This window comes from Zootoca vivipara, chromosome 7 (genome assembly GCF_965207765.1).
Source record: "Zootoca vivipara chromosome 7, rZooViv2.hap1.1, whole genome shotgun sequence".
NCBI lineage: Eukaryota > Metazoa > Chordata > Lepidosauria > Squamata > Lacertidae > Zootoca > Zootoca vivipara.
In genome coordinates, this window is record NC_142590.1 from 78,857,589 (window position 1) to 78,929,677 (window position 72,089).

Below are 72,089 nucleotides of genomic sequence, written 5' to 3' on the forward strand. Positions count from 1 at the left end.
CTGGATCTATAGAGATGCTCATCTTTCAATTGCTATGCTATGGCTATGCTTCTCCCACTGTCGATCCTCTGTGCCATGGGAACTCTTGTCAGCTTTCATCTCAGGCTGTTCAAGTGCCGACTATGTCTAAAATTGACGGAAAGATTACAGCTAAAAGCATTAGCCGATTAGTCAGTGCGATTCATCAATTGACTTACTGCTAAGTCAAATGGATTTTTAATCATATTACTAGAAGCGTCCCTTATAAAAGGCTTATAACTTCCTTGATTCCATACCAAGCTAGCCAGCTGGTATATAATTATGACAAGGGCTGAAAGCATTAGATGGCAACTCACAGTGTTCAACTGATTGATTTGTCATAGATTGAAAGTGTGTATTTTTGTTTGCCAAACCAAGTCCATCACTTTAGTGAAACAATACGCTCACTTTCACTCTCCACAATGTGTGTGTGTGTGTGTGTGTGTGTGTGTGTGTGTGTGTGTGTATTTTAGATGGTCAAGGCAAGAGATGGTTCACATATTCAGATGAAATGACTCCATGAATAAGGGCTGAGGAAACATACTAATCCTATTGGAGTATGTATGTTAAAAAATTATGTGTTGAGTTCAAAGTTCTAATCACAGGGCAGAGCACTCTCAGATCTTAGATTCTCCTTCTTCCTGAAAACATGCTCTGGAGCACTGGGAGGTCTCTGGATCCGCATGAGCGGAACTTCAAGGGACTGCAAGGAGAACTGGCATTTCCCAGAGTGATCGCCAAGGAAGAAGAAGAACTCAGAGTAGTCCTATTGAAAGAGTACACTAAAGGTACTCATGACTACCTTCAGTCTATTGATTTTCAGTGAGTGTTACTATTTATTTATTTATTTATTCATTAATTTATGACTTATTTGAATACTACCCAATGTCCCCTCACACTTCCCGTAAGTTCCTAACTGCAAGGTCTTCCATAATTGAGGACAGACAAATTGAGCTACCACCAGATTCTCCTGAACTGTAAGTTATGCTGAATTACTGTAGGGGCGGGGAGAGAATGAAAAAAGAGGATAACATAATTCTCACCTGAGTACTGTACTGGCTATATAAACTAATAAGTTTAGAATAAAAACAAGAAGAAATCAGAATGCTGAAGGGAAATCATATTTGGTGAAAATCTGAATTCTTGCATGAAAATCAAGGAGAATTTTCCTGGACAGTTTTTGTCCTCAGTTCTTTTCTGATGTAGCAACCTTTGAGATTCGGTTTTGGATACCAAATAGAATACTGTATTGGGGTTAGCTTTGCTTAATTAAAGGTCAAATCTCTCTTACATTAGGCAGTCCTGGAACCACTATCTTCTAATTCACAATGATGTCTTGTAGTTCTAGAGTATATAAAAACAGAGCAGCTTAACAGGGCTGTAGAAATTATTCTTAACCATGTCAGATTTCTCGCCCAATAAAAAGGATAATCTTGAGGCAAATTATGTCTGGGGAAGGTTTTTTTAATGCACTGGAGGACAATGGGAGCATAACTCTCATTTCCTTGGAGTTACACTTTCGCTCTTCACATAGACACTAATTATTTAATTTTAGGGCTTTCGTTTCCTCAGTTCTCATTCATTTCCCTGGTTATGATCTTTAATGAAAAATGCCCGCTGTGTTTAGTACAAACCATTTGGTGCCCCTGTGTCAGGGGAGGAAAGGAACAACATTCAGTGAAGCTGAAGGTTTTTATTATCACATCGTAAATGAACAAATGGCATCTGTCAATACAAAGGAGCACAAGGGGGTATGGAAAGGAAGCTTAGTTATTGCACTCTGGGTGTGCTGTCGAAGTGACAAAATGGGATTTTATTAACGTCCTGGTTATAGGCACCCCCTCCCTTCAACAATTTTTTTTTAAAAAATCTTTAACTTTCAACAATTTGTCCCATGCAAGGGCTACTGTAAAATGCAGGATAGCAAAATTGCTGCCATCTGTTTCAAAAATCCAGAAGTTACTTGCCCCGCAAAACTGAACTGTATTTGCAGTGAGGTGTGGCTTTATTTTGCCAGTTATATTGGAGTAAAGTCTCGTTTTGGCTCTAATTCAGGATCTAACTCCATGAGGAATTGAGCAGCTCTTATTTATTTAAGTGCCAAATCCCATCTTCGTTTTCATATTTGGGCAATAAACATCTTTCATGGCATTGATAAATGGCCACGGGTGTTTATGGGCTGCAGGATACGTTTACGCCGAACGTATAATACCCAAAGAAGGCATGTTCGCATTAGACTGGGAATTAACTTTTGTGCTCTACAGACAGAAGTAGGAAGTGGCTGCAGGGGTGGGAGGTGGTGGAGGGAGTAAACAGCCGTCGGGAACGGCTTACTGGAAGTTGTTAAAGTTGAATTCTCATAAAATTGTTTTAGCAGAGCGCTCCGTCTTTCAGCCTCCAACAGGTGTGGTCATGACAAAAGGCCAGATATGAAAGAACTCATTATATTGTACGCTCCATCTGAGGTAGAGAAGCCCAAGGGTGGGGGATGCTAATCTAGTTGCTGTTTGGCCCCCATGTAGACATATCCGTTATGCATAATGACCTCAAATTCCATCGTGTGGCAACTCCCGATTCCTATGTAGAGCACTATGTCCAGAGTAGCATTTGGGGGTGTACCAGGGCCTGCTTCATGAGCAAAAGTCATTTCTGTTGAGGATTTCAGGGGCCATTGCAGGACTTTAGTATGTGGGGGGGGGTCTGGCCCACGCAAGGTGGTGCTGATATTGTATGTCCCAGACCCAGAAGGGTCAGGCACCAACATGATAGGGAAGGAAGTAATGTCTAGGGAGGGGGGAGCTTTGAGAGGTGGCAGGAGGGCCCTTGGACCCCATCGGAGCATCACGCCTCCCTCCCTAAGCCAGGCAGAAGCTTCCCAGGCTTAGGGAAGGAGGCATCAGGCTTTAATACTCTAACAGGAACATTTAGGGGACTGGCCTAGTCGTCCTAGTCAACTGATCACACGCTACTGTCCCTCATTATGGTGAAAATGAAACAAATATAAACTAAATGATTGCTATTTTCATCCCCTGTGATAGTTTAAAGGAAGAGCTTGTAGCTCAGTGGTAGAAAATGTGTTTTATGCCATGTAAAAGATCCTAGGTCAGGGGTCAGCAAACTTTTTCAGCAGGGGGCCGGTCCACTGTCCCTCAGACCTGGACTATTTTGAAAAAAAACATGAACAAATTCCTACCGTGTTTCTCATATTATAAGACATGTCTTATATTTATTTTTTCCTCAAAAAAACACACTATGGCTTATTTTCAAGGGATGTCTTATTGTTTTTCTCCTCCTCCTGCCGCGGCCGGCATTGCTGCTGCGCCTATCACTATGTCTTATTTTCGGGGTATGGCTTATATTCCTTGAATGCTTAAAAATCCTGCTATGGCTTATTTTATGGGTATGTCTTAAAATATGAGAAACAGGGTATGCCCCACAAATAACCCAGAGATGCATTTTAAATAAAAGGACGCATTCTACTCATGTAAAAACATGCTGATTCCCGGGCCATCCGTGGGCCGGATTTAGAAGGCGATTAGGCCGCATCCGCCCCCTTAGTTTGGGAATCCCTGTCCTAGGTCAAACCTCAGGCATAGCCATGGGAAACGTGCTTGAGACAATACTGAACTAGACAAATCGATGGTCTGTCTTGATATATGGTAGGTGTGTTCCTGTGCTGTCTGAGGTGGGCCTTCTCACCTTGTCTACGGTAATAATAGGAAGGTCTTTGTTGTGCTCAGGTCCTGCTGAGGCATCTGGTTGGCCGGTGTGAGAACAGGATGCCAGACTGGATGGGCTATTGGCCTGATCCAGCAGGGCTCTACTTCTGTCGGGTTGTCCCCAAGGATAGATATGTGTTCACAATGGTCTTGGATGTGCAGGAGACACCAGGCTGGGCTGTAGTTTTTTGGTGTGAGTCCACACCATGTTTGAGCAGGTGCTCAACCCACCTTCAAATAATCAAAACGCAGCATATTTGCGCAAATATGGCTGTCAATTAATGAATGAGTTGGTCTTAACAGATGTGGGAGCGTGTTCATGCTCGCCCTGTGCGCACACACAGCACTGAACAAATGCTGGATAAAAGTCACACGGATTATTTTGCCCTCGCAAGGTTCCCATGGCATCAAAACAGGATTTTCAAGAGTTATTGCCACAGCAGTTCCCAGCTTAATACACTGGAATTGTATGAAAACAAGAGTAGGGGTTGTTTGGATAAACCAAATGGGGAAACCAAACTTTCCAAAGTTACAACAGTTGCAACAGTGGCGTCATGTTAATTGAAAACTGAAGCTACATGTTGGCTCTTAAAAGATTTAAAAGGAGTGATATTGAAGCCCAAAGAAAGGGTCCTCTATCTCTTTAGAATAGAGAGGAAAAGACAGCCTTTTGGGGCAGTGTGGCATTTAAAAAAAACAGAAAAGGAATGCAATTTATTCTGAGTGCTATTTTAGCCCGAATCTAATCAAGATCCAATCCTAAATCCACATAAGGATGAATCTGCTGTAAAGAGTGAGCATTGAGGGAATATAAGCTTATTTGAGGGTAAAAGTTGATTTTAACATGGGGCTGTCACAGTGGGGATGGGGTGTGCCCTTCTGCTACACTAATACACGTTTAGGGGCCATGGATTTCACTGTTTACTCTGTGGCTGAGATCAATGAGATGTAAAAGTGCTTGACATTGGCTGGTTTTCACCCTATCTAAAAGAAAGAAAGAAACCAAAGGTATCCTTGACTATCTCTTGATTGCCTGGATTCATTTTTGGGTTCATTCTGACTTGCTTTTGCACCATGCTTTCCAGGCACAGAGCAGGGTTGTTGTTGTTTGTTTGCCCTGGTGCCTTCCCCAAAGGGCTGGTTCTTGCACCACTGAATGAGACAATGACCTGGCTGCTGGCAAAGGATCTGCTCTTGACCATGTCAATTTTATGCACAATTTTCAGCCAGGCTCAGACTTGCCACACATTGAGAAAGCATATTTTTCTTTCAGATCCTAATATATCTGGATGGTTTTCTGGAAATCATCTGGGCACCAAACTGTGTTTTAAGACTCAAAGCACATTGGTTGCTCTGCTGCACAATGCTTGTCTGGAGATGGGCAGGTTCAAGTTGACCTTACTGGTTGTTTTTTCCGTTGCTCAAGTGGCATCTAATGACATTGGTAAACCATCTCTGAGGATCAGGTTCAGGCCTGGCATGGAGAAGGATGGCGTGACCTTCAGATGGCAGGTGGGTATTGTCTGGAAAGAGGAATTAATTTCTGAATGGGGGAGCAAGTGTTGCATCAAGTCTTGGCCCAAGTCAATGCATTTGGGCTTCACCAGAGGCAACAAAATGTCTTGGGCCAACACTGCCGAGAGTTCAAATTTCAGAGCAGTGCCTTGCAGTTACTTCACTTTGACCTGATGAGCAGACAATGGTCACCTCAGGGCCAGCTACATATTTTGGGGGGGTTGGACAAGGGTATCAATGGGATCCTTTGGCCCCTCCCTTTCTCCCTCAAACCACCTGTCTCTTTCTTGACCCCATCAATTAAACTAAACCAGATTTTGATCAACATAGCAATGCCCTATTGTCAAAGAGAAACCTCGAGTTTAGTATTTCATTAGTTACCCTTTCATTCTTATCTGCCAACACTATAACTTAAAGGTAACTTCTACACACCCACCTGGGAGCAAGTCCCATTGAACTCCTCAGGCCTTGCTTCTGAGAAGACATGCATAAATAAAATTTCGCTGTCAAATGGAGACCTTGAGAGATGTGCAACTTAAATGGAAAAAGCACACATTAAAAGCAAACCACCAGAATAAATGTTACCCCCTCTCCTGAGGTCAGTTAGAAATACTTCTGTGTTGCAACAAAGAAGAAAAGTTGCTGGTGGAACTTTAAAGAATATCAGATTGGATTAACATGTAACTCTCTTACCCCCCCCCCCCCCTCATCTTTTCAACATGTCCAGAAAACTACAGGTACGGTATGTCCTGCTGATTCAGCTTGCGGAGATCACATTGTTGATTTTTCCAGTTACCCAGTGATGCTGTAGTTATCCTGTAACAAGGAACACGGGTATATTTGCCTACCTCCCTGCCCCCTCCTTATGTCTCTGCCTCCCTACATGCACACATACATGCTAACACAGGCTTCCTCAAACTCGGCCCTCCAGATGTTTTGGAACTACAATTCCCATCATCCCTAGCTAACAGGGCCAGTGGTCAGGGATGATGGGAATTGTAGTCTCAAAACATCTGGAGGGCCAAGTTTGAGGAAGCCTGTGCTAACAGATACATTCCTGCATCTCTTTCCAACAAAGCGGATGTTTTGCATGTGTGTGCACACCAACCCACACCATACTAAGTGACACCTCCCACCCCACCCCCATCAGAAAAACCCTTGTACGGGGCAAAACAACCAAGTCTCCGCAAGCAGGCAACAACCAATCCATGTCCTACCCCACCTCACGCTGCCCTTACCTGCATTATTCTGGTATTTTGTTTATTTTATTTTTTAGATTCATTTACCGCCCTTCATCACAAGATCTCAGGGCGGTTCACAGGATAAAAAACACATGGCAAAAGCACAAGTAAATAGTCAAAAACAGAAAGAACAAAACAACAAGCCCTCTGCTCCTACAAATGCATTTAAAAGGCTGTAGGGTATTAAAGGTAAAGGTAAAGGGACCCCGGACCATTAGGTCCAGTCGTGACCGACTCTGGGGTTGTGCGCTCATCTCGCATTATTGGCCGAGGGAGCCGGCGTATAGCTTCCAGGTCATGTGGCCAGGATGACAAAGCCGCTTCTGGAGAACCAGAGCAGCACATGGAAACGGCGTTTACCTTCCCGCTATAGCGGTTCCTATTTATCTACTTGCATTTTGACGTGCTTTCGAACTGCTAGGTTGGCAGGAGCTGGGACCGAGCAACGGGAGCTCACCACGTCACATGGATTCGAACCACAGACCTTCTGATCAGCAAGCCCTAGGCTCAGTGGTTTAACCCACAGTGCCACCTGGGTATTAATCAGCCTTATAAAGCCAAAAATGCTAATACAAAATGCAAATTAACATATAACCCTTAAGAACAATGTAAAACAAACCTCCCCACAATAAACACCCACCCAAGTTTGTTTGTTTGTTTTTAAAAACCACCCTCATTAAAACCATAATTTTAGCACAAGGGGGCTGGCCCATGCCTTCATTCCACCCCCCCCCCAGTGTTGCCCCCATAGAAATGAACCCCTCTGGTGTCTCCCCTTTGGTGGTGGCGCTGCCTCCAGGGTAGGCAGGCTTTACAGAGCTGCCCCATGTATAGAACTGCTGGCAAGAGGGACAAGTCCTGCTTAACTTTGTGTAGTCACACCAGGATGTAGAAATGTACCTCTTTCAATGATGTAATAATAAACAGCTTTGCTATACTCTTTTTGGTTAATGTACTTTTCATTTTACTCCTCTATTGATGCAGGATTTATGGACTTTTATTGGAGTGGGAATTGAATGAATCAGCAAATTGGGCCCTGACCTTTTCACCGGAAGAGTCATGATTCTCAGCTTCCCTGCTGTTTAAAGACGTTCAGAGTCAGTTACAGAAGGGATTGCCGAATAGAATTAATTTGATAAGTCCATGTATGTTCTTTTCTTCACGAATGTATGAAGATGGCTGCTGACTCAGTGTCGCCCCTGTTTTCTTGCACGTCTCCTGTAGAGATTCAAGAGGCACAAACCTCCCTTGGTGTGGCGATGGAGGGGAAGCCTCACCTGTTGAACTTCTTCCTGCTCCACACCTCTTACAGACACAAGAGCCCTGCCTTCGCATTGCCAACAGCTTTAAAATGTTTTGATTGATTAACTGTCCAGGTTTTAACTGGTTAATCAATGTGTGCATTCGTTGATCAATAGATGTATCTGACAGCCCTATGAATTACTCATCGTACCGGGTGTAAAAGGGAAAATATCACAAAGTTTTATCAGATTGTGATTCAAAAAGGATTTTCAAGCAGGCTAGAATCATTGGACATAATAAAACGAGAAGATTTAGAGAGAGAGATATCCCACAAAACACTGAGAATATCCATGGAATAGTGCACAGATGGGGAACCGCAGGCCCAGGAATTAAATGAAGCTACTCTAGATCTCCTGATCTGGATCCGGGTGTGGATTAAACCACAGAGCCTAGGGCTTGCCGATCAGAAGGTCAGCGGTTCGAATCCCCGTGACGGGGTGAGCTCCCATTGCTCGGTCCCAGCTCCTGCCCACCTAGCAGTTCAAAAGCACATCAAAGTGCAAGTAGATAAATAAGTACCGCTTCGGCGGGAAGGTAAACAGTGTTTCCGTGCGCTGCTCTGGTTCACCACATGACTCAGAAGCTGTACGCCGGCTCCCTCGGCCAGTAAAGCAAGATGAGTGCCGCAACCCCAGAATCATCCGTGACTGGACCTAACGGTCAGGGGTCCCTTTACCTTTACCTTTACTCTAGAATCTCTTGATCTGGGCTATGGAACTCCGCCAAGGCCACAAACTCTCCAGCACACGCCTTGGGTGTTTTGGTGTGTCTGGAGCATGCCCTCATACCCTGATAATGCTTCTTGCTAGCCTGGAAGGATAGAGAGGGAGGTGTGGGTGAGTCTACTGTATATGTTGAAATTTGCATAGCTCAGTCGGTAGAGCATGAGACCCTTAATCTCAGGGTCATGGGTTCAAGACCCCCACTGGACAAAAGATTCCTGCACTGCAGGGGGTTGGACTAGATGACCCTCATGGTCCCTTCCAATGCTATGGTTCTATGATTTGTTGCTCTGTCCATTTTTGCCTCTGGCTCCCTCCACCCTTGACATGCGGCCCCAAGAAGGGAATGTGGCGCTCAGATTGGAAATTGTTCCACACCCCTGGAATCACGGAATGTTTTATCTAAACCAGGGAATCTCTTTCAGCCAGAGGGCTGCATTCCCTTCTGGGGGCCACATGCCAGAGGTGGGTGAAGGCAGAGACCAAAAGTGGGTGGAGCAGCAGGTTACATGCTAGCTAGGCGGAAGTCAGAGGTTTCTGTGCGCTCCCAACTCCATCTCTGCATCCAGGCAAGCAAGGAGGTCTCACAAGTAAGATCTCATAGTACTGGTGCCAAGATTCATTTTTAATTTTGCACAATGTGCATTAGTCTCTGAGGAGAACACAGTAAAGCAGCTCCAAAACAGCTCTGATCAAGAAACATATGCAGCCGTTTCAGCACAACTCCCGATGGTTGCTTTCCCTCACATCCTTGCCTAAAATGGCTTTATTCTTCATCTTTTTAAAGCCAACCTCTTCGTCTCTTAAATCAGCCACCAAAGCAATAGTGGCACTAATAATAATATCCCACAAAATAAGAGCACAGCCACAATCCAAGATCTCGTTAGACACTTTAGCCCTATGACTGTCATCTGTGAATGCATCTATTGTTAAAGTCCATTTATTTTTGTCAATATTGACATCTGACCATGCACACAAAATGATCCACCCACACCGCTCCTGTACTCTTCCGTCCAACTTTGCATTAGGAAAGCAATTGAAAAGCCTAATGCATGGAAAGTGAATCTTTTGTGTTCTCCATAATGCCCAATTCCCCCCCCCTCTCCCCTCTGGACCTACCAAAGCTGTCTAAACAAGAACTAGATTTTTCCCTTTCAGAGGAGAAGAATAGAAACTTTAAATGAAATCACAAGTTTACTTGTCCTGTTAGAAACTCAGAGGTAGAGCCAGGGTGAGATTCTAGCATATAATTGTGTGGGGCAGCTATATAAAAATAAGGATGCACTGTGCAAATGCATATTGTCAATGGTGTTCGACAAAATAGGCCACAACCTTTGACTGGAGCTGCCCAGAGTGGCTGGGGAAGCCCAGCCCAATGGATGGGGTATAAATAATAAAAATAAAAATTATTATTATTATTATTATTATTAGAGAAGAGACCATTTCAGATGAACGTTTATGGGAATCATTGTACGGGTTACTAGGGGCATGTCCCAACAGGAACGTCTTGTACTGCTGTTTTGGTACAAATCATATATTTAAAGCATTCATGAGAGGTGGTGGGCTCTCCTTCCTTGGAGGTTTCTAAGCAGAGGTTGGATGGCCATCTGTCATGGATGCTTTAGCTGAGATTCCTGCATTGCACGAAGAATTATAGCACTGAGAATTATAGCTTCACAAGGTCAGCGCCTTTAACAAACTACAGTTCCCAGGATTCTTTGGGGGAAGCTGAATGTTGAAGTGTTTCAATGTATGGTGTGGATGTGAGTATTGTTGTTTTTCTGAAGGGTCAATTATAACAGGACCAAATTTTGGAAGAAAGATAGATGAGACAAAAAAGAGAGAGGCACACTCAGTTGAGCCAAACCACATCAGACAAGCATTGGAGGAAAACTGGACTGTTCCATTAAAGGTAAAGGGACCCCTGACCATTAGGTCCAGTCGTGACCGACTCTGGGGTTGCGGCGCTCATCTCGCTCTATTGGCCGAGGGAGCCGGTGTACAGCTTCCAGGTGATGTGGCCAGCATGACAAAGCCGCTTCTGGCGAACCAGAGCAGCACACAGAAACACTGTTTGCCTTCCCGCTTGGAGCGGTACCTATTTATCTACTTGCACTTTGACGTGCTTTCGAACTGCTAGGTTGCCAGAAGCTGGAGCAGAGCAACGGGAGCTCACCCCGTTGCAGGAATTTGAACCGCCGACCTTCTGATCAGCAAGCCCTAGGCTCTGTGGTTTAACCCACAGCGCCACCTGCATCCCTGGACTGTTCCATTACAGACTCCTTAAATATTCCACAGGTGAGGCTCATGGTGGAGCTCATTTTCAAAGTGTGACCGAAACACCTCCAGTTTCTAAATTTGACCTTAGATTTAAATTCCACTTTGGGCTGCCTGCACTTTCCCTGGAAGGGCATCTACAAATTCAATTGCAGGAAGGGTGATCTCAAGTTGTGCAGCCACACATCAATTATCTAGCAGCTATTGCAATCGGTGTAGATGGTGCTCAATATTGGACACATAAACAGAATATGGTTCCTTGAGATTATTCTGCCTGCAGAGGTGACATTACTTTTTGGGGTCATTGGGAACACGACCTTAAATGAAATATAATAACCGGAAGTAGCTTAAATCATGTCCCCCACCCCGCCTAAATGTTTACCATTGCAAAGTAGGTGCTAGCAAACTCAGAATTTCATTGAGCAAGCTAAGTAATGACTTATGCAAGGATTGCATTGCTACCCCTTGTTTACTCTGCAGATAGTTTCAAGGCAAAGTATTTGAAGCTCCCATCCGTCATAAAATTATGAAGTGCTCCCTTGCTGGAGTTGGTGTGTGTGTGTGCCGAGCGGCAAGCATTCTGCATTGTGATTCCAATAAGATTGTAGCTGCCAGAGAGACCTTTCTTAGCCTTTACAGATAACATTCATGAATTGATCCCTCATTAGTATGCGGCCGGCATGGGAAAATGATAAACTCCTATTAACACTGTCATGGCAACTGAAAAAAATGGCTGCTTTCGAAGAAAAGCCGTGGGCCTCTTTCCTTTCTTCTGTTTGACATCTGCTATGGGCCTGGCAGTACTTTCTTATCAAAAAGCTCCTGTTTGCAGGCTCACCTCTGAAGCCGCATCGTAAGCTGCAACTTGTCATAAAAAGAGGAAATTTATTATACTGTTTAGAGTCAAAAGAGTATAAATTTCTCTTTGATCCAGTAGGCCATAAACTAAACAAGAAAGAATAAGAAGTAATGAACCATTTGGGAATGTTGTTTCTTTTCTGTACCTAAACTTTTATCCACTTATTGCAGAAAAGGGTGCAAAGCTCATGTTTCAACAGGTAATTACTGTGGTTGTTAATTTCTTTTTGTTGCTGCAAAGATTTATATACTGCCTGCAAGTATGAATTCTGTCATGATGGATCCCTCCCTCCCTCTCAGATACAGTGCTTTTTGGATGTAAAAAAACGAGGTGCCGGTACTCATATCTTGATAAAAGGGTTGTGAGCGCCAGAAGCAAGTGGCTTCCATGGGCAGTGAATACAGTCGCAAAAAAGCTATTTATCTCCAGAATTAAACAAAGATTTCAAAGCAGCGCAGCAGATACAATCAATTTATGGTGCTGAAAGTGTTCCAGAAACAGGACACTGCAGCTGCAAAGGTCTCGCCCACCACCTGCCTAACCTCTGATGAGGACATCCTAACACATGATCATTTACATGTGGAAGGAGACGATCCCTGAGTCCAGCTTTCAAGCCATATAGCTTTAAAGGTAAGCATCAGTACTTTGAAATGTGCAAGGAAATGGACCAGCAGCCCATGAAGATGATGTTTCAGAACCAGTGAGATGTGCTACCTAAGGCAGTTCCTAGTTAGCAGCTATATTCTGAACTAACAGAAGTTTTGAGGAAGGATGCTTCCAGACTCACTATTTTCAGGTGGGATTCAATCACATACTGGCATATTCAGGAAGGGCAACTGAAGTGTACCTTTTGAGCAACAAGCCCACTTCTCCAAAAACTTTCAGTCATAAGGAAAGGGATGGAGACATGCGCTGGAAAACATGTTGACTTGTTTTGACACAGCACCGTCTGGTCTGCCTGTGAACAAATCAGATTGAATACTCATTAAATAGCCAACATGACCTTCATCTCCCTGAAAAAAACCCCAAGGATGAATGTCCATTAAACAGGTTGTCTCAAGGCACCCAACTGTTTTCAGTGGCAGTTGCATGTAGATGCATTGCTTTTCAGTAATCTAAACTGGTGATGCTTCACAGCATCCTCACTACACCTGGCGCTTTGCAGAGCAATAAAAACAAAGCATAGGTCCCTCCAGTAAGGACCTTATGATATAAATTTATCTTCCAAAAAATCCAACAGGGCTGGTCACTATTGCTTCCATTCTACAGTTTTCTGCTGCTCCAGAGAAGCGGACACGGAGCAATGGATTCAAACTTCAAGAAAGAAGATTCCACCTAAACATTAGGAAGAACTTCCTGACAGTAAGAGCTGTTCGGCAGTGGAATTTGCTACCAAGGAGTGTGGTGGAGTCTCCTCCTTTGGAGGTCTTTAAGCAAAGGCTTGACAGACATATGTCAAGAATGCTTTGATGGTGTTTCCTGCTTGGCAGGGGGTTGGACTGGATGGCCCTTGTGGTCTCTTCCAACTCTATGATTCTATGATTCTACAGTTAAAGGAACTGAGATGGAAATACTGTATATTAATTTTCTCAGGTCATGCAAGGGCTGAGCTGATAGCACACCCACGCTCAACAAACTGTATTCAATGTGAATGTTTTTAATGAATGGCTTTCTAAGTATGACCTTGCGAAGTATGTTACAGAAAAAAGCGAAACATACAGCAATGAAACCAAACGCGAAGTACAACAAACGAGCAAACCCAGCGGCGGTTAAACTTTCTCAGCACAGCAAATTAACCACAGACCAGAATAAAAAATATAAAATACTGTACCATTCAAAATTAAAAGCCCATAACAGTTAACAGCTGCAATTATCTTCCCTGGCCATTAGCTCCTGCTGGTTTTGGAGTTGGAGTCCAAGAACATCAATGTTATCCGGTGAAGTTTTACTCAGCATAGACCCATCGAAATTAATGGACTTGACTTAGGCCCCATTTGCACCATACATTTAAAGTGGTACCATACCGTTTGAAACAGCCACAGCTTCTCCCAAAGAATCCTGAGAACCAGAGAGTGCTGGGAGATGTTTTTCCTCATGAAACTGCGATTCCCAGCGTTCCCTGGGAAGAGAGCTTGACAGTTAAACAGCTGTATAGTAATCATGGGATATTGAGAGCCACAGAAAGTGCGGGCTTCTTGGAGGACTATGTTTGGCTACTGTGAGAAGAGGATAATGGACCAGAGGGGACTTTGGTCAGGGCTTTTCTAATGTAACAGAAAAGACTAACGGAGCCAAGCATGTTTCAGGGGACCTGACTGACGCTGCCACGGAATGGGAAAGTTAAAATGATGGGGGGTTTTCCCCTTATGAATCTTTCTGTTGTTGTTCTTATGAAATTTTCCACTCACTTTGGGGGGCAGGGAAGCAGAAGGGGTGTTGGGGTGGGTGGGAGCCGGCAGTGTCAGAGAACAGAATAAAAACAAGCTTATCTGAATCAAAAACAAACCTGTAGAAACTGACCCATCGCTCATTTACGCACATTTTCTCAAGCATTACACAACGTTGCTTTTATGGAGTTTGTGAAGGATACAGTATCTTAATGACCCGCTTTCAGAAGCAATGTAAGTTGTGCAACAAGGTGAGTTTTCAGCGGCATGTCAACATTTTGGAGTAATGCTTCCAGAATGTTAAGTATGTCCTCCCGCCTGCTTTATTTTTTTCTGCTGAGAGAATCATTTGTTATGGCGAGTCCTGCTGACAGCACTACACGTTTGTTCTTTATTCTGCGGAGAAATAAACTAAGTGCATTTTCAGATTAAAATGGTGGTCTTGGAAGATCGTCTAGGAATTACAAGCTCTTCTTGGTGTGCGTCCAGGTAAATGCAATTCACAATCAAAAGGAGGTGGTGGTGGGAAAGAAGCGTTTCTGGATTTAAAAGCAAAGCAAATACTAGATAAACAATGTCATTCAGAGCCGCCGGGGGGGGGGGCAAAAATGGCAATACTTCTGGCTGAAAGGCCACTTTAATTCTTTCCATGACTGCACTGGCCCTACCATTTTTTGGGATGCATCATTTCTCCAAAGAGCTCAGGGTAGGATACGGCTTTTGTTACTGTCACCATCATGGGTGTAGTCAGGATTTTGGCTGGAGGGGACAGAAGGAGGGCAGAACCCCAGATTTGTATTGATTTGTATTGGTTTTTATTGATTTGTGGGGAGGGGCTTGGCTACACCCATGGTCACAACATCAACTTCGTTGGATTGGTCATGTTGTGCGGAAGCCTGATGATCGTCTTCCAAAGCAACTACTCTATTCCAAACTTAAAAATGGAAAGTGTAATGCTGGTTGTCAACAAAAGAGGTTTAAAGACTGCCTCAAGGCAAATCTTTAAAAATGTAGTATAAACACTAACAACTGGGAAACATTGGCCTGCGAGTGTTCCAGTTGGAGAACAGCCTTTCCCAAAGGTGTCATGGGCTTTGAAGAAACTTGATCTCAGGATGCAAGGGAGAAACGTGCTAAGAGGAAGACACACTTGGCAAATCCACACCGTGATCAACTCCTGCCCGGAAACCAATGTCCCCACTGTGGAAGGACATGTGGATCCAGAATTGGCCTCCACAGTCACTTACGGACCCATTGTTAAAACCGTGTTTATGGAAGACAATCTTACTTGCCTATGAGTGATCTCCAAAGAAGAAGAAGAAGAGTGACTGGCCAATGGTCACAGAGCTCCGTAGCTGAGTAGAGATTTGAACACAGTTCTATCCAGTCTGACACTCCTTACATCATATTCATAGAATAATAGGAATGTAGAGTTGGAAGGGACCCCAATGGTCACCAATTTAACCCCCTACAATTCAGGAATCACTGCTACTATACACGGGCTGGAAAACCCACGACGGGACCTTGCCCAGAATCCCATCAAACCTGATGCCGGCCTTGAGATAGGCAGTATGGGGTCAGATGAACAGTTTGACCTCATGTGTAGCATCTTTCTTTGTCTCTACACTGAGCTCAGAAGGGTTGTTGTATCGTGTGACTTCAAGATCTTGCCTTTAAGAAGTACAATCTGTGCCTGTCTCTTTTAACACAGCAGGAGCAACGGGATCAATTTGTATGGTCCTTCTCCCTCAAAACAGAATTACACCAAATACCTGTATATTATGACACACACTGTCAATGTTTACTTCCAAGTCATTGTTTATTAATTTTAAAACTTTAGATTCCAGTCTTGGAGAGGAAGGAGAAAACAGCATCTTGTTGTGCTAGTTTTACAGGTATTCCATTAAAAAAAAAAACACCAAAAGCATAGACCATGCTTTCTCAAAGTTATCTGTTATTACCCAGAAATGATCAACAGACTGTAACTCATCTTGTAATTATATATTACTTCAAAAGAGGGTGGAAAGTCAAGATGCTTCAGGAGTTACAGATATTTTTTCCTGCTCATTTGTATAATGAAAATGCTGGAGAGATTTGAAAATAATAATAATAAGTTGTTGATGGTCAGTCCTTAGCTTCATTTTACTACAGTCTTAGGCTGTGAACACTTGGCTGTTATAAAGTCAATGTGATGCATATCATGTGTGCATGTTTTCCAGTCTGTGTGACATGTGTAAGCATTGATACTTTGGTATGTACACAGCCCTATAGTTTAATTGTGTTGGGAGCTAGGAAATATACCTCCCTATTTTAGCAGTTCTGCCAGTGTACCATTGCTGGCAGATCAGCTCTTTGGGGTGGTCCAGTGGTGTATTTTGTAATGGGGGGCAGCTAATCTTGCATCCTGCAAGTATAGCAGGACTTCTCCCAAATGCTAAAGCTCCATCATCAGTGGAACTTGAGTATGCAATTGTACCCTGAAACTCAAAAACCCACTTTTTAAATAAAAAAGATGGTGGAAAAATAAGTTTCCAGCAATAGAATATAGATTGAAGTTTAAAATGCCCAAAAGGTTTTGTACATATTTTAAGGTAGACCTTTTATATGGAAGAGTTTTGATTTGGAAATGAATCTTGCTATAGTTTTGCCAATATCTCCTCCTTCACTATCCATGAATGCTTCTATTGCTGCTTGGAAGAGGGCCTTCAGCAATGCCCCCGGCACATGAAGCAGTAGGTACATGAGGCGGCAGGAGAAGGCAGTCCTTCAGGTAGAAGCCCCAGTGAGTCACATGGGACGTCCTCCCAGTTAGGCAGGATTGTAGTGCTATACGACTTTAGTATGGAGCGTATCCAGTTTTGAACAGCAGACTTGAAGCTCAGTGTATGATTCTGTATAAGAATCTAACTGTCTACAGGTCAATATCAGACCCTCCAAGGGTCCCTATTTTCCCTGATTGAGAGAAGCCACCCCGTTTTCTGATTTGATCCCAGAAAGTCCCACTTTTCCTTAGGATATCCCAATTTTCATTGGAGAAATGTCAGAGAATATGGAGTTATCCGACCCCCAAGCTATCTGAAGGCAATCCTGTATATAGGGAAGGTTTTGTTTTTTTAATGGTTAATGTGTTATTATGGTGTGTTTTTTAATAAGTTGGAAGCTGCCCAGAGTGGTTGCGGGGACCCAGTCAGATGTGTGGGGTATAAATAGTAAAATTATTATTATGAAATGGGACATCGGGGAAATGTTGGAGGGTGTGCAGTATGAAGCATTCTCAGAGGAGACCCACTGAAATCAATAGACTTCAGTATATTCCAATTGGTCTGCTTCGAGTATAACTAATTGGACAAGTATGATCTCACTCAGGGCTGTCTTAAGCATATCCCTCCGAGGCCCCCCCCCCGTTTTCCAGCGCGGCTGTCTGGCGGGTGCAGCATGCAGCGCGGCTGCCGCAGGCTCAGCAGCGCGGCACCCCCCTAGCGGCCCGGCGCCCTGCGCCACTCAGTCTTGCCATAGGGCCAGCCCTGATCTCACTTAAAATTACCAGAGATGGTGGAGAGGGGGGGAAGTTGGATGTGCTTATTGGTGCTGTATACATGATTCCCCCAACTCAGCCCAGCACACAGGATGCATGTGACAAAGATGGATTTCCATTGATTGGGGGTTAATAAAGGTGCCTGGCGTGCTATGATCCATGGGGTCACTAAGAGTCGGACACGACTAAACGACAACAACAATAAAGGTGTATAGGTGACTGGAGTAAACAAAAAACAAAAAAACCTTGTTCTTCCCTTCCTCACCAAACACCTGATTTGCAAAATTCCAACTTCTTTGCTTCTGCCTGTGCACTCTGTTGGACTAGAACCATTGGACTCAAAAACACGCCTGACTCTGTATTGGATCCCAGTCCTGCTTTTTTATGATTTATGAATACTTTCCAGCAAACTTTGCACTTTAGAGTACATTTCAAGACGGAGTAGTTGAAACATCATTTCAAGGCCTTGGATTCTTCCCCACTCTCTAACAATGAAAAATCTCCCCCTTGTTATGACAGTTTTACAAGCGCCGAAGTGCATTACAAATAGCTAGGTATATGCCTTTCCTGAACAATTAATTTATTACAGTACTGCAGGGTTGATCATATCTGCTTCCCTTGCATATTTCGGGGCCACCTTTTTAATTACATAAATTTCTTTTTGTGTTTCTAGAACTGGATGCAGACAAAAGAGTCATACCGTTGATTGCATTACAGTCATTCAAATTGCTGAGCATGCTGGCTGAGTTACTCTGAGCAATTTTCTTTTCTTTTTAATTATAAGAATTTCTGAATCTCTGGAGTCCAAATTAATCATTTCATCACATCTCAGGGGAAAGGCAGATGTTAACAGCAAAAGAATGCTCACAGCAGCTCTGTCACCTGCGGGGTGAGCCCAACATCTTGACAAGGAAAATAAGAGATAGGTATACCAGTGACCTGAACACTGGCTCAGATGTCAGTCTACTAGATCCGGCCCTGTTATTAGGCAAGTTATTAGGCAAGTCAGATGGCTGCCTCTGCTGGAAGATGTTGGGAGATGCAGAACAGTGTCGGAGGACAGAAATCTGTGTGTTTACCTTGCACCCCCTAAGCTGACTCAGGTGCAATTAGGAACCCGGCCAGATGGGCGGGGTATGTATAAATAAATAAATATAATAATTATAACTACAGGATTGTCCGTATCCTATATAATAAATTGCAAGTGTCTCTGCGTCCAGTATTCCCTGTGTCCCTGGGTTTGCGCTACTGCGCATGTGCCCCACGGACACAGGGATTGGACGCAGAGACTTCACACACACACACACACACACACACACACACACACACTCCCCACCCCCCACCCCTCTCCCCACCATTTTCCTCACAGTCCTCAGAATAATTGCGGCCTTCTCCTGGCGCCCGCTGGCCAGCTGGGCTCAGCGGAGTGCCCTGATGAAACAGCGGCCGTGGGAGGGGCCAGCCACCCCGCCCACGCCGCCGCCGCCGAAAAAGGCCGAATGTTCTAGCGCCCGTTTATTAAACGGGCTGAATGACACTAGTTTCAGTATAAAATGCTACATCCTGTATTGATAGAGTTTTGTCCGGTATTTCAAGTCTTCTCTCTCTCTCTCTGCCAAGTTAAGGATCCTCTCCGACTACATGTGTTTGAAAGAGTGTGTGAAAGGTCATATAATTAAGCTCTGGGTAGCAAACATGGACAGATCTGCAAAATCATGTGTATGTGTGTGCATGCCTGTGTGACAACTTCCAGAGGGGCCACCCTGTCAGGCTGCAACAGATTGTAATGGATTGCTTTGAAGTCACTTCAGAACCAGGTGAAACAAAAAATGCCCCCCAACCGGCCCGACACACCTTTTCCTGGTTTTTTTTGCCAGAAAAAGGTGGCAACCCTATGTTCAATGTCCTGCATTTCTGCCAGCACTTAAGTAACATTTGTATGCCAGCGCACTTGTGTCTGTGGTGTGCCTGTGGTGTGTGTGTGTGTGTGTGTGTGTGTGTGTGTCTATATCTGCACACCGTTTTGTCTTTGACCTGGGACAGCAACATTATTTAGGCATGCACTGCCTTTTCAGGCATTCATTTCCCATGCAGAATTTGTAGTGCTCGCTCCCAACCTTCGTGTCTTCATCTGAACAGGGACCCTGAATGTGCTGCACTGGAAATCACAAGTGGAAAGAGCACTGGTGTTCCCAGTGCCTCTTTGGGCTTCCTCTAGGCAACTGGTTAGCCACTGTGAAAACTGGGCGCTGGACGAGACAGGCCAGTGGCCTGATCCAGCCAAGCTCTTCTTATGTTCCTTATGCATCCTGTACGGAACTTGCACCCACAGTACAAGTTGGTCATGCCCATATGGTTTACACATTTTAACAGACCCTCCAAGTGTTCCTATTTTCCGGGGGCGTCCCAAATTTAAAGAAGCTGTCCTGGTTTCTGATTTGATCCCAGAACACCCCACTTTTCCTTAGGATGTCCCTATTTTCATTAGAGAAATGTCAGAGGGTATGGAGTTATCCGACCCCTGAGCTTTCTGAAGGCAATCCTGTATAGGGATTTTTTAAATTTATTTTTATGTTTAATGTTTTATTATGTTTCTATATATGTTGGAAGCTGCCCAGGGTGGCTGGGGCAACCCAGTAAGATGTGTGGGGTATAAATAGTAAAATTATCATTACTGGAATGGGACGTCCCTATTTTCATCGGAGAAATGTTGGAGGGTACATTTTAAAAGCTTTAAGTCCAAATTTGATAGGAAATTTTATCACTTGGGAAATGATCACGACAGCACATACATAACACTATTAAAATTTCATGGCATAAACTTGCTTTTTGGTGAAATGTAAACATTTTCACCCTAACCATTTTTTCATGCAGAAAATTAACACACATTTGAATTTAGGCATTTTTCTTTTCCTCCTGTACATTCAGTCAAGAGGTTGCCAGTATTTACATATACTTCCCCCCCCAGGGTGTCAGTGGGAAGGCTGGACATATGCAGGCATTTTCATAGGCAAAAATATTCTATATGCCACCTGAAAAGAAGCACTTTAGAATAAAAAGGCCTCTGGCCAAAGAACAAGAAAAAGGAGATAAATGAAAAACAATGGAATTCACCCAAAATCCAAGAGGATGTCCCCCTCCCTATTAATAGTGACCTTGAAGAAGCCAGTACCAAGTGAGATAAGATGTTTGGTTACATTGATGTAAATATACTTTTCCCTTAATCATTATGCAAGCACCATCCTAATCTATTTCTCTCCTTCACATTTTTTTACAAGATGCTTCTGTCTTTGAAGATTGCCTTTAAGCTTAGTACCTAACAAAACAGCTTGATTCCAAAGGTAAATAACATATTTTACATGCACTAGAGATTGCTTCATTTTCCCCAGGCTTTATGAAACAGTTGTCTGCATTGTACTTTCTTGATTAGCTAGCTTGTGGTATGCATAACTTAAGAAATGGAAAATAAAGGCAGGGGGGGAGGAATAGATGCATCTGGTAGATGCAAAAACCAATTTGAAAATGAGTTGTGGGTAAAAGGAGATTGGCGCCTTCATTCCAAAAGACAAGCCAGTTCAAACGACTAGATTCCAGTTCCATCTACATTCCTTACCCCAACGGCTATAGGAAGACCAGTAGCACATCATGGCTGACATAAAAAAACATAAAACATAAAAACACACAACACACAACAATAATAGAAAACACCTCCCCAAACATATTGAAAATGCCTTAGATTGGTTGAAGAGGAATGTTCTCTCTTGGGGCCTAAAGATATGGAATGAAGGCACCCTCTGAGCCTCCCCGGGAATTTTTTTTGTTCTTCTCCCTATTTAAGGATTTAGGGTGGAAAAATTGACTTCGTCCTCTCAACAAGCTTGTGAGGTAGGTTAGGCCAAGGGAGTGTCTACTACAAACTTATATTGGATTTTGGATTTACACCAGTTTCATTGTCATGGCTTTCCCATAAGAATCATGGGAGTTATGTGGTTTTAAGGGTTTGACAATTCTTTATTAGAAATTAAAAGTTTCCCTTAATATTTTCCATGGTCCCCTATCAATTGACCTCTGCTCTGTAACAAAGCTATCATTTGTTCTGTCTCAGAGCACATTCCTGTAGGATATTACAAACACTCCAGATTGAGACTGAAAGCACTAAACAGCCTAAGCAAACAATTCTTTAATTGCTATTTAATGAGGTGTATTTTAAATTAAAATTTAACTGAAGCTGTCCCCCGTGGAAGGTGTTTTATTACTGGCTGCATGGGTGAATCAGCACATTCAATATCCAGCCTTGGTAGCATGTCTAGTGCTCCATTAGCCTACAACATCTGACGTCTAATCAAGCCACAGATTTGCACAAAACCAGGGACAGCTTTAGGGGCGTTTAGGAAAGACTGTCCTTGTGTTTGAAGAGCGGGGTGGTTGTTCAGAGGTAACTATGGATGGCAGCTTCTTGCAACAAATGACTTTATGATTCTGTTGGAACAAGAACAATACAATCCATAAGCTTCTGGTGATAAGAAAGCACACGAGTGTAACACCATGTTCCTTGCACATTCTCTCTTTAAATTTCTGCTGGGCATCAGAGGGGCGGCGTGTTAGCAAATAACACAATTACAGTCATACCTCGGCTCCCGAACGATCGAGAACTGGAAGTGAGTGTTCCGGTTTTCAAACGTTCTTTCAGAAGCCGAACATCTGACAGGGCTTCCATGGATTCCGATTAGTTGCAGGATATTCTTGCAGCCAATCAGAAGCCGCGCTTTGGAAGTCAAATGTTTCGGAAGTCGAACGGACTTCCGGAACGGATTCTGTTCGACTTCTGAGTTCGACTGTATGCATTTAAGCATCTTTCATGGACCAGTGCAAAAAAACAGTGTTAAGGGGAAGCACCAAAATGAGATATCGAAGTGGATCAATCATCACTCTCTTCCTCCTGTGACGAGCTGTTTTCTCTTAAAGGAAGCATTTTGTTTCTTCCAATTATTTGGTCTCAATCCATTGTTAGACCAGGTCCACACAAACAGTGGAGGATGTCAAGTTGTAGGGAGAGGTTCAGGTTTATGATAGCTCTCCCATATAAACAACTGCCTGCAATGAGAAAATTAGCACCGTAAGTTCTGCTCTAGCCTGCTTCTTTTCTCATTGATGTGCTAGTTGTTGTTTTTTACTTGCAGGGAGGCTGTTATGTAAGGGGAAATTCAAACATGGTATTTTCCAAAGTCTATGGGCACCCAGACCTGAAATGCCCCATTTGAGGACGTTCCATGGGTTACAACAAGGTTACTTCTTTCCTGCCCAAGTACAGCTTGAGCCTCTGCTATGGCAACAGCTCTCACTTGCAGAAAATTACCGTTTCTGCTAGTGGCAGAGTTTTGACTATGTGCCATCCACCCCAATCCTTGACAGTGGGGTGTGTTTGTTAGGACTGTGCCCTACGTAAGTAAACAAAGCAAAGGCAACTATTTCCAAACAATGCCATTTTTCAGTCTCCCAGATTGCATGCCACACTTCTCGGAAAGTTTTATTTCACTTTAGCCTTAAGAAATGAAAGGTTGCTACTTATTAATCTTGCTTGGAAAAGCACAGAATAGAACTGCGTATTTTATATGAACCACGCATAAGAAGTGTGCACGAGTAACTATATATATTTGTTATATTCCATGGTATGCTCACCCTAGTTCATTTCCATCCTCAGCTCTTTCACTCTGCCATTAGTTTGAAGTGATTCATTTCTCCCCTTTAGTTTATCCTTTGTTTCTCTTTATAACCCTGTTGAGTTGCATATTTTGCAAACTCTTGTTTTGGAGCAGAATATGCAGACAACCAATGTAACTCAGGAAGATTTTCAAAAATTAAATGAGTCACATTGTAAGTACAGGGAAGCATGAGGAGGAAATTGTTTGGTTTCGTTGGGGTGCCACAAATGAGATTTATTTCAGATTCACTCCAAGTTTCCACCTAAACTTTCCCTAGTTTAGCTGAAGTTTTTTTATTTCTGAATCAATGTACTAGGGCAGTGAATAGCCTCCAATCGCAACATGGCTGGTGCAGTGGCTCTCTAAAGCCAGCACCAAGATACAACACAATATATATTTAGGGACATTTCTCTGTGTTCAGTGCAACCTTCCCACTTCATGTAGTGGGGACAAAAGGCTGTGAATGCATAGCAAAGAAGCATTTTGTTGCACAGAGCCCGGCAGAAAAATAGACAGGCCCCAGTGAAGGGAGCCCAGGAAAACAAGCAATGATCATGTTAGCTATCAGCTCCAAGCCAGAGCCCCTTCCATCATTAGGAAGCATGAGCCACAACAGTTGCAATCACTGCACCCCTTAGCAAAAACCCTCTCCTCACTGTTGTTAATAAGGTGCATGCCACTGAAATGCCATTTTGGTTCTCTCACATTTTCCCAGACTTCACTTCAGTTTCTGCAGCAACTTGCAATTTTAAAAAAAAGAAAAAGAAATCCTAATCATTTTTTCAGACATTTCATGTGAATTTCTCCTGGTAAACAGATATTTGTATGCAGTTTTGACTAATGTACACATATTTTCCAGAGCAATTTATCCACAAATAGTACATTTTCCACCCATATAGTCATTTGTACGTGCATCCCTCACTAACCTATACATTTTTTTTAAAAAAATATTGTTTGAGAACTGCATCGCAAAATTTGGAGAAGTGCAAATTTTGAAGGGCGGGCGTGTTTTGGTTCTCACGTTGTTGTGGAAAGTGCAAATTTGTTAAGTTCAGCTTTAAATGCGAAATGAATCGAATTTCTGCCCCATCCCTAATCTGGACCACACACAGAGGAAAACCGTCAGCCAGAAACAAATGTTGCTAAGGATCACTCCTAGTCGTAAATGAAGGGCTACAAGTAACCAGTGATAATATGTGCAAGCTTCCAATCACCCCAAAATGTTTATGATCCATACATACCAAGGTGGAAAAGTATGGGTAAATCCTTTGGGAAGAATTTAGCATGTGTCGTGTTCATACCTGGTATTTAAGTGAGACGGGTGGCGCTGTGATCTAAACCACTGAGCCTCTTGGGCTTGCCGATCAGAAGGTCGGTGGTTCGAATCCACATGACGGGGTGAGCTCCCTTTGCTCTGTCCCAGCTCCTTGCCAACCTAGCAGTTCAAAAGCATGCCAGCACGAGTAGATAAATAAGTACTGTGGCGGCGGCAAGGTAAATAAGCGTTTCTGTGCTCTCTGGCTACCGTCACGGTGTTTCATTGTGCCAGAAGTGGTTTAGTCATGCTGGCCACATGACCCGGGAAAGCAGTCTGTGGACAAAAACTGGCTTCCTAGGCCTGAAAGCGAGATGAGCACCACACCCCATAGTCGACTTTGATTGGACTTAACTGTCCGGGGTCCTTTACCTTTACCTACCTGGTGTTTATGCTGTCACCACGCTTGGCCAAGGCAGCAAGTTCTTGAGTAACCCCACATGTGTCTGTAGAGCTGTCCATATTGGGGAGTAACCACAGGTCAGGGCTTTCTTTAAAGAAATGTTCGCTTTGGGGGGGGGGTTAATATTGCTGTAAAGTGCCCTAAGACCTTATGGTGAAGAACAGGTAAGAGATGGATGGGTGAAGTAAATAAACGCAACTTTCCAAGGTGGGTTGCCAACTTTTTATTTTTATTTTTTTAAAAATACCTTTATTTATTTGAGCTCCACCCCTGGCACACTGGTAAAGTTACTGCTGCTGAATCAATAACAGAAGTCCCATATTTCACCTTCTCTTCCATGTTTTGAAGAAATGTTTGGAAGGGAGGACAGGATTGTGCTGGCTGGCCCTACAATCTGTATATTTGGCTGAAAGTGAGAACAGGCTCTTCTACCTGTTTAGAACTCTACACAAGTAGGAACTGTGTTTGCAGTTGGCAGCCTTGATTGGCCAAGTGTTCCCAGTCTGTCTGAATGCACAGCACCCAGGGGTACAGGCAGCGGCGGAGGCACAGAAGGCTAGAGTTTTGTCAAAACATGGAAGACAACATGAGATTAGGACTATAGAGACATTCTTCCCCATGCTGTTGAGACTTTAGCCTTTAAACGTCATTGTCTTAGGCTTCGTTATGTGGCTCACCCAAACGGAGAGAAACTAGAGAAAAATAAAATATTTTAATAACATTTTGCCCCCTCTTGTGTTCATAGTCTCTTGGTTGTCTAGTAATGGAATGTCCGAGGCCAAGTTGTTAAGCAAAAGCAAACTATTCAGGAGCCAATTTTTTGAATGCATAAACTCTCTTGGGAATTTGCATCTGAATGGAACCCATGTTCTTTTAGTGGGAGAAACTGAACATGTAATGTGGCTTATCTCAACAAACACAATTAACCAGCGAAGCTTAAAGGGGGGAGGGCTAGCAAGGAGCATTCCTGGTAATGAGATCCCTATCACTCCAGTAAACATATCTCGATTTTAATAAAATCAGCGTAAGCATGCAGATAATCCCGCAATTGTTATTCTGAAGTTGAACAGACATAAGAGCTCGATTTTATCCTTCTTTGAAACCTGGGAGCCCGTTCAGGTTTAAGTGGGGGAGGGAAAAGATTTCCATGGAAGGGAGAAGTGGGAAGCAAGATTAGTAACTCCCCCCCCCCCAAAAAAAAGTTCTCCTCTTGGACATAGTCAAGATTAAATAGCCAAAAAAAGTGCATCAAAGGCATTTGTTGTGATTAATTTTCCCTAGCGGGATAAGCACAAGGCATACAAAGACTCCCCCTCCTATTTTTTGTTTGCTTTGAAGTAGGTCTCTTTGGCATGCATACTTTTTATGCATGCAAGGGGCACCATGTTTCTTCATGTGGGTGTACTAGGGCGGTCCTATGGCCTACATTATAGAGCGCACGTCCTCTGTTTAGGCCTCTCTATAAGTAGAGCTGTGAGGTCCAAGTCCAGTTTAAGTGGATAGAGAAAAGCTGGTCTCTGCCTCTTATCACACCAGAACTCACAGACATCCGATGAAGCTGAAGGTTGGAAGTTTCAGGGCAGATAAAAGAACGGCACATAGTTAAACCATGGAACTCATTTCCACAGGAAGCCGTGATGGCCACCAACTTGGATGGTTTCAAAAGAGGATTAGGCAAATTCATGGAGGGTTAAGCTATCAATGGCTCCTAGTCATGATGGAGGCAATGGCCTGCCTCACAGTCAGAGGTGGTATATTTCTTATAACCAGCGGTGGAGCTTCATGCTCCGCCACTGGGGGCGGAGAGCAGGCGTGCTGCCCCCAGGGATGTGGCGCTTGTTCTGAGGGCGGGGCACACATTTGGGGGCGGGGTGCGCCGTGCGCAGGGGCGGGTCATGCGTTTTGGGGCGGGGTGCGCGTTTGGGGGGCGGGGCGGGGCGCCGCAATGGCGACGCTGGGATTGCGCCGCTTGGGGCGACCCGCCCCCACCACCCCTATCGTCCTACGCCCCTGCTTATAACCAGTTGCTGGAAACCACAGGAGAGATGGGCACAAGATGTGGGACATAATATTCAGATGGAGGAATGGGAAAAAGTATGGAAGAATGAGATAAAATTTACAGCTGTTGTGGCGATTAAAGAAAGTTATATGAAATTTATGTATAGATGGTATCTACTGGTAACTCCAGTTAAATTAGCTAAAATGTATAAAACTAAGGAAAGCAAGTATTGGAAATGTAAAACAATAGAAAGGAATTTTTTTCACATGTGGTTTGATTGTAATAAAGAAATATTGGGAAATGATCTATAATGAAATGAAGATGTTTAAAATAACATTTGTTAAAAAACCAGAAGCTTTCCTATTAGGTGTTGGCTTAGGAGTTGGCTTACCAAAATCACATAAGAGTTTATTTATGTATGAACCTACGGCCACACAGACTTTATTAGCACACCACTGGAAAGAAGAAGGGGTCCCAGCTAAAGAAGACTGACAAGTTAAACTAATGGAATACACAGAAATGGGAAAACTGACAATGAAATTAAGAGGAAGGGACGACAACGAATTTAAAGCAGAATGGAAGATGTTCATTGCATATATACAGAAGCATTGTACACAGGTTAATACCATAGCTGCCAAGTACCCAGTTTTCCCCGGGAAACCCCCGTATTTTCTTACCGTTTCCCGCAGGTGTCCCAAATGGCAAAATACCCCGTATTCCCCCGGATTACGGAGCTCCTGCCGGCAGCCATGTTCTTCTATGCACTTCTGGACATGCATAGAAGTGACTTCCGATGCCACTGTGCACATTTCCAAAATGTCCGCAGCGCCAGAAGTCGCTTCTATGCACTTCCAGACATGCGTAGAAGCGACTTCTTGTGCTGCGGACATTTTGGAAATGCACACAGCGGCATCGGAAGTCTCTTGTACGCATGTCCGGATGTGCGTAGAAGCGACTTCCAGTGCCGCGGCGCTGCTGATCCCAGATTTTTCAATCCGGAACTTGGCACCTATGGTTAATACATTAGCAGGGTTTAAAAATTACTTGTAATTTAGTTATGAATGGATAATAGGTAATACAAATGGGTTTCAAACTTAACAATGGACATGCAGTATGTTGATAAATAATGGAACCAAGGAAGGGTCTAGAGCAGGCATCTCCAAACCTGCGGCCCTCCAGATGTTTTGGCCTACAACTCCCATGATCCCTAGCTAACAGGACCAGTGGTTGGGGAAGCTGGGAATTGTAGTCCAAAACATCTGGAGGGTCGAAGTTTGGGGATGCCTGGTCTAGAGGGAAGTCAATTTCTTTTCTTTTCTTTTCTTTTTGTATTGTTGTTGTTTTTCTTTTTTTTGGAAAATCAATAAAATGTTCTATAAAAAGAAAGAAACCGCAGGAGTGAAGAGTGCTCTTGTGCTCAGGTCCTGCTTGTGGGTTTCTCACAAGCATCTGGTTGGCCACTGTGAGAACGGGATACTGGACTAGATGGGCCATTGGCCTGATCCTGCGGGATCTTCTTGTGTTCTTATGAGGGTGAGACAGAGTGCTCATTCAACCTACTGTAAGCCTGCAACTTACAGGGGGGCTACGTACTGCAGATCACTGCTGAAGCCAAAATCGCATATAGTTAAAACCCGTTGGGGTCAATCGTGGGTGGGATTGCCAATGTCATTTTTCTTGCAACCCTGCCCTCTTTCTACTTTCTTTCTCTCTCTTTTGCCACATGCGTAAAGCTGAATATGCACAAATTAAATGTGTGGTCTTTTTGTATGGTTAAAGCTTACTGGGAGATGATATATAATGAAATGAAAAGGATGTTTAAAATAACATTTTTAAAAAAAACAACTGAAGCTTTTCTTTGGGGGATAATAGGGACAGAACTACCTAAAATGTATAGAAACCTATTTATGTATGCTACTGCAGGGGCTAGAATGTTACTTGCCCCCAAATGGAAAGAAGCAGAAGTCCCAGCAAAGGAAGAATGGATACAAAAACTTACGGAATATGCAGAAATGGTGAAACTTACCAGAAGAATAAGAAATAAAGATATTTTTTTAAAAAATAAAAGAATGGAAATAGTTTATTGAATATTTACAGATAAATTATAAACATTGGCAGGATTATTGTAATAACCTGCAGTTTATAAGAGTATATATTTAAAGAAGATGAAGAAATGAGCAAATTAAGTTACATCTGGATATGCAGAAGATATTAAAAACAAATTTGAGGAACCACAGAAAGAGGGGGAAGGAAGTCAAGTTTTGAAATGTTAGAATGATTGTAAAATTTGTGAAATGTATAAAATTTGTGAAATGTGTAACTTTGAAAGGGACACGGGTGGCACTGTGGGTTAAACCACAGAGCCTAGGGCTTGGCGATCAGAAAGTCGGCGGTTCAAATTCCCCGCGGTGGGGTGAGCTCCCGTTGCTCGGTTCCAGCTCCTGCCAACCTAGCAGTTCAAAAGCACGTCAAAGTGCAAGGAGATAAATAGGTACCACTCCGGCAGGAAGGTAAATGGCGTTTCATTGCGCTGCTCTGGTTTGCCATAAGTGGCTTAGCCATGCTGGCCACATGACCAAGAAGCTATATGCCGGCTCGGCCAGTAAAGAGAGATGAGCGCCTCAACCCCAGAGTGGTCTTCGACTGGACCTAACAGTCAGGGGTCCCTTTACCTTTACCTATAACCTTGAAAAGAATGAATGAATGAATAATAACATGTTAAATGTGTGTAAATTGAGATATTAATGTATTTACTCAAAGCAATGAGGACACTAAGAACAAGCCTAAAAAAGATTTGGTGAGGGTGCAGCATTTTTAACAGGCTTTTCTATGGAGAAATCAACCGCAAGTCATCATAAAGGTAAAGGTAAAGGGGCCCCTGACCATCAGGTCCAGTCGTGTCCGACTCTGGGGTTGCGGCGCTCATCTCGCTCTATAGGCCAAGGGAGCCGGCGTTTGTCCGCAGACAGCTTCCGGGTCATGTGGCCAGCAAGACAAAGCTGCTTCTGGCGAACCAGAGCAGTGCACGGAAACGCCGTTTACCTTCCCGCCGGAGCGGTACCTATTTATCTACTACTTTGATGTGCTTTCGAACTGCTAGGTGGGCAGGAGCTGGGACCGAGCAACGGGAGCTCACCCCAGTGCAAGGATTCGAGCCACTGACCTTCTGATCAGCAAGCCCCTAGACTCTGTGGCTTAACCCACAGTGCCACCTGGGTCCCTAGTATCATACAATTGTAGAGTTGTAAAGGACCTCATGGGTTATCTATTCCAACTCCTAGGAATCACAGCAAAAAAAAAAATTCCTGGCAGATTTTGGCACAACAAATCCAGTGGTGTGGATTGCATGTGTGAATTCGCTTTATCACCTTGATGACTATGGGGCAAAATATCAGATTACTACAGGAAGATGCACCACAAACAGTACCAAGTGTTGATGTGCACATTGATACCGGTAGCTATTTATACAAATAACACCCCCCCACACACACACCCCACACCAGTTTGGCTCAACCCCCACCTCCCCAAAATCCAGCTGTCTATAAATTCTCACATGAATCAATCACGAAAAGATGAATAAACAAATCATTTCTTAAGTTAAACACAGTACGTGTGTTTTCATTCAGACAAGGCTGTGCCCCTTTCATAAAGCTTGGCTTTTAAATAGACAATCCATGGGTCACTAGCAGTCCAAATTCCCCTGCTCAGCAAGGCAGACCTATGGCCTCCCACAAATGCAGATATGCATATTTTATTGCCCTGTTACACAGAGAGTTTATTTTCAGTCCTGAGGCTTAGATGACGGTTGCAGTGTGTTTGGGGAAGGGGAATGTTTTAGCAAAAAAAAAAAAAAAAGTTTAAAGATACCCTTTTTAATGCACTGTATGAGCAGGAACACCTGGCATTAGTAACCCTTCTTGAAAATCTCTCTTACCCCCTTGCTTGACAAAAGGGCATGGTTACCCCCCTAACTTTTTGCCATGACCTTTGCTTTCTGAAATGAATTAAAGGTTTATGTGCAGGAATGCAGTGAGCAGGAAGACAGGAAATAGCTTGGGAAATGACTTTCCTGTCCCATTTCACTGGTTTGCGTACTGTAACGTCACCAGGGACAGAGCCCCTGAGTTTTGGGACGGCTGTGGTTGATGCAGCAGCTACATCTTCACATGCAAGAGGGAGAACTTAGTGGGTCTCTAAGGTACTACTGGACAATTTATTTATTTATTTTATTTTGAAGATGTCTATCAGGTTTCCTCTTCATATTGTCTTCTCCAGGCAAAACATGCCAAGCTGTTTCAATCATTCTTCATTGGACTTAGTTTCCAAAATCCCTTAGTATCCTGGCCACACTGTTCTGGAGGTACTCTGGGCTGCCTGTTTCCTTCCGAAAATATGGTGCTCAGAACTGGAAACAGTATTCCAGATGCAATCTGACCAGTGCAGAATACAGTGGAAGTATTACATAACTAGATGGGGGACCGCATGTTGAGATTCCTGCACTGCAGAGGGTTGGACTAGATGACCCTCAGGATCCCTTCCAACTTTACAATTCTATGATTTTCATGACCAGGGCACAATACTTCTCTTAATGCAGCCAAAGATTATTTTACCTTTTCTAGCAGCTGCATTGCATTGCTGGCTCATGTTCAGCTTGTGATAATCTAAAACGCCTAGATCCTCTTCACATGTACTGTACTGTACTGCAGCCAAGCCAAATCTCCCTGTCCTGCATTGCTATCCTTGAGTCTTTGTATCAAAATTTTGCTTTTAACCAATTTACGTACTGTGCAGTTGTAGCCATGCATCTTAAGAAGTCTGCACGGGCAAGTGTGTGTGTGTTTTTGTGTTTGTATAATTGTGTATATTCATCCAACAGATAACACACCAAGGAAGAGAGATACAATTGCTTTATAAAATGTAAAAATGAAACAAACAAACAAAAAACCCTGTAGCTTAGCTGTACCGTAATAACTGCCATCATTGTGTTGCGCAATTTTTATTCTGATAGCTGCCTTGGTTATACTTGTGTGATAACATATGTGAATGGCTGGCTGGCTGAATATTCAATATTAGAGCCCACAGATTGATGTGTAGGAATTCATAGTTTCACTTGAATGGATTAGCTCCTGTTCCTTTGATGATTTGCTGATTGTGTTGGCCCAGCCCATTCTAGTTTACTCTTATTGGTGATGACAAACTCATTGCTGTAGCTAAACAATGGCACCAACATAAACTATGGTACATCAATATCTTATCACTCTAAGATATTGATATTAATTGTCACTGATGGTATGAGATCAACCCATCAGCCAATTCCTAAATTACTTAAGTGAAGCAGTTTGACTTTATAAAATACAATTTTTTATTTTAATTAAGTACACAGCTGTACATCGGTTATAATTCACAGTAAAAAGTAGTGGGAGCTTGACTTTTAAGAAATATTTAGTGAACAGGGAGAAAACAGGCCAAAAACAGGCTTTTCCCTTCCAAAATATAGTGTATTTGCATGGATCTTATGAAGTCATTGGAATGATACCCAAATAAAATTAGAGCAAAAACAATGGCAGTAATAAGAAATGCACAGCTAAAATTCTGATAACTCCTCCAAGCCATGCTCTATAATTTTGGAAGATTGGGAATGAGACATACACACAAAGACTCTTTCCTTCTCCTTCCACACTTGGCATAAAAATAACTTTCTGGTTGGTCAAACCATGGTTTGCAGTGAAGTTAGAACTCTGGTTTGACCAAGAGACCTGGTTAGCAATTCTGGTTTAGAGGATGTGATGTCAGAATGCAACTATTGTTTTATGGGACAGTAGTTAATCCTTAGTTACTTGTCCAACTACAGTCCATTGGGAAGTTCTCAGGGCATGCCTGGATGAAATGAATGGAAGCTGGCTTCAAAAGCACACAATGATTCATCTCCCAGCTTTTTTTATTGCCTTTCTAATGGCACAAATGGATGTGGTCTGATTGCCTAGCATACAAGGAATCATGGAATCACAGAATCATAGAGTTGGAAAGGACCCTGTGGATCATCTAGTCCAAAACTGAATATGCAACCTTGGCCTTATCAGCACTACACTCTAACCAACTGAGCTATCCTTGGGATAAAAAACTTCTACCTGTAGCTCTTAGGCTCCACACCACCCACTTATGGGAATATAAAATTTCCTAGAGTTTCATAGCCCCTAGAAAAGCTGAAATGAGCAATCCTTTAATAAATGACATATTAAATGTGAGATTGAGAAGGTTGTCAACCTACCTAATCTCAGGTCTTATTATTCATCTAAATCAGCAGGAACCACAGAATTGTTTGTTCCACAGAAAACAATACATGCTGAACAGGAAACGATTGGTCTTCCACATAAATTTATTATGGTTTCATGATAGAAGGAGTAAGCATTTTATTGATTCATTGACATTTAATAGGAAACTAAATTGAGACGTTTCATGTTCCACTTCTCGATTTCATAATGGACAGTTCTACCTAGGGTTATCACGGATGCATTGTCCGCAAAGAGGAACTGCATCACCAAAAATGAGAACAAAATGGGCCACGCATTTCCACAGGGTAATCAATCAATATGTTGATTAATAATAATAATAATAAACTTTATTTGCATTAGCCAAAGGCCATAGCAACAATAAAATGATACAGTGTGTACAGAAACAGATTTGATAAAAGCACAAATTAGAATCCCGAATTATCAATCAGTTGGTGGCCCTTATTCTAATTGACCCAGCAATGTAGCTAGCAACTTTAGCTGTTGTCTGGTGATTTAGGTCTGATAGAAGGAAATGCATTGTGGCCATGGTTGAGCGCCCCGGGATGGTTAGAAGGAGTGGGGTGATTATCTCGTTCCTCAGGTCCTTATAAAGGGAACAGGACAAATAGAAGAGGACGTATGGTTCCCCTTTATCACACACACAGCCCAACAAGATAATGACAAAAATTTACCACCAGCATACAAATCAGTATGGCTAACCTAACCCAAAAAAACACACTCACCCCACCCCACTCACACATGAAAACAAAAACCATCATAGCCAATCACAAATGAACAACTACATCCTTGGCCAACCCAAATCTCTCTTACCATCAAAGAACACAAGCGAGTAAAGGAGTACCAACAGAAACAAAGCTGACATCAAGCCGTACATATATTAAGCAAAACAGAAACATCGTCACCTACTCTCACCCCCATCCACCCTCCCATCCCCTATCTACCTCGTTTTCCCTCTTTCTTCTTAGTGTCTTAACAAATGAAACTGATTTGCAAAAATGATACATGTTAAAATATGAGTGACAGGGAACAGGACAGGGGGACATTGTGCCACTGATTCTATACTACCATCTCCACAGGGGAATATGTTGATTAGGTGCAAGCTTAAAAATATTTAGTATATTTTAGATGGAAATATCATGCATCTCAACATAGTGGGGAAGACTGTGACCAGGTGAGCTCTATGACTGCTCAGTCAGCAATCCAGATGCTAAGTGCTGGTGGCAGGAGCGGAGGAAGGGGGCTGCAGTGGGGGCGGTCTCTTCTGGGTGCCCTCAGTGAGGGGGGTGACATTCGGCACGCCGCACGCCTGTGATTCCCAAGCCTATCCCAAGCTGACGGGGGAAGGGAGGAGACGCACTGCTTTGCCAGCTGCATCCCCCCCCCCCGTTTTGACAGCTGGGGGAGGCTTGGGAGTCACGGGCAGGCGGCGCGTCGAATGTCCGCCATCGGCGGCTCGCTCCACCCCCATGGGCAGCTTGCTCCGCCCCCGGCTGCAGGGCAACTTCAATGTCTCTACTCTTTCAGTTTGTTTTTTAATTTTCAAGCCAAACTTAGAAGGGATAGCCCTTCAAACAAACAAATAATGCCTGCAAATAAACAACTGTCCTCTGCAAAGTAGAACACAACAGGCTTGTTTACACGTTACATACTCTGAACACAGATACAAGCTCTATCCACACTGTGCAAAAGAGTGCAGACTTGTTCATTTCTGCAGCTAAGCGATGGTGTACACAGCTTCACAGATTGTACACTCATTACATGTAATGTGTGAACCAGGTTGTGCAAGGAGGTGCCCACTTGTTACCAACATTTCATTTCATTTAAACCAACAAGATTTGTATACCGCTGCCTCAAGTGGTCTATTATAAAACAAACTTTAAAAATACAATTTCATATACCTTTAAAACGTATGGATATAAGAAAGCATTTTGATCAAAAACTACAGCGTAATTTTGATTCATTGTAAGGTTAAGCACCAATATTTTAGGTCTGCTCTCCCCCCCCCCCCCCCGTTTGAAAAACCCTCTCTAATGCCAACAGTATCCATAAGAGGAAATATTGAATTGGGAAGTATTTGGGGAACAAATAAAACACAGACAATTTTTATACAATTTGTATGGCTTTATTGACTATGCAAAAGCCTTTGACTGTGTCGACCACAGCAAACTTTGGCAAGTTCTTAAAGAAATGGGAGTGCCTGATCATCTCATCTGTCTCCTGAGAAATCTCTATGTGGGGCAAGAAGCTACAGTTAGAACTGGATATGGAACAACTGATTGGTTCAAAATTGGGAAAGGAGTACGACAAGGTTGTATATTGTCTCCCTGCTTATTTAACTTATATGCAGAATTCATCATGCGAAAGGCTGGACTAGATGAATCCCAAGCCGGAATTAAGATTGCCGGAAGAAATATCAACAACCTCAGATATGCAGATGACACAACCTTGATGGCAGAAAGTGAGGAAGAATTAAAGAACCTTTTAATGAGGGTGAAAGAGGAGAGCGCAAAATATGGTCTGAAGCTCAACATCAAAAAAACCAAGATCATGGCCACTGGTCCCATCACCTCCTGGCAAATAGAAGGGGAAGAAATGGAGGCAGTGAGAGATTTTACTTTCTTGGGCTCCTTGATCACTGCAGATGGTGACAGCAGTCACGAAATTAAAAGACGCCTGCTTCTTGGGAGAAAAGCAATGACAAACCTAGACAGCATCTTAAAAAGCAGAGACATCACCTTGCCGACAAAGGTCCGTATAGTTAAAGCTATGGTTTTCCCAGTAGTGATGTATGGAAGTGAGAGCTGGACCATAAAGAAGGCTGATCGCCGAAGAATTGATGCTTTTGAATTATGGTGCTGGAGGAGACTCTTGAGAGTCCCATGGACTGCAAGAAGATCAAACCTATCCTTTCTGAAGGAAATCAGCCCTGAGTGCTCCCTGGAAGGACAGATCATGAAGCTGAGGCTCCAATACTTTGGCCACCTCATGAGAAGAGAAGAATCCTTGGAAAAGACCCTGATGTTGGGAAAGATGGAGGGCACAAGGAGAAGGGGACGACAGAGGACGAGATGGTTGGACAGTGTTCTTGAAGCTACGAACATGAGTTTGACCAAACTGCGGGAGGCAGTGCAAGACAGGAGTGCCTGGCGTGCTATGGTCCATGGGGTCACGAAGAGTCGGACACGACTAAACGACTAAACAACAACAACAATGGCTTTATTAAATACATGGTTATGTTGTCATTTGTTTAGGAGCCTCCACCTTCTGTCTGACATCATTTTTTAATTTTTGAGGGACACAGCAAGTCAGGGCTCTTGAACCTTCCTGCATTGCAACAGACCAATTTAAAAGATGCAAGCACAATAATTATGGTATGTATTTCATTTCATTTGTTGTTGTTTTCACTATTTATTAAGGTTTTATAATAAGTGGTCCTGGAAAAAGAAGAATACGTTTCCCATTTTCTGTAAGCATACATACATTCTTTTTAATAAATGTTTTTGTTTTTTATGAATTAGGGAACTATTAACATTAAGTTTCCAACAAAGCTCATGTTAGACAAACGTTTTTAAAGTCCCCACCCCAAATTCATTTCAGCTCTATCTAAAACCTCTAATTGTTACCAGGCAGGGAAAAGTAGAGCATTAAGAGATAACATAACTAGTCCAACCTGACCTCAAAAGGTCAAAAGAGAGCTAAACAATTTTGCCACAGCACTTGCTTATTTAAGGCAAAGCAAGCTCAGTTTCCTCCTGTTTTTCCCCCTCCTGGTATGTTATACTGTTCAGTATTACCCTCTCTTGAAAATGAAAGACGCACAGTGCCAGCTGACTAAAAGTATAATCACTAGAAAAGGCAAGGACCCAAATATATAAATAAAATGCGTCCGAAGTATTTGGCAAACGGAAGGCAAACCAATTAAATCCAAATGTCATCTATAAAGCACTATACTAAAATGCCCACCACATTATATTAATTTCTAGCCAGATTTATGGAGGTCACTGCCTATTGAGAAATGCAAGTCAATGATGGGAAGGTGAGTGGGTGCTGGGAGAGAGAAAACTTCTCCCAACCCAACTCGGATGGTATCTTTTTAACCCCTTCCCTGCTGGAAGGTTGCAGATTTTAATTATACAGTCATACCTCGGTTTAAGTACGCCTCGGTTTGAGTATTTTCAGTTTAAGTACTCCCTGGACCTGTCTGGAACGGATTAATCCACTTTCTATTACTTTCAATGGGAAAGTTCGCTTCAGGTTAAGTATGCTTCAGGTTAAGTACAGACTTCCGGAACCAATTACACTCATACCTCGGGTTAAGTACACTTCAGGTTGAGTACTCTGCGAACCCATTGGGAACAGATTAATCCACTTTCCATTACTTTATAACACTTTCAATGGGAAAGTTCGCTTCAGGTTAAGTATGCTTCAGTTTAAGTACTCTGCGGACCCATTGTGAACAGATTAATCCACTTTCCATTACTTTCAATGGGAAAGTTCGCTTCAGGTTAAGTACGGTTCAGGTTAAGAACAGACTTCCGGAACCAATTGTGTTTGTAAACCGAGGTACCACTGTATTTAACTTATAACTGGGAGTTCCAGGTAAGTTGTAAGTCCAAAAGGACTTGCACCTTGTGGGGAAAACCATAGGTAGGAATATTATTTGCATAGCTCTTCTCTTCTCCTCTCAGCAAGGAGGGGGGCCACCCCTTCCATTTCAACTGAAGGTTAGAATTGCATTTTAGGGAAGAAATCAGGCAGAATTCCCCCATCAGGATGGGACAAAGCTAGCTTGAGTTTTGTACCTCCTGTCTATTGTGACAGTAAGCTGTGGCCTTTAAAAAAATTCTTTACATTAAAAAAGGAGCCCCCTTTTTGATGTGTGTGTGTATGCAGGGGGGAATACGATTATAAAAATCACATACAGGCTCAGGGGGGAAGGATGCTTTAGTGACCAAACAAATTTGCCACAAATCATTTTACAAAAGAACAGCAGGAGTTTAGACTAAACTGGGGGGGACTGTTCCTATTCACCATTCATTTGTTTTGGAGGCTCCACCTTCTGCCTGACATGTTCAATATCTAATTGGCATTCTGACACTTGGGATAAGGAAGCATCTGCTGCATGGATGGTTCTTGGAGGCCTTTTGTTCTGCAAAAAATGTTGGAGTTCAAGGGATTCATCTCAGCCAAGGCACTAGATTCATGCTATTGTTCAAGCAGTTCCTCTTTGCTGCAATGGGGCAGCAAGGGGGGGGGGAGGTTTGCCTGAAAAGACGATCATGGGGCTTTGGGGGGGGGCAGTTGAGGGAAATATCAGATAATAGTTTGCTTGGAGGGCTTTTCCCTCCTTACTTTTGCTAGTCATTGACAAAAGCATAACTATAGGTCAGGGGCAGGCTTGCTTATAATTGATTAAAGCTGAATGCAGGAGATGTTTGCATTTTCAAAAGAAAATTGTTTAAAGTATAATTGCGCAGCTCAGATGATACCATTTAGGTCAGGCTAAACCATTTCCCGGTTTTGGAACCACGTTGCGTAAAAAATATTCTCAAACGGTGGTAGATCAGGACACAATAATAAATATTAAAGTTTCAAAGGCAAAAATGAAATGCTTAGAAATCACCACCCACTGGCCTCTGATGTTGTAAGCATGTTTCAGTTTACATAAGAGCATAAGACTGAAGGTTTGTCTAGTTCAACTTTGTGTCCTCAAGCAGAAGCCTATGAGACGTCAACAGGGGCGCTGACTTGCCCCTCACATTGAGGAAGCATGGTCATGTGATGTGTCATGTGATGTCATGTGATGCTGCCAGCATGTGCCAGGCTGGGACAAACAAGCAGGACAGCATTCTTAGCACTGGTGGCCATCAACAATTGAGATTCAGAGGCATAACACCTTCTACAGTCATAATGGCTAGCCACTGCTGGCCTTATCTTTCATGAATTTGGCTAACCCCATTCTAAAGCCAAGTTGTTGGCCACCATTACATCTTGTGGTAGCCAATTCCCTATGCACATTTGGGAAGAAGCTTCTTTTGTTTGCGTTGAATCTTCAAATGCTCAGCTTCCCTGGCTGGTCCCAGATGATAATATTATGAGAAACAAAGAAAAAAATCTCCCCAACCACTTTCTTGAGACCGTGCAGAATTTTTTTTTACATCTCTGTCTCACTTGCCCCCTTACTCAACCTTTCTTTAAACAAGGAGTACAGCTGATAAAAAAAACTTAACCTATGAAGTGGGCTGAAATATGATGGGGATGAAATGAAGAAATGCGGAGCAGGTGTTAACATAGAATGACTCATCACATAATGACTCCTTAAATGGTTTTTCAGAAGAATTGGGGAGAGGGGGACAACCTTCTGCAGCGAGTCTTTGGCAAACCTGACTTGTGAAAAGCAGATACCCAGCATGCATTCCTGTGTCATTTAATCCACAGCAAGTGACCACAGGCCGTTCCCTTTGGTCTATCTCAGTAACACTGACACAGTGGAAGAATGTGGAGGGAGACACATTTTTTATATCCCAAGCTCAATATATTTTTCTTGCCTCAGGAGGAATAAGGGATGCATAAAGGCATAAAAGGAAAGGAAACGATGCCCTCCTATTTTCTCAGCTGATGATACAGTGATTATAACTGTTGCTGCTTTTCCTCTGTCTTGCTGAATGATGATGTATATCCAAGTTGGGTGTGAGTCATGGGCTATTGGCTGCAGTGGCAAATACAAAAGGGAGATAGGAACAAAGGAAGAACTGAGGAATTTTTCTCTTTTATGGTTTAGGGGAAATGCCAGAGTGCATTTAATAGAGGAGCTTCTGCTAAGTCTTCCGGTAAAATAATCTTGAGATTGCAGATAGATTGACAGATGGATGGATAGATAGAATGCTTTATTTGGACTGGCTTTTGTTCCAAACGTTGTTTTCACCAAACTTCGCCCACCACTTTTGTTTTAACCAAATCTATTTAATTTACAGCAGAGGTGGCAAATTGCTGATATACTGGCCTGGATGCAACCCTCCAACTCATGGTACAACATCACAGCGCCTGTATCCCTCCCTCCCTGCCTGTATTATTCACTTTACTTATAAAATGTATTTGCCATAACTTTTCTGCCAAGGCTTGGAACGATTTCTAAAAATTTCAATAAATCAGTGGGGGGAAAACCACACACGATCAAACAGTATAACAAGTGAACAAAACTGCAATTTAAGAATGACAAGTTTTATATGTTGCGTTCCCTTATTTTTAAATGGAGAAAAACAAATTGACTCACTAGAGTGAAAATAACAAGTAGAATTAAAATTAGAAAAAGTTAAGGAAAAGAAGCATGTGCAGTGCCCCCCCCAAGTGAGGAGAGAGGAAAGCCCTGCTGTTCTAGTCGAAGTCCTTGTGTGGGCTTTTACTGGTGGGGCTTCTTAGTTGAGTTCTTCCCAAGATTTGCAGTATTTTCTGAGGGAGGTTGCTGGCATGTAGAGCAACTCTTCTTCAGAAAAAAATAACCAATAGAAAGGCTTCTGTAATAGGGTTACCAGACGCCCCCGTTTCCCGGGGACAATCCCCGGATTTGTGAATAAGTCCCCGGACAAATTCCATCCCCAGAATGTCCCCAGATTTCATCTAATGTCCCCTGGAAATGCAGTCTCAGTAACCTGGAGCAGTTGGCTCTGGCTGGCTTCAGGAGCTGCTCGGAAGTCCCCAAAGGATGGTGGTGCAGGGGCTCTAAGATGCAGCTTCCGGGCTGCCTCCACCTTCCCTGACCCCACCAACTAAGCTGTGAAGGGTGGCTTCATGCTGCCTATCGGAGCAGCTTCCCAACTCCTACTTGCGTGCAAGCAGGAGCAGGGCGGGGATATCTCAGCTGTGAAGGGAGGCTTCACACTGCTTATCAGAGCTTGTGTGCAAGCAGGAGGGGGCGGGGATCTCTCAGTTAGGCAATGGGAAGCCGCCCTTCCCAGCTGAGGGATCCCCGCCCCCTCCTGCTTGCACACAAGTAGGAATGGGATTGGGGCTGCTCCGATGGGAAGGGAGGCATTGTGCTGCCCGAGCCTCACTGCCGCCGCTCTCGGCCCTCCTTCTCCTCCTTCCATGCCTGACCCACCGTGCACCGCTTCCCCATCATCACCACCACCACCACTGTCACGGTCCGGTCGGCGGGTGGTTGAAGCCCTGGCTGAGGACGTCAGGACCAGAGGCAAGATGGTGGTGTAGAAGCAGGAACAGGTGCAGAACTGAGGGTCCAGCAGCAGGCAGTCACAGGGTCAAGGAGCAAGGCGGAGGCGAAGGTCTGGGAGTCAAGGAGCAAGGCGTCGGCAAGGCAAAGGTCCAAGGAGCAAGGAGCAAGGCAAAGGCTCAAGGAACAAGAAGCAAGGCGAAGGTCCAAGGGTCGAGGAGCAAGGCGAAGGTCCAAGGAGCAAGGCGAAGGATCAAGGAACAGGAGGCCAGATGCAACAAGGCAGGGATAGCGTTGCTGTGGCAAAGAGCTGAAGGAAAATGCTGAGCTTTTATCCCTCCCAGCTCCTGCCACCAGGTGCAGTGAGTTATCAAGTGGCCTCACCTGAGTGGCCACTCCTTGCTTCTCCAGCCTGACTCCTGCCCATACTCCTGACAACCACCACCGAAGAACCAACAACTCAGGGGCTGCCCAGGCTCATGGAGAAAGGAGATAGAAGCCTTGGAGGAAGGGGAAATGTGGAAGTTGAGGTCAAGGCAGTGGCGATCCCTCTGCCACCGCCATCGCTGCAGCATCAATGTCCGGAACATGTAGTGTTTGTTTTATTGATTGATTGATTGATTGATTGATTGATTGTGTCCCCAGATTCATTGAAAAAAATCTGATGGCCTTATTCTGTAAGTACTGTAAACATAGTCCATTTCAATCTCAATGGTCCTGAAAGCCCAACTACTTGGCCATGTAAGAGAGGTCTCCCTCAGCTGGACTTTTCTTTGTGATGCACATTTAATAAGTGGGAATTGCTGCCTTTTTTCTTTTCTTTAGCAGTCTTTCAGGTGACATCAACAATGGTCTTGGATGGGTTTGAGAAGTCGACTTCAAGTGCTTAGCCTTTGCAAGCCAACACCAGGTGAGGTGCACTTCTAGAAATACCACGGTCAACAAAAATGCCATTTGAATTTTGTGAAGAACAATATGTGTCTGACACGCGGCACAATTTGGAAAGTTTGAGTTGAACCTTCAAATACGTTTTCTTCATCATGGACATGGTCCATTGTAGTTGCAGAAAAGTCAGGCATGTGAGGAAGCCACCTCAGATAGTCCATTAGCCTTACAGTATATCTCAACACACACACCATTTATTTTAATTCCTCAGATGCATGGACATGAATGGAAATGGAAAAATAAGTTGAATCCTCATATAAAGTTTCTTCATCATGTTCCTTTCCCATGGCCCAGCTTTGAGGAGGGGTAGTCATGTGTGGAATCTCCCTTAGACATTTCACAGCTTTTACATCTCAACGCCTCCCAGCTTCTTTTAGTCCTTCAAAATGCCCCAGACGCTTCACCTGGGCAGGGACACCAGAAATTCTCCTCAGAATGTCCTGTTAGATGAAATCCAGCAGCAGTGAGCCCAGCATTCTTCCCATTCTCTTTTCTTTGCCCTCAAATGCCCTATAGGCCTGGCCCTACTGTTGGTAACATTTCCTGGACTTGACTGCAAGGGCCGGCTGGCATTCACCCCAACTCACTTTCCCTTTTCTTTTTGGACTGTGTGTGCTTATGTGTGCACGAGTGAGGGTTGTGGGAGGAGAAAGATGAACATCTGTGTCAATGGGACCTTGACCTATATAGGTCTCACCCCAAAGGATTCGGGATAATACATGAGATTAAACGAGGGCAACAATGGAGGGGAAGCTTCTGTTGTCCTTAACTCCTTTGATCTGCTTTGCTGAACCCTTTGCATTTATAGAACTCCTTCGATAGTAGGTAATTTCTAATTTGTTTTAGTAGCATTGGATATTATTTTGAAGTCCCAAAACAGACAGCTGTTGCCAGGGCTTTCCCACACCACTACATATGCTGAAAATATAAGCAGAGGAGGGGATGTTTTCTCGACCTTCCCCCTCCTCCTTTTAAAGGTATTGTTTGCTTCAGTGGACATGACAAACTCAGTTCCAATAAACATAATGGAATCTGATCACCATTGCAGCTTCTTTCATTGCCTGGAGGTTATTTGGTCTCATCTTTAAGAGCGTAATTCTTGGTGGACCAACTATTGTTTTCTACTGAAACTAACCTGGGGTTCGGCAAGCCACTAAGGAACGAGCGTTATGTTAACAGTTTCAGCTACACACCCCAGGAGCGCAGAACAAAAATAAACGTCTCTCTGTTTGAGAAAACTCCAGCTTTCCAAATGCCATACAATCAGCATGCTGTATTGAATATTTCAAATTCGGAACTAATTGTAAATTTAGCCACCAGTCCACAAAGGCCCAAGTTTTAAGCACCCAAGTCTCCAAAAACAAACATACAAACATACTAAAAAAAAGAAAAGAAACAAAAACACAATTTTTAAAAACTCCAGACAAAGTTAGCTGAATGAATGGACAAATCAATCATGACTTAACTTACCTCCCGATGAAATCAATTGACATTAAGTGAAAATGATTTAGTTTGGATCCAACGCTGCACAAACAACCATGCTTTAATTGCTCCCTTGATAATACAAACCCACCCATCCTATCTACACAGGGCATAATTCACTCATGTGATTTTATTTCACCTCTCCAAGTGTTTCTGAGTTTTGGGGTGGGGTGGGGGCTCTTAACAGTACAGTGGTACCTCGGTTTATGAACACAATTGGTTCCGGAAGTCTGTTCATAAACTGAAGCGTTCATAAACTGAAGCGAACTTTCCCATTGAAAGTAATGAAAAGTGGATTAATCCGTTCCAGACAGGTCCACGGAGTACTCAACCTGAAGTGTACTTAACCCGAAGCATGGGTGTAATTGGTTCCGGAAGTCTGTTCATAAACTGAAGCGTTCATAAACTGAAGCGAACTTTCCCATTGAAAGTAATGGAAAGTGAATTAATCCGTTCCAGATGGGTCTGCGGCGTTCATAAACCGAAAATTCATAAACCGAGGTGTTCATAAACCGAGGTTCCACTGTACTTACATTCAGCAGCAAATTGTACACCCCTCTCCTCCTTTCCTCAGGCCCCAGTGGAAAGTTATTCAGGTTCAGAGCATTATTTATTATAATTCCATCATACCATTTGGCCGAAATGCCCTCAAAATATCTACCTACATTATACAGGTCAGACTTATTGATCTCAAACAGGTGACCTTATTGATCTGGCTTTCCCCCTCCCTTCCCTTTTTGCATAATATGCATAAGCTCTGCATTCACAACTGATGCCCTAAAAGGCCTGGAATAGAAATGGTATTTATTTTGCAGAGCCAAACCACTTATTGTTGGTGGAGCAGTGTGCAAGTTTTGGGGCGGCGCAACAATCTTAGTCCTATCATTTATTCATCTTCATGTTCAAATATATAAAAGGATGTCAAATATCCATGTTCAAATATATAAAAGGATGTCATATAGAGGAGGGAGAAAGGTTGTTTTCTGCTGCTCCAGAGAAGCAGACACGGAGCAATTGATTCAAACTACAAGAAAAGAGATTCCACCTAAACATTAGGAAGAACTTCCTGACAGTAAGAGCTGTTAGACAGTGGAATTTGCTACCAAGGAGTGTGGTGCAGTGTCCTTCTTAGAGGTCTTTAAGCATAGGCTTGACAGGCATATGTCAAGAATGCTTTGATGGTGTTTCCTGCTTGGCAGGGGGTTGGACTGGATGGCCCTTGTGGTCTCTTCCAACTCTATGATTCTATGATCTATTTATCATCTACAGTATCTATCTATCTATCATCTATCTATCTATCTATCTATCTATCATCTATCATCTATCTATCTCTATCTTTCAAAGAGGTGCAGCCCTCCCCAGAAGGGTAATATCACTCTATCTATCTATCTATCTATCTATCTATCTATCTATCTATCTGATCAACCCTTAGTCAACTGATGGATCAATCTGTGGAACTCAGAAAACCTGCATATAGCCACACCAAAATAATGTTGTATCTCTTCTGTCCATAGATAACAAGCCTTCCACTGGGGCAGAGGTGCTGCCTTGGGCTGAAGATTGGTGGGGAGAGAGAGAGCCAGCGGTGTGCCATGGGCCTATAATGTCATGCACATGACACGTGACACATGTGTGTCGGCGGGAGGAGGCTCGTCTTCAGGAGGAGGCCTTGCCCAGCACCACGCAATTTCAGTGGCTGTGGCTCCTCCTCTGTCACACTCAATAGGAGTCTGCCTTTGATGCTGTGCAGCACAGTGCTCGGCTCGGTGGTTCGGCCTCCTCCTCAATATTGGGGGGAGGGGGACTGAGCCCCCTGCTAAGGAATATTGAGGGGGCTGCTGACACCTCCGCCCCCTAGCGTTAGTGCGCCTGCACTGAGGAGACATAGGCTTGAAATCCCTGTTCCTGCTGCCGCAGGGAAATTAAAGTTCAAAGGGTCTCTCTAGGTTACAACTCTGCTCCCAAGCCATATAACGAACTGCGGGTTTTTTGGGGGGAAGCACCCTGGTTTCAAAAAATGGCTTGCCGTGATATGGCATTGAGGACTCCGTACAAGAAACAGAAGCCAGCCTCTGCTAGCTGTATGGTTCTGTGGATCCTGCCTTAAATATTTTGTCAGGGAAGGCAGAAAAACTGCTTTCTCCCATGCTCCGTTCCCCCTGCAATTTGCCAAACAAAAATGTGTTTTCAAAAGATCAACTAGATCCTTCCTTCTCCATAGAAGAGAAAGAGAGGATAGCATTAGATATACATGAGATGAACTTCTTCGCTTGGTAGTAACATAACATCCAGGTGTCAGAGCTCAACCTCGCTTCAACTATTGTTTATTGCCATTGCTTGAATTAATCCCTGCTGTCAGTCCTGTCGGCAAGATGCTCTCTGGAAGAAAGATCTGCAGAGCATCACAAATGTCACATCCTGCTTTGATACACTCAATCGTCCCTTCAGGCACACCGTAACTGCTTTTCCCAGCACGCTAAAATATGTATGCTTGGAAAATAATCTGTGAATATGAGCAAGATGCCAGAATTACCGTAGTTCCCCAATACTACATTTGGGCATGCGTTGTGTGCTTTTAAGTTGTTATTTTATTTTTATTTTTTTGACAAATCGTTGAGGATCTGATAAGAATTTTAGAATATCCAGTTACAAACTGGATCTCCCAAGAGTCATTCATTCATTAGTCGTTATCCTAGTGTTACAGGAAGTAAACAGATCCTTGGAAGTGCATTTTGCATCCAATTACAACACATTGCATGGGCCTTGTCGAAGGTATGTTGTATTTCAAGGAGATACACTGAAGATAATCAGATTTCGGCAGTGTCTGGGAGGTCCAAACTAGCCACATTTGTATTTTTTTAATGGGTAAAAGAACCCCACAAGTTACTATGTCTAAATGTGCATATAAAATTATTTTAACTGTTTGGATCTGGTGAAGAACCATTTTACTCCAGTGCAAGGATTTTTATTAGTTTGCATTCCAATTTCAGAATCTGTATTAGCAAGGAGACCAAAATTGCTACAGCGCTTTAGAGACTAACTGTGCAATCTTATACGTACCTACTCAGAAGAAAGACTCACTGTTTTCAGCAGGGCTTGCTCCCTGATATGTGTATATAGGGTTGCAGCCTAATTGGTTTATTATCCCATGAGGTTATGGAGGCAACAGTAAAACATTTCCAGAGAATTAATATCTTTTAAAATGGACTAATCTGGTATTAATCAGGCCTGAACTACACATAAAGTGGAACCCTGAGATGATAGAGAGGACTATCTCCTAAATTGTGGAATTCCCTCCCCACGGAGGTGTGCCTGGCATCTTTACTTTACACAGTTTTCAGTGAAAACTGCACACCTAAGATACACCTCTTTATCCTGACCTTTGACCACGAGATGCGTGTTTTCAGGGCCCACCCTAAACCTGTGATTGTAATCTGTTTTGATTGGTTTTTATTTTGTTGTTGTTTAGTCGTTTAGTCGTGTCCGACTCTTCGTGACCCCATGGACCAGAGCACGCCAGGCACTCCTGTCTTCCACTGCCTCCCGTAGTTTGGTCAAACTCACATTGGTGGCTTCGAGAACACTGTCCAACCATCTCTTCCTCTGTCGTCCCCTTCTCCTTGTGCCCTCCATCTTTCCTAACATCAGGGTCTTTTCCAGGGAGTCTTCTCTTCTCATGAGGTGGCCAAAGTATTGGAGCCTCAGTTTTTCATTTTCCGTGCTTGTAATCTGCCCTAGGACCTGCTGGTGAAGGACAGGCAATATTTTCAATTAATTAATTAATTAATTAAGAAGTTTAATACTTGTGGAGGTCAGTGTTATAGTCTGCAGTTCCTAGGGACAGCAATAAGGGCCCAGAAAAGTATCTTCCCTTGTCTTTGTAACAAAACAAACAAAGGTGCAATGTTATTTTGTCGTCGCGCTGTTTGTTTATTGCTTTGTTTTGCAAAGTTTCTTTTTTTATATAAAAAAATATTGATATAAAAAAACCAAGAAAAATGTGGTGTTGATCATTCAACAACAAAGCTAACCTTCCTCGCAGCAAGGCTACTGCTGCTCTGAATTATATGCCGCCCTGCTTGATGGTCAAATTTTGCAAATCTACACACACTTATCTGAACTCAGTGGGACCTACTTCCAAACAGGCAGGAAAGGATTGCTCTGAAAATGTAAGCCATCTAGAATGTTCACGAAATACGAGTTGCATAATGAATTGCTCGATCTATTAAAAAGAAAGAAAAAAAGAATGAACGACATACTTCATGTGGATTTGCAATTAACATTTCAGCAGCTCAGGATCTTTAGATCTGTGGCTTTTCTTTCAAGAGACCAAAATACCCCTAATAAGCCGCATTGTGCTTAGAAACTGACCTAAGGAGGGTTTGTATTTCTAGATAATTGCAGCCTGAAGTAAAGAGAGATTTCAGATTATAAATATACAGTATATTTAAGAAAATCGTTTTTAAAAACTTCTGGCGACAGCAAACGGGTAATGAGCAGGTTGTAAGGGACGTTAAAGCTGAAACATCAGTTGATTCGCTCTCAGTTAATCTATTATATTCTCTGAGTGGAATTTGTTTTGTTTGAAAAAGGATTATATGAAATCATAACTAAAGCTTCATTTACTTGGAGTGATTTATTTTTTAAATAAAAAACCCCAGATGTTTCACCAAAGCTGATAAACCGTGAAGACTGCATTCTTCACCATTAGTTTTTTAGCTGTGTGGTGGGCGCAAGGATGATGAATATTAAACGTATACAACGGCACTCGTTTGCTGTTGTGCTAGTGATTGATCCACTTATCTGATCTGCTGGAAATCTGAGTATCAAAGAAGAGAGAAAGAAGCAAGGAAAGAGAAGGGGGGCTGTGATAGTCTGCTAGAGGGGTGATTCATAAGTTGTTCTGGTGGTGCAATTGCCACTCTATGGGTAGCACTATAGGTGCCAATGCTTCAAGCCAACTTAGGGTCCAGAAGCAGGGAGGTAGTGTGGTGTACTGGTTAGAGGTCAGTCTATGACCTGAAAGACCAGGGTTCAAAGCCCCACTTGGCCATGAAACTCACTGGGTGACCTTGGGCCCATCACTGCTTCTCAGCCTAACCTACCTCACAGGGTTGTGGCGGAGATCAGATGAGGAGGGGGGGAAACCTTGTATGCCATCTTGAGCTCCTTGGAGAAAAAAGGTGGGATATAAATTAAATAAAGAAACAGACTCCCGCAAACCTATTATTAGCTGAGTGAAACAGCAAATGCCCTGCTACAGAGATGGTTTGTACGTGTGCTGTACACATATTCTAGGTCTGCTAGAATATTGTGGATGTGCCTGTCTTACCTACTTTTTCACATATCTGTGAAATAAGTGCAAATATTTACATTTATATGCATAGAATTACATTATGTACAGTTTGACCAAAGATATCTGAAAACTGCATTACAGGAACATAAACCTGTGCCAAAAGACAGGTCAGCCCACCGATTGTTCCATATGGTGTGGATTCCCAAAGCTCCTGCAGATTGCTCAAGCATTCCTATCCTGTACAATACATGCCCTGTTGAAATGAATCTGATTTGGGCAAGAGCAAATACTCTTTATGTGCTTTTAAAGGATCACCCAAAATAAAATAAGAAGTATCCATGTTATTCTGAGATGAACTTCTTGTAAATAGATTAATCATTTCCAGAAACAGAAAATGCCAGTGAGATAATCTTGTTTGCCTCAAGATCAACTTTCTGCAAGGAAGGCTAGGGGGCTGTCAGATGAAAAGATTAAACAATGTCTTTCTACTATTTCAACCTAAGATAAAATTAGCAGCTATGTGACATCTGTAGTCTTAATTCTGAAGACTCGCTTCAACCACTTGGGAACTGGAGATGGTAGCTTCATCAAAAGATATGTAGATTTATTCATTTATTTATTTAGAGTGTTTATAACCTGTCCTTCACCAGGCAGTCCTAAGGCAGAAAACCCAAGCCTAAACTAACATCTAAAACTAAAATTCACAATGAAATCAAAAAGCAGTAAAACCACTTATCAGTACAGTGGTACCTTGGTTTAAGTACTTAATTGGTTCCAGGGTGCCATTTGCTCCCCGAAAAGTACTTAAACTGAGTGGCGATAGTGTGCATGCGTGAAGCGCCGATAGAGCACTTCTGCGTATGCACGGACCGTGCAGATCGCTTCTGCGCATGCACATGCGGCGGAGTAAAGTACTTGAACCGCAGCGGACTCAAACCGAGGTATGACTGTAACTTTATATATAAGGGTCTGGTGACTTCTGTTTCAGTGTATCTGAAGAAGTGTGCATGCACACAAAAGCTCATACCAATGACAAACTTAGTTGGTCTCTGAGGTGCTACTGGAAGGAAATTTTTTATTTTGTTTTGAAAACAAAGTGTTCTCACCCACGCACCTCCCCCTCTCCCCCCAAAACTGGACAAAGCAGTGCATCTTCACCTGCTAATGAGAAGAGTGTTGAGGCAAGACACACACACACAATTCCCTTGAAAGGAATAAAAATCCTGAAAGGAAAATTGAGGTTATAGATGCCATGCATGCATAGCCTCCATTTGTTGAAGAGTCAGGAAGCAAGGTCCAGTCACAGAATAATAGAAGCATAGAGTTGGAAGGGATCCTGAATCTCAACTAAGGCATCCAAGACAGATGGCCATTCAACCACTGCTTAAAAACCTCCAAGGAAGGAGAGTCCACCACTTTTTGAGGGAGTCTGCTCCACTATCAAACAGCTCCTGCTGTCAGAAAGTTATTCCTGATGTTCAGTCGCAAGCACCTTTCTTGTCATCTGAATCCATTGAGATTACGTATATTGTTTAGAGAACTGCTTTATAATCTACATGTGCAATGCAGTTTGGGAAAATTAGAGTGTTGTTCACCCAGTGGCCTGAGCTTGTGCTTACTTAGCTAGTGACCTTGGCTTGTGTTGTTCTCCATGTTTATGCTAATATCATTCTTATCTGGGTTCTTGTGACTTTGCCTCTTGGTTCCTTTCTCTTCTTCAGGTGACGCTGCATTTCCTGCAGGACGCCAAGGTGAATGGTATCGGAAGCAAGGCGTGGAAAGGATTTTGAAATGGTGCTGCTTTCTGCTTCGCTTTATCATCATCCCCTAACCCTGCACATATGGCCATTTTCTATTCATTTAACCGATTCCAGGGCCTTGGAATTCAGTATGACCCCTAAGGGCTATTCTAATGCAATCAGTAGGAATACTATATCCAAAGCTACCCCCAAATCAAAGGCCTGGCCAAAGCTCAGGATAAATTACAGCTGTTATAAAGAAATCACCTTTTCACCTTGGCCCTCATATTCTTCCAGTTTACAGTCATAACTCAACAAGCCCAGCAGCATTTGTCATTAATAAACCTGCTTGGATAAACAAGACTGATAGATTAACAAGTCACATGTAAAGAAACTTGAGAAAGTGAAAAGCTGCAGACAAAAAGGAAGGATTAATTCTGAGGGGGGGTGGTGGAAATATTTTAGAGGGAAGACTTGACTATCTCTTTATCTATAATCTATACATGTACATGTACATGTACAGTATACTGGTACCTGCTTCTCTCCATGTTTTTAAAAATACGCATCCTCGGTATTAACAAGCTCCAATCCTGCAGCACCAGGCATGCAAAGACTCGTCCATTTCAATAGGAGCTGAGCAAGTGAAATCAGAGGATTTTGTTTGGCTACAGATTGCTAATTATCTACCTGACCAATGTACATGACCAACTCTATTCTATTGTTTTCATTGAGATTAAACTGTTTTAAGTGCAAGTAAGAGGACTAATTTCCCCTCACAGCCTTCCTCCTCCAAGAAGCAGACAAAGGGGCTGTCACAAACCATCTTCACAACAACCCTGTGAGGTAGCTTAGGCTGAGAAATTGTGACTCATCCAAAGTTACTTAGTGACTTTTCTGGCTAAGTGGAATTTGAACACACACCTCCTCAGCTGAAGTCCAGCACTCTAGCCAACTCAACACACAGGTTTATTTATTATACTACAGTGGTGCCTCGCAAGATGAATTTAATTCGTTCCGCGAGTCAATTCGTTTTGCGAAAAATTAGTCTTGCAAATCGCGGTTTCCCATAGGAATGCATTAATTGAATTTCAATGCATTCCTATGGGAAACCGCAATTCGCAAGATGAATTTTTCGTAAAATGAATTCGTCTTGTGAGTCACTATCAGATCACAAGACGCATTCGTCTTGCAAAAAATTCATCTTGCAGGGCATTCGTCTTGCGAGGTACCACTGTAATTATATGGGTGTTTGCATTTCTCCTGGGGTGTATGGGGCATTAGGAGAGGGGTAGTACCTTTAGTGGGGGACATGTCATGCTCCAGTCCTTCTGGGGAAGTTTGTCCACCTTTGGTCCCCACCCTGCACTCGGCACTCACCTGTGGCTCCTGGAGAAGCTGTCAGCATGTGACAGTGGCCACACATCAGGTACAGTTTTGACTGGCTGGCTAAACCAGGTGAGGGTAGCTGATGGGTCTCAAACCCTCAGATGAGATCAATAGTGGGTCCAACTGCCAAGAAGGCAGTTTCCGCACATGCTGTAGAGGGAAGTGAGGGGCAGATGCGGCTCACCTTCCTGGGAAGGTAGCCAATCTAGGAGGAGGAAACAGTGGCGGAGCTTCATGCTCTGGCACCGGGGGGCGGAGAGCAGGCAGGGGCGGGGCGCTCCGCCCACAGGGGCGGGGCGCACGTACTGGGGTGTGGCACGTGTTCTGGTGGCGGGGACAGCCGCGATGGCACCCTACCGGGATCACGCTGCCCGGGGCGGCATGCTCCCATCGCCCCCCTCTTCCTACGTGCCTGGGAGGAAAACTTTTATCATAAACCTCTGATGCCTTGCGGTATATATTTGGGAGAAGAAAAGGTTAAAGAATAAATTCAGAGTAGAGTCCCAAAGACAGTTGGGTGGCGTCTTGTATGCCTCCTTCCGGCAACTCCTACAGCCAAACTGGTGCCAGACGTATTTTGCTTTCCTTTGGACCACATCATCAAGCCTAAGAGCCTCTTATTCGTCTGGACAGCCCAGGACCTCCACACACACTGCCCAGGTTTGCGCCCCAGGGAGGTCACTTTGGTGCTGCTAATGCAGCAGTTTGGTCTCACCCCCAGAGGCACACTCCATTGTCTCTTGAGACAGAAGGATGCCAACAACATGTTTCTCCATGTGGAAGGATTTAAACTAAGAGTTCAACCTTCTCTCCTCAACAAGTGAACACAGGCATTTTGGATGACTGTGTGTCCTCTTTTAGGGATGTGATGCCATTTGAAGAGTTGTCTTGTCCACGCCTGGCTTAAAAGATAAGGAACTGTAAGAATGGAGAGCTGGAGGAGCTCATCAACAGTTAGCTACCGGAGGGAGCACACACAGTCCCCTCCTCTGGCCAGAGTCATCCCCACTAAGGTGAGATGTATTGCATTCAATTTATTTCTAAATATGCATCTATACATATCAATCTGCATATTCAAAATGTATGCATATGTGTGTGGCAATGCACAAGTGGCAACCCCAACAGGCATATAGTCAAGCAGCAAAAGCTGACAGCCAAAATGGTTTAAACTCACTCACACCGTCGAGCAGTTTTAAAATTTGGACAAATTTAAGTAAGCACACATGCAAACATTGGTTATGATTTTATGCCCATATGCCTTGGGAAATTTTATGCCATTCTTGTTGCCCTGTGAATCAGAAAGCAGCCGCTTCTGAAATATAGATAAGTTTGGCAATTCCATCAATGTATGTGTTTGCAAAACAAAGCAAATTAATCCAAGCAATGTTCCCCTTCCTTTAAAAAGTAATTAGGTTGAGAAAGAATCAGTAGGCTCAGTCTTTGAAGTATATCTGTATTAAGAATCTGCATTTCAAAGGCAAATGGAAATGGCTCATCTGAGTTCATGCATATATATATTTTCTACAGCACCTGAAGCATCGCTGGCATGTGATACAGACAGTGTAATGAAAATGAGGAATGGGATGGAATGAAACCATCTCTTTATCCTCAAATCCTTGCTCCTGAATAGGATTTAATTTGAGCCAGGACTCAGCCTGTTCTTTGAATGTCCAGAATCAGTTCTCAAAAAATATGAAGAAATAAGAAGGAATGCTTCAGGGCATTGTTCTCACAACCAAGTAGAGATAGAAGATGAATCAATCCACAAAATCTATCAAATTCACACTTTCCAAAACAAAATGCGGACAAAACACAGCTATCCTTTGAAATTCACACTGATTGCAAGGCAGTTTTCCAAACAAACAACGCTTTAACAAATGCAAGCATCAGGGGATAGTCTGCAGGGGGAAAATTTGTGACAATAACATGCAAAAAAGCATGTTATGTTGCAGACAAAGTGTTACAAAAATGTGTACATTAGTCAGAACTCCATATGAAATGTGTTTAATAGGAGAAATTCACACAAAAATGCTGATGAATTTTCCGGAGGTTTTTTTTTGTAAAAAGAAAATTGCAAAATGCTGCAAAATATGGAGAACTGAATTTAAGATCAGAAAAACAAGAAACTGCAAGAATCCATACTAACAGACCCTTTCATTGCTACTATCAAGTATCAGTTGGCTGCTGATTCCATTGGAATCATAGAATTGTAGATTTGGAATGGACCCCAAGGGACATCTAGTCCAATCCCCTGCAAAGCAGGAATCTCAACTAGGTTGGCCATACAATCTTTGCTTCAAAAACCTGAAAGGAAGGGAGTCTGATTAGGGGGAAAGGCTCCCTGCTTGGGCGGGTAGCTTCCAGGTGGAGTTCATTTCTGGCACCTCTCGTTTTCATGAACCACTGACCCAAACTGCTGCCAGGGAGTAATGTATCACACAGAGGGCCATAGCTCAATGGCAGAGCATCAGCTAGGCATGCAGGAAGTCCCAGGTCCAATCCCCAGCATCTCCAGGCAGGGCTGAGAGAGACCTCTCCCCCAAAATGTGGAGATCCAATGCCAGGTATTGTAGGCAATGCTTAGCTAGATTGACCAATGGTCTGACTAAGTATAAGACAGCTGCCTATTCAGCTCCCGTATACCTGAAGGAGCGTCCTACATTGGCTCCCAGTACATTTCCGAGCACAGTTCAAAGTGTTGGTGCTGACCTTTAAAGCCCTAAATGTCCTCGGCCCAGTATACCTGAAGGAGCATCTCCACCCCCATTGTCCAGCCCAGACACTAAGGTCCAGCTCCAAGGGCCTTCTGGTGGTTCCCTCACTGCAAGAAGTGAGGTTACAGGGAACCAGGCAGAGGGCCTTCTCAGTGGTGGCGCCTGCCCTGTCTGATGGCACCCTCCCATCAGATGTCAAGGAAATAAACAACTATCAGACTTTTAGAAGACATCTGAAGGCAGTTTTTAATGTTTGATGTTTTATCGCGTTTTTAATATTCTGTTGGGAGCCGCCAAGAGTGGCTGGGGAAACCCAGCCAGATGGGCGGGGTATAAGTAATATATTATTATTATTATTATTATTATTATTATTATTATTATTAAATTAATACACACCAAAAACATCTAAAAGAAATGAAAACAGGACAGCATAGCACCAGGATGAAACTGATGGCAGAGGAAACATTGCAAAAGAGATGAATTAGTGCTTTTTATAAAAGGACTAAGAAAATAAAAAATGGCTTCTCTGCCTGGCACCAAAAAAAGCAACAGTGTGGATATCAGGCCTTTCTTCTAGTACCCACTCACCTCAGCTTTTTCTGCCACCTCATGCCACTCAGGTCACCCATGACATCCAGCCACTTTCCATCTCTTGAGGCCAGAAAGACGCTGAAAACTAAAATGCAATGGTATTCCGCAACCTTGATGAAATATCTTCAATATATCATCTGCATTCCTGCTTATGGGATGCCTTCCCCCCTAATGTACATTAATTTCTTTTTGGTATCAACTTCATTGGATTTATTAGACTTGTATATTGCTTTATACTACGAGGAAGAAGACACTCAAAGCGATTTACAATATATCTAATGCAAATATGATAAAAACCTATTAGAACCATAAACAATATCAGTACCTTAACCATTATGATAACATGCACATTAATACCCTGACTAACTGTAGCAACAATATTATTAAAGCTACCCTTACGAGTGGGAAAGTGAAATTTTTTTATCTTGCTCTGAAATTATAATAAAGGAATGCCTCCTTGGGGGAATATTTCAAACATGTGGCAAGTGGGGGTGGTTATTCCAGGGAAGCTCAACATCATGGTCTGAAGCTCAACATCAAAAAAACCTCCATTCCCTGGTCACCACCTTCTGGGAGACAAAGGCTACATTCCACCGTGGGGTTTATTGTGTTAATTCTTCTGGTTATAATGCTAGTGCTCCTGTCCTATTTTCTAACATTCCTTTAACACTGCAGTACCTTGTGTTATAGGGATGCGGGTGGCGCTGTGGGTTAAACCATTGAGCCTAGGGCTTGCCTATCAGAGGGTCGGTGGTTCGAATCTCCCTGACAGGGTGAGCTCCCGTTGCTCGGTCCCAGCTCCTGCCAACCTAGCAGTTCGAAAGCACCTCAAAGTGCAAGTAGATAAATAGGTAAACGGGAAGGGAAGGTAAACAGCGTTTCTGTGCGCTGCTTGGTTTGCCAGAAGCGGCTTTGTCCTGCTGGCCACATGACCCGGAAGCTGTACGCCGGCACCCTTGGCCTATAGAGCGAGATGAGCACTGCAACCCCAGAGTTGTCCGCGACTGGACTTAACGGCCAGGGGTCCCTTTACCTTTACCTTGTGTTATGGAACCATGGATTTTTAGAAATCAAAACACCACTGTGTCGTGCCAAATTTAAAAACAATTAACACGGAAATAAGTGCTAAACATCCAGTAGATTGCACTAGATTCCCAGAAGTGTTGTTTACGTCATGTGAAAGATCACATAAATGAGAAAATGAACAGGTAAAGGAATAAAGTGCTGTCTGAACGTAGGCAGAGAAGGACCTCAGATGATGATTGCAGCGTTAGTACAAGTTCCCACAGAAATAAGTGGACCTTAAGGTATTGGGGCCCTAAGCCATATGTAATACCTATTTATTTGTCCAGGAATTTGCGGGATCTTAACAAGTTAGCTCATGCCCAGCAATGCTTGTTGCATTAAATATGGTTTTAATATGTAATGTATGAATGGTATTTTAATTAAGTACTTCAACCGCTACTGTGGAGCTGTATATATATACTGTATATATATATATTGTTATGCTATTATGGGATCGGTAACAATGAAGGGGTGGTGAGAAATTCCCTAAATAAATACACAATTGCAATAATTGTTCCTCTCTAATAATGATTTGATCAATTATTTAAATACAGAGCTCTAAAGTTTAAACCCCTCCAAGCTCCAAATGAGCTTTCAAGGTTTCTGCAAAGCAGGTGCTACAAAAATTCAGCTTTGCTGGTAGTTAATGTAGCAAGTACAGAAAATTCCCCACCACTAAAGAGAGAGGGGCAACAGACTCTCTGCATGTGCGGGTGAGTCACTGGGGAAGAGCTAAAAAGACTCCTAAGAACTAGCTAATTCTTGCGCATTGCGCACATATAAGATCTGTGCCATTTTGCTATGTGTGAAAAATACATTCCCCACATCCAGAAAACCACCAATTGCATGTGCAGTGTGCACCTCTAGCCTCCATTGTCATTGATCTCTGCTTAGAAGTAAACACCATTAATTTCACTTGATTTTCCATGCAAGCAAATATTCTTGGGATCATACACCTTACATTGCTTGGCCCTAATAAAAGATTCAACCTTTCTGCTTCTGATGCACTTTCCAGTTTGTTAAGTGGCAAATCATGCCTAATTAGATTAAATTGTGTTAGAAAGAAAAACAGAATATTGATTGCCTTCTTGGTATGGATATCAAGGAGAGCATTTTGGAACATGCAGCAATCACTTGAATTTCTTACACGCTGTCTACACTGAGTTGTACCCGACGAAGCTGTCCTGTTCACACAAGAAAATTTGTTTGCATAAGGGAACTTCCCCTCCCTCTCCTCTGCCCAACCCCTCACCAAATTTACATACGTTAGCAGAAAGCGTGCATAAGATAGCATACAAGAATGCTTTATATTTGAAAAAAATGCTTAGAGTATCAGTCAAAACTACATGCAAAAATAGTTGTGATTCCTGCATTGCAAGGGCTGGTACTACCCTCAGTAGATGATCCTCAGTGTCCCTTTCAACTCTGCAACACTATGATTCTATGACAGGCATAGGCAAACTCGGCCCTCCAGATGTTTTGGGACCACAACTCCCATGATCCCTTGTTAACAGGACCAGTGGTCAGGAATGATGGGAATTGTAGTCCCAAAACACCAGTGTCAAAGCAATGCTTCTTCAACATCAACTTCGTTGGACTGGTAATGTTGTTCAGATGCCTGATTCTCATCTTCCAAAGCAACTACAGTGGTACCTCCGTTTATGAACTTAATTTGTTCTGGAGGTCCATTCTTAACCCAAAACCGTTCTTAACCTGAGGTGCGCTTTCACTAATGGGGCCTCCCGCTGCTGGTGTGCGATTTCCGTTCTCATCCTGGGGCAAAGATCGCTATCTGGAACACCTACTTCCGGGTTAGCGGAGCTCATTACCCGAAGCATTCGTAAGGAGGACAGTACGTAACCCGAGGTTCCACAGTACTCTATTCCAAACTTTAAAATGGTAAGCAAAATGCTGGTGGTCAACAAAAGAGGTTCAAAGACTCTCTCAAGGCAAATCTTAAAAAATGTAGTATAAACACCGACAACTGGTAAACACTGGCCTGCGAGCGCTCCAATTGGAGAACAGGCTTTACCAAAGGTGTCTTGGGCTTTGAAGATGCTCGAACGCAGGATAAAAGGGAGAAACGTGCAAAGAGGAAGGCACGCTTGGCAAATCCACACCGTGATCCACTCCTGCCCAGAAACCTATGTCCCCACTGTGGAAGGACGTGTGGATCCAGAATTGGCCTTCACAATCACTTATGGACTCACTTTTGAAACCGTGTTTGTGGAAGACAAGCTTACTTGGCTACGAGTCATCGAAGAAGAAGAAGAAGAAGAAGAAGAAGAAGAAGAAGAAGAAGAAGAAGAAGAAGAAGAAGAAGAAGAAGAAGAAGAAGCTGTCTCTGCTGCTCACACACCATTGATGTAATAGACATCTGGCTGGTTACTGTGGGAATAGAATGCTAGACATTACACAGGAAAATAACAACAACAGCAGCAGCAGCAGCAACAACAACAATTTATTATTTGTACCCTGCCCATCTGGCTGAGTTTCCCCAGCCACTCTGGGCGGCTTCCAACAAAAATTTAAAATACATTAAAATGTCACACATTAAAAACTTCCCTGAACAAGGCTGCCTTCAGATGTCTTCTAAATGTCAGGTAGTTATTTATATCTTTGACATCTGATGGGAGGGCATTCCACAGGGTGGGTGCCACTACCGAGAAGGCCCACTGCCTGGTCCCCTTTAGCTTTGCTTCTCACAGTGAGGGAACCGCCAGAAGGCCCTTGGAGCTGGACCTCAGTGTCTGGGCTGGACAATGGGGGTGGAGATGCTCCTTCAGGTATACTGGGCCGAGGCCATTTAGGGCTTTAAAGGTCAGTACCAACACTTTGAATTGTGCTCGGAAATGTACTGGGAGCTTATGTAGGTCTTTCAAGACTGGTGTTATGTGGTCTCAGGGGTCAATCCCAGCCCCCAGTCTAGCTGCCACATTTTGGATTAGTTGTAGTTTCCAGGTCAACAACAACAACAACAACAATTTATGAATCACTTCCCACGAGGCATCTCAGACTGATTTCACAGTACAGTAAAAAAGTACAATAAAAAAGTATAAAAAATACTTTAAAATATAAAAATGCTAACAACAGTTGTTTGCATAAAAACACAACACACACATATGTGCAGTGGACGGAATCTAAGAAAGTAACATTCAGGGTAGATCCATTGAAACTGGCAGACTTCCGTAAAAGTATCTTGATTTCAGTGGGTATACTATTGAGTATGACTGAGTCAGATACTGCCTTATGCTTTTAATCAATTTTCTTGCAAACTGCCTGGATAACTTCAGTTATTGGCCATGATAGAAATGCAGTAAGTAAACAAACAAGCAAATAATGTCATCTATTACTTATTGTGCTGGACATTTGAATTTTGCAGTCACTGAACCACAGTGCAAGCCTGATCATGTCAACTCAGAAATTAATTGAATGCTGCTTGATCCTCAGTAAGTGGGGAAAGGACGGCAGCTGAAGTTTTAGTTTATTATGGTTTTTAATCCCGTTTCGAGTGGAGCTGCCATTGTGCTTCCTTCAGCATTATAATGTGAGCCGATTTTAATTTTTGGTTTTAAATTATCTTCATCTGGGCTATCTTTAAGGCAAACTTCTCCCTTCCACACAGTACCAGGTAGCAACTTTTGCTGTTTGTGAGGCCAGCTGCTGCTACATACCTTTTGTGTTTTCAATTTAAAGTCTTGATAGCTCACATTAACGTGGAACGAAATATACCACTGGTGAGTTTGGGAAACAGATTTTTCCTCATAAAACCTTTGATAGTTTAGCCATCTGCTCAGAGTGAAAGAGGCTCATAAAAGAGGCCCAAATAAGGTTAAAGGTCATTTGCTACATGGGTCAAAAGGGGGGGGACTAGAAAGATTGGCTATAGTGGACTTTACTAAAAACTTGTCAGGAAGGGTTCTTTGACAAATTATGGCACATTCCATGCCTTTTGAGGAAAGTATTTGATTACAGTGGGCCAGAGTATTGTTGATATTTGCAAAGATTGAAGGGAAATGGATTTTGTTGTTGTTCAATAAAGAAATGCAAGAGTTCCATTTCAGACGAATTGCTTAAACTGACAACTTGCTCATGGAAGCAAGTTTTATTTTAGCAGATTTTGTGCGGCAATCCAGCAGGTTATGTAAGGCAGAAAGCACACAGGGTTTGACCTTTGAACCTGACCATTTATTTATTTTTAAGTGGCACTGAATGAACATGTTTTAGATACCCCACCCCTGGCCTCTCCCTTGGTTTTAACACAGAACGCTGCAATTCTGGACACTCTTGCCAGAGAGCAAATCCTATTAAACTCAGCGAGATTTACTTCTGAGTAGATATGTGTACGGTTGTGCTGGGCTTCTTTTTCCTGCTATGCTGAATTAAAAACAAAACAAAACCCTCTGTATTTACCATGTGTTTTTTTTAATGTGGCTCTGGTCAACATGATGAAATACAAGTAATTTTAAACCAATTCAGGCTGTGTGCACATGGCACGATACAATGGCTTCAATGCATCCCATGTGTGCATTTTTTGTGGGTTGTCCATATTATGTTTTCCTCATCCAAGTGACAGTCCTCAGTACCCCCCCCTTTAATTTAGATATTCCTGATTTGCACACAAAGAAGATAACCACATCATAACTCTGCATGGTATCCAATGGATCTCAGTGAACCATTCTTCTTTCCCTGTAAGCTGTGTGATCATGTTTCAGCACAACCCTTCCTTCTTTTGGCAAGGTGCTCGTTGATAGGCTGCTGGTGGGGGGCTGGAGCAATGTGCGTGCATTTTAAAAATTAATTTCAATCCGTAATTTTGTCTGGTATATTGGAAAGCTTGTAGCTCCAAAATAGAAATAAAATGTCGGTCGCACCCACAGGTTAAACAAATCGACCTCAGGTTTCCAGAACTCAGGGAGAGTGAGGAAACACCAACTGAGGGGGAAAGACAAGGAACAGTGTGTGAGCACATCACTTCGAGCACTGCAAACTGCTCACTAGTATGGATGGGGAACATGGAGACAGTGTTCAATCGAAAGCACTCGTGTGGGCAAACACACACAAAATGTCAGATCCGTGCGAACCACGGGCACATGACCAACAGTCTGGTGCATGCACAGGCTTAATTTCACACTCTACAGTGGTACCTCTACTTACGAATGTTTCTACTTACGACTGGAGCTCCGTCTGCCATCTTGGATGTGGTTTAGATAGGATTTTTTCTACTTACGAATTTTTAGATAGGGTTGCTTCTACAGTGGTACCTCTACTTACGAATAAATCTACTTACGAATGTTTCTACTTACGAATGGAGCTCCGTCCGCCATCTTGGATGCGGTTTAGATAGGATTTTTTCTACTCACAAATTTTTAGATAGGGTTGCTTCTACTTACAATTTTTTTCTCCCAATGCATTCCTATGGGATTCGACTTACAATTTTTTTCGACTTACAAATGTGCGTTCAGAACGCATTAAATTCGTAAGTAGAGGTACCACTGTAGAAGAAAACAAAGGAAACATATTATCGTGATGAGGTGTTTGTAGGCAGCAAAGTGATAAACAGCCCACAGGTTTGGTAGATTGCTGCAGCACTCCTTCCTCAATTCAGCAATGAATGGTGGTGGGGTGAGGAGACGTCTCAACTTGGAGAAGAAATCTCCGACATTTCAAATTCTTCCTTTTCTACAGGAAATGGAAAATGCTGACACCGTCTCAATATATGGGGAAAGATCCTGCCCCTTGTATTTCCAGGTGTGGGTGGGTGGGTGTGGATCAGGGATGAAGAACCTGGTGGACCTCTGGGTGCTGTTAGACTCCAACTCCCATCAGTCCATGCCAGCATGGCCAGTGGTCAGCGATGAAGGGAGTAGTTGGCATTTCAACAATACAAGGGCAGCCACAGTGTCCTCATATTGAAGTAGATGTCAGGAGAGGCCTATACCCGAGAATTGCTGTCTTGGTTACTGAACTAGATGGGCAAATAGTCTGATCTGGTAAAAGGAACCTTTGCAGGATCCCAGACCCTCCAAGTGCCCCTATTTTCCAGGGTCGTCCCTGATTTAGAGATGCCATCCTGGTTTCTGATTTGATCCTGGAATGTCCCACTTTTCCTTATAGGCAAAATAAAAAAATTCCTTCAGTAGCACCTTAAAGACCAACTAAGTTTTTATTTTGGTATGAGCTTTCGTGTGCATGCACACTTCTTCAGATATGAAAGCTCATACCAAAATAAAAACTTAGTTGGTCTTTAAGGTGCTACTGAAGGAATTTTTTTATTCTGTATCTGAAGAAGTGTGCATGCACATGAAAGCTCATACCAAAATAAAAACTTAGTTGGTCTTTAAGGTGCTACTGAAGGATTTTTTTTATTTTGTTTCTGAAAAAAGAAGTGTGCATGCACACGAAAGCTCATACCAAAATAAAAACTTAGTTGGTCTTTAAGGTGCTACTGAAGGAATTTTTTTATTTTGTTTCGACTCAGACCAACACGGCTACCTACCTATAACTTTTCCTTATAGGATGTTCCTAATTTCATTGGAGAAATGTTGGAGGGTATGGAGTTATCCGACCCCTGAGCTTTCTGAAGGCAATCCTGTATAGGGAAGGGTTCTTCTTTTAAAAAAAATATGTTTAATGTTTTATTGAGTTTTTATATATGTTGGAAGCTGCCCAGAGGGTTTGGGGCAACCCAGTAAGATGTGTGGGGTACAAATAGTAAAATTATCATTATGGAATGGCATGCCCCTATTTTCATCAGAGAAATGTTGAAGGGTATGGGATCCCATAGGTCAGATACATGTGGAACCTGATGATGTCATTGCATGCTGGCTCTTCAGCACCACACGTCTAATGAACATATTGATTTATATCTTTTCAATTCACAAACGATCCTGCAATCTCTGCTCTGGCAATATTCTTTTGAATGCGTTTGACGACACCGGGTCAGATTTTTCTATTATAAGCAAAACTTTTGCACACAGCAAAAGGAGGGTCCGCTAAAGTGCTCTGTAGTGCCGCTTATGTTTGATTGAGCATAATGGCTTCACAGTTTCCTGCCCCTTGTCACAAGGACACCATTATGTCTCCAAAACCCATTATCGAGTAAAAATGTAATGAAAATCTATATTCAGTAAAAGGGGGAGGCGAAATTCAGCACTGCAGATGGAGGTCTGTAACAATAACAGCGCTACTCGTTAAAACAATGGTTTCCAGAGCAAACAAAAGGGTTCTTACACCCATGCAGCTGTTTGGAATCTGAAGCTCCACCCATCGGTTTTTGAGCTGCCAATAGGAATGAAAAACAGAAAATAGGGTAGAGACTGAGTATGGTGGCACCAGGTAAGAGGCCAGATTCCTCCCATGAGCGTACGATGCTCATCTACCTCCGCAACCTTTAACCAGAGAGTTACAACAGTTGCAGGAGAGGTTGGATGTTGCTGGTTGGATGGCACCTCCAGGCAACTCCTGCAGCCAAGCTGGTGTCAAACATATTGCTCTGCTTTCCTTTGGATCACATCAGCAAGGCAGAAAGGGGGGGGGTAGCGTCTTGTCATCTGGACAGCCCAGGACCTCTGTACACTAGGGTTGCCATATTTCAAGCGGTGAAAATTTGGACAGAAAAGTTGTTGACATCTATGGCGATCCTACCATACACACTGCCCAGGCTTGCATGCCGGAGAGGTCACTTAGGTGCTGCTAATGTAGCAGGTCGACATCATTCCTGGAGGCATGCTCCAGTCTCTCAAGACAGACAGATGCCAAGAACTGTTGTTGTTGTTGTTGTTGTTGTTGTTGTTGTGCTGGTATTGAGACTTGGTTTGGTGGTATGGGTGAAGCCAGGACTTTTGTTAGGGGGGGGGGCGGCAGAACCAACGTGATTGGTCAGTTAGTTAAGTATTTATATTGTTTTACTTGATCTGGGGGGTAGCTGCCCCCCTGCCCCCTCTTGGCTACGCCCATATTTGGTGGGTCTTGTTTATATCCACACACCTTGGGGAGCTGTCTCTCCTTGCTAGCTAGTATGTAGCTACTAAGTTCAGCTATGAAAATGTGTCTGTAAAATTTACATCTGTATAAAGATACAGCAGTGTAGATAAATGGTGTTTTTAAAAGCAAAGCATCATTCATCTGGCAGTACCCAGTTTGTTGCTTCATGATGGCTCTGAGGAGCAAACTGAATGTTTTCATAAGCATGCGGTCAGCAGCACCCGCCCAAGGCCCCATCTGCACTATACAGTCATACCTCAGTTTAAGTATGCTTCGGTGTGAGTACTTTCGGTTTGAGTACTCCACGGACCCGGATGTGTTTACTTCCGGGTTCCGCCGCATGTGCATGCGCAGAAGTGATTTGTGCGGTCCGCGCATGCGCAGAAACGCTCTATTGGCTCTTCACACAGGCGCGGAAGCACCGCTCGGATTAAGTACTTTTAGGGGAGCGAATGGCATCCCTGAACCAATTGAGTACTTAAACCGAGGTACCACTGTACGTTTAAAGTAGTGCTATACCGTTTTTAAAAGTATTGCCTTCCCCCAAAGAGTCCCAGGGACTGTAGTTTGTTAAGGGTGCTATTCCCGCAGCAGAGGAACAATTCTAAGAGTTCCCTGGGCATAGGGATGGCTAGATTAAACCACTATGGAAATTGTAGCTCTGTGAGGAGAATAGGAGGGTCTCCTGAGAGCTCTCAGCGCCCTTAACAATCTGCCATTGTCAGGATCCTATGGTGGAACCATGGTTGTTTAATGTGGTATAATACTGCTTGAAATCAATTGTGCAGATGGGACCCAAATAATCTAGTTCCGGTATCTGCTGGGAATGCTTACTTAAAGCAGATGCATGTTGCGATGTTGTCATGATCAGCATTTTCCCACCTTGCACTTGGTGGAATGGAGCAATGTTGGGAAAATGCAGAATGTGATGACATGGCATCACACATCTGTTCTCGCTGCATGCAAAATGCAAGGGCAAGGTGATGAATTACCAGTGGCCACTCAGTTAACAAGGTAATGTGTACTCTGGCCTTTAATGTGAGCGAGTGTACTAAATGACTGTACACCCCCCTTTTTGCATTTATATATCTAATCCCTAAAATCCTCCTTAAGTATTTCGCTCAGTAAAGTATCCTCTTGCAATAAATTCCACAGGTTAATAATATACTCGGTGAAAGATTCTTTGCTTTTATCCATTCCAGTGTTGATTGACTTTCAAATTGAATCAGGTGACCCTTCCTCCAGTTTTGCTATTCTTTCATGGCGTGGGTAACTTTGGGTGCTAATTTCCCTTGTGCAGGCACAAGCAACAATGCATGGGACGATCCCAACGGGGGCTCGATGTTATGAATACCATTTATTAATTAGGGCATGTTCTATTGAGCCTGATTCCCAAGTTGGGATGAGCTCTAAGTACCATGCAGCGATATTTGCCCACACTGATACCTCCTTACCCTTTTCTCTCCCTCTCCTCTTTCTGTTATCCACTGCTCCCTGCATTGTCTATTTTAGATAATAAGTGTTTTCTTATTTATCTAAGCAAGGGCTTAGCTGTCACTCTAAAATCAATGGAAATCAGTGCTGAACGTGGCTTTTATTGTGCACCAAGAGGCAGCCTGCCTGTGTGAATGAAGCCTTACTACAGATGAACTACCACAGGCAGAACCATCATATACCCTGTTTCTCCCCCAAAACATAAGACGTAGCCATAAAATAAGCCATAGCAGGATTTTTAAGCATTCAAGGAATATAAACCATACCCCGAAAATAAGACATAGTGATAGGCGCGGCAAACTCAGATACAAACAATATAGCAGGGAGGCTACATTTCTGGCAGTGCAAGGATTTCTCCTTGGCTAGTGCAATGGAGAACCCTCCCCCTCTCCTTCCTTTGTACACCCTCCTTCCAGATCTAATTTTTGGGAAACACATTCTCCCATCCCACCACCTGAAAGTCTGAGCTATTGAGAAATAAGAGTTTGGGGAAAAGAGCACAGCTCAGTGGCAGAGAATCTTCATCACATGCAGAAGCTCCTGGGTTCAATCTGAGACCCTTGTCTGGAACCCTAGAGAGCCACAACCAATCAGAGTAGACAATACTGAGCTAGATGGACCAATGGTTTGACTCAGTATAAAGCAGCTTCCTGAGCTGACATCAGGTGGCTTTAGTGCTTTAATTGGTGTTGGTGTATCCTGAACCCGCCATTTCTTTTTCCTTCAAAGCTAAAGCAGAAGACGTTCCCCCAAAGAGGAAAAAGATAGGAATGATGATCTGGCGTGTTCTTATTTGTACACCAATGTGCATTGTCTCCTCATTTCTTTGGCTCCTGGAGTTTCTCTCCCTCGGGTTACCATTTCACTGTAAAGGCTTTTGGGCGGGAAAACACACATGAAAGAAAAGGTTGACGGTGGGATGTCTTGCACCAATCAATCTCCATTCATTATAAGTGAAGCATGGTGAATTAGCCCACTTTGTCATCTGTGGAATATTAGTTGCCTTTGCCATTTTGCTCGCTCAATCCGATTTGTAGGTGCTTATTCTTGCACTTCTGACCTCCAGATTGGATTATTGGAATTCTTCGCTGACAGCTCTTCCTGATAAGGTGCTGCATCAGATTCTGTTAACCCAGCATGCGGTGGGGGTTCTTTTTTTGGGGGGGGGGCAATGGTTCTGAAAATACGCAGCCAGGCCCACAGCCCTCACAGTGACCTTTTCATAAATACCGCTAGGCCCATTAAAAACCACCACAACATGTTATCCCGTTTCAGGAAGCTGCAGATGCATAGATTCTCAGGGCCCCGTCCATCAAAAGCTTCCCGAGACCGAATCACATGGAAAGCAACTGAGCTGTGCCGTGACTATATGAAACTCCATTGATATCCTTGGGACTTGAAGCCTGGTTCTGTGTGCCTTGAGTTATAAATAATCCCCGCCAGCTTTCAAGAGAACTGGCTTATTTCTTAGAGGTAAAACTTCATCACAAGAGAAACTCACCTGGTACAGACTGTGATTTCATTTTGGCACTGAAGAAGACCTTTTATTTCCCCCCCCCCTAGCAAATCTCTATGTGAAATGTTAGTCCTTTAATAGCATTTTATTCTGCTATTTGTATCTATTGGATATTCAGTTATGCTGATTTTATTCCGTCATGTTAGAATGTAGTAGTGGGCCGGAGGGTGGTCCACACTGGAAAGATCACAGTGAAAAACTGCTGCTCCCCATCCAGTCTTGTAATTAAGCATAGTTTCTATATTTTTTGTAAAATAAAAAAATTCCTTCAGTAGCACCTTAAAGACCAACTAAGTTTTTATTTTGGTATGAGCTTTTGTGTGCATGCACACTTCGTCAGATACACTGAAACAGAATCCACCAGACCCTTATGTATATTCAGAGGGTGGGGGTGGGGGTGATGGGAATGGGTGATGGGCTGATGGGAGTGGTAAACCTGTAGATGGCTGTTAACGACTGTTGATGACTGCAATTGGTCCGGGGGGGGGGGGAAGCAAGGGCTGAGGCACTAAAGAAAGCTTGATCATGCATAATGAGATAAGAAGCCAATGTCTTTATTCATCCCAGGTGGCTCCATGGTTTTAAGCTTGGTAATGAGTTCCAATTCAGCAACTTCTCTTTCCAGTCTGTTCCTGAAATTTTTCTGTAATAAAACAGCTGCTTTGAGATCTTGTATAGAATGTCCTGGGAGATTGAAGATGTCATAAATCTGACATCAGGAACCACAAGACAGAGAAACCAGTAGGAGAACACTTCAATCTCCCAGGACATTCTATACAAGATCAGTGTATCTGACGAAGATTCAGTGTATCTGACGAAGTGTGCATGCACACGAAAGCTCATACCAAAATAAATACTTAGTTAGTCTTTAAGGTGCTACTGAAGGATTTTTTTTATTTTGCTTCGACTCAGACCAACACGGCTACCTACCTGTAACTATATTTTTTGTGTTACTAGAAGAGGATGTAAACAGTGCCGGATTTACGTATGAGCTAAACAAGCTATAGCTTAGGGCTCCATTCTCCTGGGGGCCCCCAAACTGGATGTAAATTTCCAAAATATAAGATAAAAAACAAATAAAATAAAACCTACATGCAGCAACTGTGTTTTGTGTTGTGTAGGCTCCTATGATGTAAGTCATGGGCCCCGCCTGCTCCCTAAAATATCACTGGTTTGCTCATTTCTATATATAGGGTGCCTACATTCTACATGGACTGGCTGCATGGCAACATGTGCAAATGGCTTTAGATACCTATTAGGTCCATAAATTACCATATAGCATATATTCAACACAAAAAACAGTGACAATTTGTTGTTGGCCAAGGACAGCTGGACATATAAAGGGCCCCATTATGTATTACCTTCAGAAGCTTAAGGCCTCATCAAACCTAAATCCAGCCCTGGATGCAATGGAGCCACAGGGAAGCCACAGCCATGCTGCACGTGAAACACAAGAACTAGGAACAGGTAGGTAGCCGTGTTGATCTGACGTAGTCAAAAAATAAAATAAAAATAAAAAAATAAAAAAATAAAAAAATTCCTTCCAGTAGCACATTAGAGACCAACTAAGTTTGCCATAGGTATGAGCTTTCATGTGCATGCTCATACCTATGAGAAACTTAGTTGGTCTCTAAGGTGCTACTGGAAGGATTTTTTTCCCATTTTTTGTTAAGAACTAGGAAGACATGGCAGCTCACATTCTTGGGATTGTGTCCACTTTACTTCCTGTCCTCAAAGTCCCTTTCCCTTACTTAGCAAGGGATAATATGCAGTCTCCTGATTTAATCTTTTCCCTTAAAGGTCTTTCAGTTCCGTCAGAGGATAAACCACACACTTGGTCAGTACTCAGGGAGAAGGGGGAGCATGAGAGATGCATAACAAGGTCTGCATGTGAAATCAGCAGCAGGTATAGCAAACCAACCAAAGATGTGAAAGGAACAACAACAACAACAACAACAACAACAACAACAACAACAACAACAACAACAACAAAACAACAACATGCTGCCCATCTGACTGGATTGCCCCAGCAACTCTGGGTGGCTTCCAGCAAAATACAGAAACACAATAAAACATAGAACTTTTTTTTTAAAAAAACCTTCCCTACACAGGGTTGCGTTCAGATGTCTTCTAAAAGTTGCATAGTTGTTTATCTGTTTGGCATCTGATTGGAGGGCGTTCCACAGGGAGGGAGCCACTACCGAAAAGGCCCTCTCCCTGTAACCTCACTTCTTGCAGTGAGGGCTGAAGCCGTTTGTGCTCAGAAATGTATGGATTAGTTGTAGTTTCCAAGCCACTTTCAAAGGTAGCCCCACGAAAAGCGCATTACAGTAGTCCACGCAGGGCTGACGCATCCATTTAGGCAAACTAGGCAGCTGCCTAGGGCGCCAAAATGGAGGGGGTGCTGGCTAGCCTGCCCGCCCCCCCCCGGTGCTGCCCGGGGCCGCCTCCACTGCGCCTGTCACCTGTTGAGCGGCTTCAGCCCGCTATCCTGAGGCGCACACGTGCCTCCGGAGAGCAGCCTGAAGCCGCTCAACAGCTGACAGCCACAGTGGAGGCGGCCCCAGGCTCACACTCCCCGCGCGAAGCTCCGGAGGCATGATCCAGAAGGATTCCAGAAGGTGATCTCGCCTAGGGCGCAAAAAACCCTAGCACCGGCCCTGAGTCCACGTGTTGCTAGATGGGAAGATATCCTTCGTTGTTGTTACATTTCCACCCCAGCTTCCTCCCAAAGGAGCCCAGGGTGGCAAACATCATAAAGTTAAGACAATACCATTTAAAATAAAATGAAAATATATTTAAAACAATTAAAAACCATCTAAAAACATTTAGAACATCTAACACAATTTAAAAGGAATCACAAACGCTCACAGTTCCAATTTCAAAGTTGCCATGGCCAGTATCTTTCAGCCATCAATTGCTGGGGTAAAGAGGAATGTTTTAAAAGTTCTCCTGAAAGACAGATGCACCTCATGAGGGAAGATCCTGTCATGGGTCAACAATAACCAGGCAGCTCCCAGAAATGGTGCCACTAACAGGGCATCTCCGCTGCTGATTGTGGGGTCCAAGATATTACAGGAGAAAAGCCGAAATAAACCCTTCAGTTTTCAAAGAAAAGAGGTGTGTCTTTAGTAAAAAAGATCTCATGGCAGGCTCACTTCTGGTGGGAGGAAGTTCCACATTTTGGGGGCAATCACTGGGAAGGCCCTGTCACTAGCCACCCCTCCCAATCTCTGGAGTGTGGTGAAATCGCCAGGAAGACTGCCTCAGCTGAACTTAATCTCCAGGCAGGTCTATAGGGAAGGAATCACTCTTTCAGATATTAGGGGCCGAGGTTGCTCTGGGCATTAGACGCTATAATGTGAGCACCTGGAATCAGGCTTGGAAGCTAATAGGTGACTAGATCAGATAGGTAATAAGTAACCTGGCTGCTACATTCTGCACCAATTGTGGCTTCCAAGCACAGGTTACAGTGGTCAATCCATGCTCCGTTCAGCTCCATTAGAAACGTTCTAAGTTTTGCGGAATAAAGCTTGAAAGCAACCATGCAGATAGATGATCTGAGTTTCTTGTGGCACCTGAGTACTGTAGAAAGAAACACCCCTCACTGCTGTGACAGGAATACTAATTCGGAAGTGCTGTGCAAGGTTATAAAAATTGGGGATTACATAAATTATTCATTTATAATGGGTAAGTGTATAAATATAAGTTCCTGGCAACAGGAGGGAGGATTTAAAGACTAAGACCTTTATGGGGTCCCCACCCCTAGGGTTATGAATCTGTAAAACAATGAACACTTCAAGAGGACACAGGAGCTTCGAGATTAGCCTTCCCACACATTTGTGAGTAACCTATTGACCTAGCCAAAGATTTTGTCCTGTTTGCTCTCCGTATGTCAACATTTCACCATCTATTTCAAAATGAAAGCTTGAAAATAATCATCCGCCATTATAACCAGTTGTTTGCACTGCACAAGTTAGCCAAGCCAAGCGTTCCTGCAAGAATTATTGTGCAACGTATTGAGTGGGTTTCAGTCTTGGGAGACATGATGAGCCTTTTAATGTTTTTTATTATTATTTTTAAGAAAAGAAACCTGTAACAGAAATGCAAGATGGATACTCCAAGCCTAAAGATTTGCTGTGAAATGTCTGCCACATGGGATGGGTGAAAGAATCATACTTTTGTTTCGTTTGTGCTGGTGTGGTATGGAGAAATCCTACCTACTACTCGACATGTTCATGTGCAACAAGGCACAAAGTGTGACTAGTATAGGGTGTGGAACAAAATAGGGTGGCAGGGACAAAAGCATCATGTCAACGTAGCGTTGGAAGTGACAGATTGGCTTGGGCAGTGCGTTTGTACCACACCGACCTCGCTGTTAGAATCACAGAATCATAGAGTTGGAAGAGACCACAAGG

The 72,089-nt window shown here is 43.2% G+C and overlaps 1 long non-coding RNA gene across 1 annotated transcript; it reads left to right on the forward strand.

Moving 5' to 3' along the window:
- Window positions 1-14,162: 14,162 nt before the first annotated feature.
- LOC148685156 (uncharacterized) lies at window positions 14,163-42,355 on the forward strand. The gene is made up of 3 exons (XR_015950916.1): window positions 14,163-14,529; window positions 36,539-36,658; window positions 42,294-42,355. It is a non-coding gene; the product is annotated as an uncharacterized LOC148685156 (long non-coding RNA).
- Window positions 42,356-72,089: the final 29,734 nt, after the last annotated feature.